Raw genomic sequence first — 66,972 nt, 5'->3', positions numbered from 1 at the left:
AGGTAGAGTTTGTCACTTTTACAGCCCTACATAGATAACATGGGCCACTTTATGTGCAGGACTGCTTATTCCTGATGTTTTCTACATCATCTTATTATGAGCTGTCCAGATACCTGGATGAAATCGCCAGGACCCGCTGCTTCAGCAGAGTGAGGAAAATCCTCAAGGATGATTCACATCCTGGTCAGCACTTCTTTACTCTCCTACGATTGGGCAGGAGATATAGAAGCATAGCCACCCAAACAAATAGGCCGAAAAATAGCTTTTATTCATGGGCTGTCAGACTTCTGAATGCAATGTAACACCACAATTAGGTTTTATATGATAGACTTGCAGGGCCAGCACCAAGGGAGGCTCATTTCAATTTCATTGTACACATGTTGTGCATTGACAATAAATGTTTGTGTCAGGATTCCAGCAGTTACGCTAATGAAATCATGAGTCTTGAACCAAACTTCCAAAACTTCAAAAGGATTTATTGGGAATTAACATGTCCGGCACTGCCTGGGTATAGCCAACTCTGAGACACATAATTCATTGTCACCCTTGACCCTGGTTTTCTCCTGGGTGTATCATAATTCATATTCTTCAATGGGACACATCCATAGCCAAGAGGCATCAATCATGCTCTCCAGTTAGATATTTGCACGGAGAAACTTCAGTCACCTAGTTACTAACTTTGAAAAACTATTTATGGAACGCACTTTTGGTTTCCAAGCTATGCGCACTGCTCTTTCAAACCCCTTTCCCCGCTCCCTTTCTGTTGGCAACTCTAAAAAGACAATGGAAATATTTTATGAGTTGACAGTTTGTTTGATTATTTTCATCATGTGATGTATTGCGACTTTTTCCCCTTCACTAAAATGGGGGTGGGCATGGCCAGCGCACGATACATCCGGCCCACGGCCCACGAGTTTGACGCCCTTGATTTAAAATATTGATAAGCCAGCACTGCAATCTTCAACATTACATTTTCAGAGAGGAAAGTTAAAAAAAGAGAAAACTTTCCTTCAATTAAAACTTAAATCCAGGTGGGACATGGTTTTGCACTCAGTTCTGAATGGCCATTTCCAACTATTCTGTATGTATCTGAGCCTATGCCACTGTTAAGCTCCAAACAAGCAAGAGTTATTTACATTTATGGCCTTCTGGTTCACTGCAGGATGTTAGCCTAACTTTACCCCTGTTATTTGGCAGAAGGGCTACCCCAAGAGACTTTTGGAGCGGAATATGTCTGAAAGCTTTTTTCTTATAAGTTTTTGTATCTGGGGACACTTTTTACTAATCCAGTTAGGCATTGGCTTCAAAAGTTGATCATCTCTCCAGAGAGAAAGCAGCGAGAAAAGAAATCCCTACAGTTTTCATAATTATAGGCAACAAAAGTGAAGCCTGTCAGAGGCAGAACTGTAGCTGAGCCCATAAACAAAACCTGGTTAAGGGATTTGAAAGTCCTCTGAAATTTCTTGGTGAGGGGCAAATGTAGTGACTTTCCAAGATGTGATGATGAAAGAAGCTTGCAACGGTGGCTAATTAATGCCTAAGTACTTGACAAACCTAAAATAGCTCCCTTAGGAGTTAGAGCCATTTAATGCCTCCATTAGGTCTTATGATTAAATTAATTTGAAACACAGAAATCAAAACAAGGTTAACTTCCCACACAAACTCTGACAGCCCTAATGTAAATATTTTCCTGATTTAGGAGAGGGGGGGAAATTGGTGTCACTAGATAATTTCAGACTCTAGAATTCTGGTTCCTATGTCCCTCCTTGCATGGAGCAAGGCAAGTCATATTTCTTCATTTCAAAATGTGGTACACCAGGGAGAATAAAAGTTGAATGCAAAGGCATTTCAGGGTTACCCCAAAAGACCTCTTCCCACCCACTCTCCCCAATATGAACTTTGCTGTTTGGGTACTGCTTTGTGTGCTACAAGCCTCTCTTGGTTCCCTTATCCCCCTCCTGACAAGCCCCCTTTATTCCCCCTTTACCGATAGTCTTTGACTTACAACAGTTCATTTTAGTAACCATTTGAAGTTACAACACTGAAAAAAATTGACATGGCCTCCCCCCCCCCCACTTACAGCATCCCCAGGGTCACAGGCTCAACATTCAGATGCTTGCAACCGATTCATATTTAGGACCGTTGCATATTTATGACCGCTGCAATGGCCCTGGCCATTGTGATCACCTTTTGTGACCTTTGGACAAGCAAAGTCAATGGGGAAGCCAGATTCCCTTAACAACCATGTTATTCACTTAAGAACTGCAGTGATTCACTTAACAACGGTGGCAAAAGTCGTAAAAATGGGCCAACACTCACTTAAGAAATGTCTCGCATAGCCACAAAAATGTTGGGCTCAATTGTAGTCGCAGGTTGAGGGCTACCTGTATTTATTTATTCCCCCTTTACGAAAAGGTTGGGGGTCCCTGAGCTTTCCCAGGTATGGTTGGGTAACAACTTTCACCCTCTTACCATTTAGGGGCATTGGCTGGGAATAGAACCACTGAAGATCCTGCAGATGTGAAAGAATAGAATATAATACAATTCTTTATTGGCCAAGTGTGATGCTATTGGGATCCTATTAGATAGCTCAGGTAGAGTGGTTACTAATTATAATTCTACTCTATAATTTGTGGTAGCCAAGCGCGCACCTGCTAAGCGTGGGAAAATCCACCGCTCCTTTCCCACGGGGAGGGACATCCGGTGCCCCTTTCGCAACCTCTACGGGACTTGTGCGCCAAAAGAGACTCTTCTTTTCCTCCCCCCCAGTCTGCCCAGAGGGAGGACCAAGAAAAGGCCCTTTTATACCGCTGCTACTCCCTCCCCAATCCACACATGACCCCTCTAGGATTGTTTAAAATCCATCCAGGCTGCCGGATCTGAAATTCCTGACTGCGCTTCAACGGCTCTACGATTGAGGAAAGGGGAGGGGCCTAGTCCTCCTGGCCCCGCCTCCCTAGGGAACCATACAGCTGGCACGTTTTACGTCACCCCCCCATCCATCGGCACGGAACCTCCGAGCGTTGTGCGCAGAATCGCCACAACGGCAGCCTCAGAGAATAAACAGAGCATGCGCAAGACAACGTTGCCGCCGGGAGCTCCCAGGTGTTTTTTTTTTTTTAATTTAAAATAATGCCAGCGACGCGCGCTGGCAACCGTTCCTTGTAACGTCTCCAGGTGGAACGGCGCTTGCGCACAGTAATAGCGCCAAAGGTTGCCTCGGTCTAAGCTGAGGGAAACCTGGACTTTTTGTCTCAGCCCGTCCTAGAGTTGCTTAGGCGGCAGCGCTGCGGAGTGGCTGACCCTGTTTAAACTTGACAGATAGCAATAGCACTTAGATTTATATACCGCTTTACAGCGTTCTCTAAGTGGTTTGCAAAGCTGGCTGGGGAATTCTGGGAGTTCAAGTCCCCCAGGCTTAAAGTTGTCAAGGTTGGAGACCCCTGCAATAGCGGGTGCTTTCATCATCATGGCCTCATCTACCTTCAAAGTGGAAGTGGGCATGCCTGACTTTTTAAATAAATACAGATGGTCTTTGACTTGTGAACACCATTGACCCCCAAATTTCAGTTACTAAGTGAGATAAAGTAAATTTTGCCCCATTTTACGATCTTTCTTGCCACAGTTAAGTCACCTTAGTTGTTAAGTTAGTAGGACAGTTGTTAGGTGAATCATATTAAGAGCAACTGAGTTCTCTTTGCTGATGCTATTCAACACCACAGGCAATACTGCTACCCTGCAAAAAGACCTCGACTATGTATCAGAATGGTCAAGCAAATGGCAACTTCAAATCTCAACAAATAAATGCTTTGCCTTACATATTGTCAAAAAAAATCAGAAAATAAAATACAAGCTGAATAGTCAAGACCTTGTTGATGATCCAAGCTCTGTAAAGGACCTTGGAATACTCATCTCTAATGATCTAAGTGCTAGTGCCCACTGCAACTACATAGCCAAAAAGGCATTAAGAGTTGTTAACCTAATCTTACGTAGCTTTTTCTCTGGTAATATCACACTACTAACTAGAGCATACAAAACATTTGTTAGACCAATACTCGAATACAACTCATCAGTCTGGAACCCACATTATGTATCTGATATTAACACAGTTGAGAAAGTCCAGAAATGTTTCACAAGAAGAGTTCTCCACTCTTCTACTTGTTGCAGAATACCTTTGCCACCAGACTTGAAATTCTAGACCAGGGGTGTCCAACCTTGGCAATTTTAAGACTTGTGGACTTCAACTCCCAGAATTCCTCTGGGAGTTGAAGTCCACAAGTCTTAAAGTTGCCAAGTTTGGACACCCCTGGTCTAGACCTAAAAAACCTTGAATTACGCTGTCATCAGTGTGATCGAAGTATGGTATATAAAATCATACATTGCAATGTCCTACCTGTCAATGAATACTTCAGCTTCAACCATAACAATACAAGAGCAAACAATAGATACAAACTCAAGGTTAATCACACCAGACTTGATTGCAGGAAATACAACTTCAGCAACAGAGTGGTCAATGTCTGGAATACTCTACCTGACTCTGTGGTTTCTTCCCCAAGCCCCAAAAACTTTAACCTTAGACCAGAGGTCTCATTCTCGCGGCCTGCGGGTCAATTGCGGCCCGCAGGACGAAATCCTGTAGCCCCCACCATGATATAAAAGTATAATATCCCTTATGCGGCCCAGCCTCACCCAGCCTCTGCCTCCAGCAGCCCCCAGGTAAATTGAGTTTGAGACCCCTGCCTTAGACTGTCTACTATTGACCCCACCCCTTTCCTAAGAGGGGCGTGCAATAAGCGCACCAACGTGCCTACCGTCTCTGTCCTATTGTTTCTTTTATTTTTCTTATATGTACCCATTTCATGTATTCATAACTACCGTGTTTCTCATATAATAAGGCCGGGTCTTTTTTTTTTTTTGAGCCCCCCCAAAATGGCTAGGCCGTCTTTTTGGGGGTGACTTAATTCCCCCCTGCTTGCATCTTCGGGCAGGTGGCGACGGCTTGGATGTTGACCTCGGCGTTGGTGGGGCACTTTGTATCGGTGTCAACGCAGGCAGCACCATATCCGGGTGTGCAACAAAAGTACTTCCTAATGGCAAGCCCCCACCATTCCCCCCATTTCACATGTTTTAATATAGGCCTTAATTTGGGGGAGGGGCTTAATTTGATTTCATGCCTATAAAATATGCTGGGACTTCCTATTGGGGAGGCCGTATTGTTGGAGAAACAGGGTATGTATATACTTATACCTATTATTTTGTAAGCGATTGACAAATCAAAATAAAATAAATAAAATAAATGTGGCTTTCCCATTGAATTTGTCCGGAAGTTCCAAAAGGGGATCAGATGGACATTGCAACCATCATAAATATGAGTCAGTTGCCAAGCATCTGCATTTTTGATCACGTAGCCATGGGGATGCTGCAAGAATGGTGTGAAAAATGGTCGTAAGTCACTTCTTTCAGGGCCATCGTAACTTCAAGCTGCCACTAAATGAGGACTACTTGTAAGGCAGGGAATATACCCAAGCCTTCCAGCTCCTATTGTCTCCTTAGCAACAACCCTGCGAGGTGGCTCGAGCTGAGAGTGAAATACAGGTACTGGTAAGAGTTTTATTTTATTCCATTTTATGTCCATAACATTCAAATTTCATTTTTTTTCCCCGCCAGGTTTACATATCCTCTGCACACTGGCAAATCTATTATGGGGAGGCTGTACAAGCAAGCTCCAGCAGCATGTTAGGAAATAAAATAACAGAGTTGGGAGGGACCTTGGAGATCTTCTAGTCCAACCCACTGCTGAAGCAGGAAACCTTCCTTTCCTGCCAGCGCTTTCTGCAGTCTCTTGCTCCCCTGGGAGCGGTGGTGGTTGGTGGAGTGTGGGGGGGTCCACAGTGCAAAAGACGGGGGAGGAGGGAAGCCTTTGTCGGATGCACAACCTCCCTCGGCGCCTTTTCATGAGGCTCAGGGAAAGAGAAGTAGACAGTGGGAGCCCTCTAGTGGTGGCTGCCTGCCATGACAGCCTCCCCTTACAAGCCACCGGCTTAAAGGACCCCACCCCCTCCTCATTTCAACCCTGAGATCCAAATATTCTCTTTTATTGATAAAGAGGCGCGCTTGCACAACAGTCTAAGGGGAATAAAATCTAAGGGGCCGGGGGAAGTGGGTGATGGGACACAAAGGGGGCGTCTCAGCTCGGCGTAGGGCTTCCTTGTTCGCTTTCCACGCAATCCTGCTTTCGGCTCGTGAAACAGAAACGCCCCGCGGCTGTAGGGTGCAAAAATCAAGGCGCAGTGGAAGGGTTAAAGACAGAGAGACGTTAACTCCTAGAGCGGAAAAGAGCGAGACGCGTAAAGACAGAGAAGTGTTTAACTCCTAGAGCGGAAATGAGCGAGAGAAGACAAGAGTTAACTCCTAGAAGGGAAATGCGCGAGACGCGTAAAGACAAGTGTTAGCTCCTAGAGCGGAAATAAGCGAGACGCGTAAAGACAAGTGTTAGCTCCTAGAGCGGAAAGGAGAGAAGCGGCTTGTAAAACATCGGCTCACGTAGAAACCTCGACTTGCCCCCCCCCCTCTTCCCCAGGAGCTAGTGCGGGCAACAATTATTTCGCGCACGCTCCGTTTGATCTCTGAAGCTCTCGAGATGGTCGGCTTCTCCCCGGGAAAATTCTTCGCCCGAAACTCGGAGGCCGCGCGTTGCAAAACGGGATGGCAATTCACCTCTGCAAGGGCGGCGGAGCCGAGAGGACTCAGTCCCTCCTCTTTCCCCCCCGCGCCGAACTCATCGGCCGGGGAACCGTGGCGCACCGCCGGTAGCTTTCTAGGGTCTGCAGGGGGAGGGCGAAGGGGTCATAGAGATTTGCATGGAGAGGGGGAAGGGATAAAAAGACCCTTCCCTGTTTTCCCCCTTTGGCAGAGGGGCGGGGAGACTCCGGAAGCTGCTGGTGTAAAAGCGCTGGGTGCCCCTCCCCGTGGGAAAGGAACGGTGGATTTTCCCACGCCCGGCACAGCCCGCTAGTCCAGGTGGGAGAGGCTTTTAACAGGGAATTCTGGGTGCTGTAGTCCAGCATATTTGAGGGGGAGTTCTGAGTTTACTCCACAGGGTTACACCCACACCAGCGGAACTCCTGCAAACTGTAGAGTTGCTAGGCGCCAACAACCAGATCCACCCGTGAAGAGTTCAATGAGTTACAGTTTAATTGCTCCTGTCTTTTACCTAGACATCGTCCCAGATTAGTGGTTTGCACCTGGACCAGACTAGTTAAGGTTCAACAGCATTCAGACTTTGTCATTTTGTACCCATTTGTAAAGACGTAGGGATTTAGATTCCAGACTCATTCTCTCTACTTGACTCCTCCCCCTGGCTCTTCCAATCTCTCTTGACAATAGTAGAATTATAATTACACCCTTTTGACGTGCCTAGTAACGTCTGCCACATCTGTAGGAGCTCCAATATTCTACCTGCAGCCAGTGCCCCTAGTGGCAAGGGAGTGAAAAACCAGAAAATCCAGTTGCCTCTTGACAACCATGACCTGGATGATTGAGAATCTCCAAGGACAAAGTTTTTACCCAACCATATCTAGAAAGCCCCCAACCCTTCTGTTCAACAAAGGGTGGGAAGGTTAGTGGGAGGGACAAGGAAATCAGGCGAGCCTTGTGATGGACGGCTGAAACTATCCTAGAAAGCCGAGCTCACATTTGGGGAAAAGAGACGGAAAAGGGAGCTCTTTGGGGGAAATAACCCTGGCAGGCAAAAATGTGTCCCTTTGCACTCAACTCTTATGTTTCCCACGGTAGCACATTTTGATATGAAGGCTCTGATCTTTCAGTCCAAAGACTGAAATTATCTAGTGACACTTTTGTTTGCCTAAAGCCAACTTCTCGGCCAGGAAATAATTACATTTCAGTCCTCCAGGGTCAGTGTGGGAAGCGAACTGCACCTGACTCCCTGTGTCTGTCAAAAGTCTCCCCTGGAGGATTTGCCAAAAAGCAGAGCTGAAATCTTTATGATAATTTGCCCTGTTGGGACATCCCTGACTAATTCAATTAGTTATTGGACTCAAAGATTGTTGGGTGTTTCTCTGGAGAGAAATCAAATAAATCCCTGTATGGTTAGGGTAGAGCTAGAATTAAATCAGCCATCAAGAATTAATAGGTATGGGAACTCAGTCCTTGAAATTGGCTGAGAAGGGAATACATCACACCTGTGGTTGAAGGAGAAAAACAAATCTGACCTTAGTTGGCATGGTAGTTAAAGAGAAAACTCCAGGGGTCTGGTTAATGCCCGAGCATGTCACAGAACTGAAGTAACTTCCTGCTAAGTTAGAGTCAACATTTATTTTGAAAGTTAATGCTCAAGGGCATCACCACATAACAGCTGCTTGCAAATAGTATGACAGAGTCTAGAAGAACAAAATCAACTTTTGTCAAAAACTGGTCATTAGGACTGTGTGTAGTTAAAAATATCTTTCATACACATATGTAAACATACAGAGAACTTAAAGAAAACCAAATGAAAACACTGAAATGATGCATTTCACCCCATGGAAAGAAGAAAGGATAAAAGTTTTATAGGAGTCAAGAAGCAGAATGCAGACTCTGAAGAAATTGCACAGTGGGAGATAGGTTAGATAGTCATTGCCCAGAAGATCTTTGGTTGCCCTCTCCCCTCTTTGGAAGAGCTTTATAGCTCCCACTGCCTTAAGAAAGTTCAAAACATTCTCAAAGACCCATCCTGGGCACCCTTTTTTTGAACTATTACCATCTGGAAGATGGTACAGAATAATAAAAACAAGGACAAATAGGCTGAAAAACAGCTTCTATCCCAGGGCAGTAGCTCTGTTGAATTCTACTGTATAATGCAGTGTTGGTGTGGTGTTGGGGGTTTTCAATTCAATGTGTGGAGTATGAAGGGTGTGTGTGTCAGCTTTGGAAGCCATATTCCTTGCTGCCACAAAGCCTGAGAAAGTGGGAGGGGGCGTGATTTCAATTGAGCAGTTCTAAGTAGACAAAATAAAATTCTTTCATTAGTTCTAGGTTATTAAGTGTGGTGCAGGATGGAAAAAGGATCATACTCTTGGATGGAATGTGATTGGTCCATGTGATGTGATGATGGCAAAAAGGGGATGGTTTGTAGTTTGGGACATTGTGGGAAGTGTGGAAAACTTTTAGTTTCGAGATTCCACAGATGTGCCAGGTGCTATTCTAATAAAGGTACTTTTGAGATTATGCTTGTCTCGGAGTTACTGATTGGAATGGAGGGTTGCTGGAATGCTGACAGTGTGTTTGTGTTTATTTTCATGGTCATGATGTGTACTGAAGATGGTGTTTGATTTCATTGTATGAGGTGCAATGACAATAAAGTAAACTAAAACAAAGGGAACTTTGAGGAAATGATTATCTCGGAATTGTCTGTTTTGGAGGTTGTTACTTGGAACACGGACACTTGTGTTTTGGAAAACAAATTGACCCTCTTTTCTTTGTGGCAGCCCCTCAAGTGCTGGAATACTGCTATCATGTTACCCTTAGTCCTTCTTTTCTCTAGACTGGCCACCCAATTCCTGCAACCATTCTTCATATGTTTTGCCTTTAATCATTTTAGTTGCTCTTTGCAAATATCAACATCTTTTTTGTAATGTGGTAACCAAAACTGGATGCAGTATTCCAGGTGTGGCCTTACTAAGGCTTTATAAAAGGTAAAGGTTCCCCTCACACATACATGCTGGTCATTTCCAGCTCTAGGGTGCGGTGCTCATCTCTTTTACAAAGCTGAAGAGCCAGCACTGTCTGAAGATGCTTCCATGGTCATCTGTTATGCGCCGCTAGGGATTTGAACCGCCGAACCGCCGACCTTTCTAATCAACAAGCTCAGCGTCTTAGCCAATGAGCCACCGTGTCCCTTTATAAGGCTTTATAAAGCGGTGCAAATGCCTCACCTAATTTTGATTCTATGCCTCTCTTTATACAGTCAAGGATTGTACTAGCTTTTTTGGCTGCTGCAGCACACAACACCCTTCCAAGGCCATCCTGGCTAGCATTGACTTGTTGCTCATAAAGCCGTGTTGAATCTGTGTAAGCCAAAACGGGGACATTGCTCTAGCCCATTTTCAGTTGGTCGAAAGCCTTTTCTCTCTGCTCAGTCTACTGTGCTTGAACTGACTCCCAGGATTTCCTGGGTCTGTTATCCTGGTGGAGGTGACCCAAACTGTCGGACATCAAGCCAGCTCCATTCCTTTCCTCATCATGATCTGATGTAACAGCCTGCTCAACAGTGGTGGGATTCAACTTTTTTTTTTTTTACCACTGGTTCTGTGGGCATGGCTTGGTGGGTGCGCTTTGCACGTGCTTGTGCCAAACGCACACTTTGTGCACACGCAGAGGGTTTGCTACTGACCACCTGCAATCCTGCACTCTCCCTGTATCTTCAACAGACATGCGGCAATCTGCTGTGCTGCACAAAGCAACTGAGCTTCAAAACCAGGAAATAAACGTCAGTATAGAGCCAAGGCAGGCAGGCAGGTGAACCAGTTCGCTCACAGATGATACTTGGAGCTACCGGTTTGGCTGAACTGGGCCGAACTGGTAGAATATCACCCCTGCTGCTCCAGCATCTGATATATTCAGACAGTCTTTTGCCTCTCTTCTGGTACATTTGTTCAAACCGAAGACGCAGCTAGGAATTGTCTCAGCTGGCCCAAACTCATCCTGCAATAGATAGAGGTAATCATGTGCTGGACAGAGCTCTTGGCTGACTTTTAAGCTTCTAATGGTTTCTGCAGCAGAAACTTTCAGGCTCTCTTGAGATCCTCTGCTTCTTTTGTGTCTTTGGGACATCCCTCTCCTCTGTTACCTCTATGGCCTATTCCATCCAGATTTTGTATTCTTCTTCCCCTCTTGCACTGCTTGTATCCTGGAAAAGGCACACTCTTGCATTTAAGCCCATTAAAGTGTCTCATGGTCACTTCATCTCCATTTCGGCACTTCGCATCTGGTACACATTTATAACTATCATAGTAACCTCTGGTTAGAAAATTGTCACTTCCATTCTTTACAAATGTCTTCCTATAAGCAGAGTGACTGGAGAATGCAGAAAGTGTTAAGGTATTGAAGCTTTAATAGCTGACCAGCTGCTGTAAGACTACTGTAAATGCTGATGCAATGAGAATGAGAATGAGTCAGCAATAATGAGTTATTGCTGCTTTAAGAAGCTGTTTATATTAAAGGCAGCCATGAGAGAGTGTATCTCTATCTCCTCGTGTTCTATTTCCATTGTAGTTCTCTGTGCAGAGTAATGAAGATTGCTTGCTTGCCCGGTATGTGCCTAACACGTATATGTATGTATATAGCTGTCTTGTATATTAACCATTGTTAAAAGACAAAGCCTCTGTGTGCTGTGTTGTGCTCCTGGCTTGTGCTGCAAGCACTCTGAGAGAAGGAAAATAATGCGCTGTCAAGTAATACTTTGCTTAACTCCTGTGGTAACTTGCAGTTCAGTTCAATCTTAAAATCAATATATGCATATCTAGAAGAACAGATAGGGGATGCGATGTCTCAGTGACTAAGATGCTGAGCTTGTCAATCAGAAAGGTAGGCAGTTTGGCAGTTCGAATCCCTAGCACTGCATAATGAAGTGAGCTCCCATTACTCATCCCAACTTCTGCCAACCTAGCAGTTCAAAAGCATGTAAAAATGCAAGTAGAAAAATAGGGACCACTTTGGTGGGAAGGTAACAGCATTCCATTCACTGTCAGCATTTAGTCATGCCACATGACCACGGAGATGTCTTCGGACAGCGCTGGCTCTTCAGCTTTGTAACAGAGATGAGCACTGCCCCCTAGAGCTGGAAACGACTAGCATGTATGCTATTTAAATCTTCAAAGTAATCTTTTCCAAGCCTAATTGGAATTGTTTGAAACAAATATAAATTTCTGGGTAATATATTCATCTTGATTGTTGAAATTCTCCTGCAACCATTCCTAATAGTAAAACTATGGTTTTACCGTAAACATTTTTGTTGCTCTTCTGTGCACTCTTTCTAGAGTCTCAACATCTTTTTTATATCGTGGCAACCAAAACTGGATGTAATATTCCAAGTGTGGTTTTACCAGGGCTTTATAAGGCATTACCTCATGTGAATATCTCATGGGATCTTGATATTGTCCCTCTTTTTAATGTAGCCTAGGACTGTTAGCTTTTTTAGTAGCTGCAGCACGCTGCTGGCTCATATTTAAGTGATTGTCCACTAGGATTCCAATATCCCCCTTGCAGTTAAAATTATTGAGTCAGATGCCACCTATTCTATATCTGCATTTGATTTTTCTTTCCTAAATGTAGAACCTTACTTTTCTCACTGTTGAATTTCATTTTGTTAGATAGCGCCCAATGTTTAAGTCTGTTGAGATCCTTCTGTATCTTGAGCCTATCATCTGGAGAGTTAGCTATTCCTGCAAGTTTGGAATCTTATGCAAATTTAACGTGTTCTCCTTGTATCCCCTTATCTAAATCATGGATGAAGATATTGAAGAGTATTGGGCCTAAGATGAAGCCCTGAGGTTCTCCACTGCATACTTCCCTCCAAGTAGATGCCATTTCATTAGGAATTACACGTTGAGTGCAGTTGATCAGCAATCCATTGGTGGTGAAGCTGTCTAAGCCATATTTTTCTATCTTATCAAGTAGTAGGCTGTGGTCAACTTTATCAAATATCTTACTGAAGTCCAAGTAAATTATATTGACAGCATTTGTCTGGTCCACTAATTTTGTTACATTATTCAAAGAATGCAATAAGATTTATCTGGCATGATCTGTTTCTGACAAACCCATGTTGGCTTCTGGTTGTGGATTTGTTTGCTTCTATGTATCTGTAGATTTGTTGGTTTATTATCTTTTCCAGAATTTTATTGATGTCATGTGGATAGGTCTGTAGTTTCCTGGATCCATTTTTTTCCTGGAGACTACATCAGTCTTTCCCCAGTCATCTGATAGTTCCCTGGTGCTCCAGGATCTTTGAGAAATATGGCTCAGTGTTTCTGAGATCATGTCTTCCAATTCCTTCAGAATCCTGGAGCATAAAACATCTGGTTCTGGTGATATGAACTCATCTAGTGTGGATAGGTGTTCTCTTATCTTTTTTTTTTTTTGGCTTGTTTTGACTTGCATTCGTAATCTGCATTTTACAATATTTTTTTAATAGGTTGACTGTTTTTTCCTTTTGCATGAAAACAGATGCAAAGAATGAGCTAAGCAGTTCTCCTTTCTCCCTGCTACTCATCATCTCCTTACCATTTTCTTAATTTTTTTCTTGTTTTTTTACATATTGAAAGAAGCCTTTTTTTTGTTAGTTTTGACTTTTGTCTCAAGCCTTAGTTCATTTTGAGCCTTAGCTTTCCTGACTTCAACTTTTTCGGTTCAAGATATTTGCTGATATTCTGCCTTACTTATGTGCCCTTCTTTTCACTTTTTATACTTGTTTTTTTGACCTTCACTTTATGAGAGAGTTCTTTGTGCAGCCATGCACACATCTTTTAACTTTTCTTTCTCACTGGAATTATGCTAGACTGGCTTTTATAATCTTCAAGTTTCCCAAGCATCTCAGTTTGCTTTCCCCTTGAGGATTCTCATCGATGGAATCCTTTCCAATCTCTAAAATTATTGAAATCAGCTCTCTTAAATTCTAAGACTCTAGTTTGACTTTGTTCTATTGCTTGTGCTTATGAATGTTGAATTCCATTATTGCATGGTCACTCACCACTTCCCAAGGTTTCTGTACATTCAACATCTTCTATCATTTCATCTGAAATAGTGAGAATTAAGTCCAGTACGGCTAACCATCTAATTCCATTCTCTACTTTTGGGGAGACTAAATTGTCTGCTAGATTTGTAAGGATTTTCCACAAGGTGCAGAGTTTGTCTCCCAGTTAATGTTGGGGTAGTTAAAGTGCCTCATTAATAATGTGGTATGCCTCCTAGATACCCTAGTTATCTGACTAGCAAAAAGTTCATCTATTTCCTCTGTTTGGTTGTGTGGCCTCTATGGCAATGCCCTTTTACCCTTTTGCATTGACCCAAATGCATTCAAGATGGTTTTCATTATATCCTTGCCTTCAAATACCAGAGAAAGTGATAATTTGATTGACCAGTGCCCAAATTCACTGTTGGCTGAATCAAATGTAATTGATGTAATTGATGGAGGTCTTATTGGTTGCATTGGGAAGTCAAGCTTTGGAATTAAGATTTGACTTGGTCTGTGTCTCAACTCATAAAATATTTCTATTGTCTTTTTAGAGTTGCCAACAGAAAGGGAGGGGGGAGCAGTGCAGCAGCTTGCAAACTGAATGTGCATTCCATAAATGTTTTCAAAGATAGTAACCGAAGTTTCTGCTGTGCAAAATTCTAACTGGAGAGTATGATTGATGACTCCTGGCTATGGATGTGTCCCACTGGAGAATATGAATTACGATACGTGCAGGAGATGGGGAAAAAACAGAGTCATGGGTGACAATGAATGATGTGTCTCAGTCGGTTACACCCAGGCACTGCCAGACATTTTAACTCCCAATAAATCCTTTTGAAGTTTTGGAAGTTCGGCTCGAGTATCATGATTTAAATGGGGTTAAATGCCGGAATCCTGACACTGTGATGTTTCTAAGCAGTCCAGAACTGACCAGAATTATCCATGCCTCTGTTTCACCCCAGCTTAAAAATTGCAATAGTCCTTTCATCAAAATAGCAATCCAAAGGTTGTCATAGTACTTAAATCTTTTCTCCATTTTATACCTGGTTGTATCAGTTACAAACATTTGGAATTGGTTAGATATTTCATATTGCTCTTGGCTAGCTCACATCTCTATGCCCATTGTTCATAGATGGTTAATTCTAACACATTTTCTTTGCCATTTCTTGTTTTTCTGTTTAGTCTCTGCCGTAGTCCAAATGTGTGGAAAAATGTTGTCCTGGATTTGTCAAACGGGCTCGTGAAGAAGAACCGGTTTGCTGCTATGACTCTCTTCCTTGTCCGAAGGGGACCATCTCCACTCAGGAAGGTGAGTGACACAAAATAAAGAGTGAGCCTTGTGGAAATGGGTTTATCCAGAGTAAAGTGCAGTTAAAAGTCAAATCTCAGTTTGTCTCTTTTCTTGTATATTTTTGGCATGTTCAATTTCTTCCCATAAAGGAGAGAATAAGAAAGAGATCTTGAAGGATGGGCTCCGAAGCATTAGAAGGACACAGCAGATTAGGCAAGGTTTATTAATGCCAGAGAAAATACATCTTCTTTTGGGAGAATATATGAATATCGTTGAAATTTGAGCATTGGACTTAGGTCCATTGCTTTTTCTCCCCAAACCAATCTTACATTGTGCTGTGCCCAAAAATATATATCCAGAAAGATATCAGTCAGTCAGTTGGCTGACTGCCAGCCAATCTTTATTAAGGTTATAGACCACCATATGTGGAAAGATCTAAATGGTAGGACCATGGAGGAAGAATTGTTGGGTTTGGAAAAAGAAGAGCAAACATGTTCAGAGTATTGCAGCATAAATTCAGCGCCAGAAGAATAAACATAGATGATTGAGGCTTCGTTTAACTTGTTTATAAATTTTACAATACCAATTGTAGATTTCTCCAACATGGAGCAAACTCAAACAGAAGCAGACATGTTACAGGTTCAGGGCAGAACAGCAACTCAACTTCAGCAGGCATGTAAGATACACAGCAGAGGAGAGAAGCAGTTTCATTTTCAATAGACAGACTCAGAGCTTAACATAGCTTCAGGGCTGCATAGCTTAATATAGAGCCATGCTTAGGCTACTTCTAGTTTCAGTTTTCAAACTGTCCCCATTGGCTGACTTAGTTGCTATGGCTACTCATTGGCTGACCTTGTTACGATGCTCTATTCTAGTTCATGAATATACTCTGATAAAACAGAAGAGTCACCATAGAATCCAGAAAGAGGAAATCCCTGAGAGGAGTCATGGAGATGTTTTGCTCCCTCCAGTGCTCTATTTAGCCATGCTATGGATTAAGGTTCAAATTCAGTATTAATATTAAAGTTCAGTTTTATAGCTATCATGGTGAACCTTCTTCTAAGCTATGCCTTTCTTAACAGTATTTCAGATTCCTTAGTGTTATTGGGCCTTCTCACTTCTTATCTTTTTATGTTGTTTTCTTACAAATATAAATATTTATGATACCATCAAAAGAGATTTCAATTCTTCAATTTGCTCCAATTCTTAAACTATTGAAGGAGAATGTGTGTAGCTCAGGATTGAAATGAGAAGTCCTTGATGCTCTCTGAGCCTCGTTGTTTTCTTGAAGATGTTTCATTACTCAAACTAAGTAACACCATCAGTGTTAGTGAGCCCAGATAGCACCAAGGAACTCTTGGTCCTTAAATTTTTTAAAATATAATATATAGAAAACCATAGTGCACCTTATTTTGGGACCATAACTCTGCAGAAATAGACAACAAACTTATAACCTGTATGCATTCTTTAATATCCAGGTTAGCTGCATAAAAGCATTCTATATTTTAGGAATATAATTTTACATCATGTTTACATTTTAACTCTTACATTTGTTTCCAAAGTTGTTTCAATTTAACTTTTGATTTGAAGCCAAAATGAAGCTATGCTGGACCATTTCAGACAAATGGTTATCCAATCTCTTCTTAAAAACTTCCAGTGTTGGAGCATTTACAACTTCTGGAGGCAGGTTGTTCCACTGGTTAATTTTTCTAAGTGTCAGGAAATTTCTCCTTAATCTTTGGTTACTTTTCTCCTTGACTGGTTTCCATCCATGGCTTCTTGTCCTGCCTCCAGGTGCTTTGAAGAATAGCTTGACTCCCTCTTCTTTGTGGCAGCACCCGAGATATTGAATCACTGCTATCATGTCTCCCCTAGTCCTTCTGTTCATGACACTAGACATATCCAATTCCAGCAACTGTCCTTTATATGTTTTCGTTGCTCTTCTCTGCACTTTTTCTATTCAAGTTTTTAAATAAAAAAATTGTTCTTACTTTTCTTAGATGCTGAAAAATGTACCAAGTGTCCGGATGATCAATATTCAAATAAGGACCAAGTCCATTGCATTCCCAAAATCATAACCTTCCTGTCTTATGAGGAACATCTGGGCATCATCTTGGTCTCTTTTGGACTACTTTTGTCTTTAATCACAAGCTTCATTTTAATCATATTCATCAAATACCTAGAAACTCCCATCGTCAAAGCCAACAATCGGGACCTCTCGTATATCCTTCTCATCTCCCTACTGCTTTGCTTCTTGTCCTCCTTCTTGTTTATTGGCCAACCAACAAAAGCCACATGTCTTCTTCGACAAATGGTGTTCAGCATAATTTTCTTGCTTGCCATATCTTCTATTTTAGCTCAAACAATTATGGTGGTGCTGGCCTTCCTGGCCACGAAGCCAAGAAACAGGGTAAGGAGTTGGTTGGGGAAGAGTTTGACCAACTCCATTATTCTTATTAGTTGTTTTGTCCAGATTGTCATTTGTGCCACATGGCTGGCAGTTTCTCCCCCATTCCCAGATTCTGACCCATATTCTCAGTCTGGACAGATCATCTTACAATGCAACTAGGGGTCTGTCACCACGTTTTACTCTGCCCTTGGCAACATGGGCTTCTTGGCTGCCATCTGCTTCATGGTGGCTTTCTTTGCCAGGAATCTACCTGGGGCCTTCAATGAAGCTAAGCTGATTACCTTCAGCATCTGGTCTTCTGCAGTGTTTGAGTGTTTTTTGTCCCCACATACTTGAACAGAGAAAATACATGGTGGCTGTGCAAATTTTCGCCATTTTGGCCTCCAGTGCTGGTTTGCTGGGCTGCATCTTCCTCCCCAAGTGCTACATTATTATTCTGAGGCCAAATTTAAATACAAAGGAACATCTAACTGTAAAAGTAAAATAGAAAAGTGATTACAATTTTGTTTTCTCATAGGCATAATATTTAATTATGTATTGCATTTATTACTGGATTTGTATGCTGTGCTTATATCTATTTGACTCCCAAGATGACTCACCATCAAAGGAAATAAAAATATAATTTAAATATATTTCAAGAATTAAACAAACGTTAAAAGAAATCAATTAGCAATGAATAGAATAGAACACAATAATGGAAGGGATCCTGGAGGTCTTCTAGTTGAACCCCCTGCTTCGGCAGGAAACCCTACACTGTACCTGCAGAAGTTGTGAATGCTCCAACACTGGATGTTTTTAAGAAGAGATTGGATAACCATTTGTCTGAATTGGTGTGGGGTTTCCTGCCTAAGTAGGGGATTGGACTAGAAGACCTCCAAGGTTCCTTTCAACTCTGTTATTCTATTCTATTCTATTTCAGACAAATGGTTATCCAATCTCTTTTTAAAACTTCCACTGATGTCATATAATAGTTGTCATGCAACATGTAACAGCAAAATTGCAATGATGTAATTATATAAATGTAGGATAGAGCGTACAAAAACTCTGAGGAGAGAAACTAAGATGATCAAAGGCCTGGAGACTAAAACATATGAAGAACAGCTGCAGGAGTTATGTCAGGCCAGTCTAAACAAAAGAAGAATTAGGGGTGACATGATAGCAGTATTTTAGTATTTGAGGGGCTGCCACAAAGAACAGGGTCAAATTATTCTCCAAAACACTAGAGGCAATACAAGAAACAATGGAGGAAACTAAGCAAGGAGAGAAGCAATCTGGAAATAAGGAGGAACTTCCTAACAGTGAGGTCAATTAACAAGTGGAACAGGTTGCCTTCAAAATCATGGGTGTTCCATCACTGGAATTTTTAAGAAGACACTAGACAGTCACTTATCATAAATAGTATAGTTTCTTCTGCTTGAGGAGGGGGCAGACTAGAAGACCTACAAGGTCCATTCCAGCTCTATTCTATTTTAAAAGACAAGGCCCTGTTGCCTAAGGTGGTATGGATATGGAAATCTAAGTCAGTTTGAACCTCATCACTCTCTCTCTATGGTTTGTTCTCAAATGTAGGTAAGGGCAGTAGAGCTGGATATTAGCCATATGCCAATGAAATCCAGCTCCAAGGCTCTGAATGAACTCCCCTAGTAATTTTTTCAGATGTTAAGAAACATCAGAGATCCATATCTTCCCAAGGAAAGAGTTCAATATGGCCCTAAAATTACAATCTTTCTGTCCTATGATGAAGAGTTGGGTATCATCCTGGCTTCCTTGATCTTCTTCATTTTTTCTTATGCACTCTTGGTCTTTTGAATTTTCACTAGACACCGGGAAACCCCCATAGTGAAGGCCAACAACAGGGATTTCTCCTAAATCCTTCTCACCTCCCTCCTGCTTTCCTTCCTTTCCTCTTCTTTTCATTGGACAGCCAAGAAAAGCCACCTGCGGCATTTACCCCCAGCAAGAATAGCGAAGATTTTCAAGGATAAATCGGCGAAGTGTTGGAAATGCCATCAAACACCTGGATCATATTACCATATGTGATGGATGTGTGTAGAAGCTAAAAGATACTGGACTAAAATACACACGTGGCTGGAAAAAGTGACAAAACAGCATACAGATTTAAAACCAGATATATTTTTATTGGGAACTTTACCTGAAGGTTACAACAGAGAATTGACATATTTGATTATTAATGTTTTAACTGCAGCTAGAATTGTATTTGCTCAAAATTGGAAAAATGAGAAAATTCTGATAGAGAAGGAGGTGATTAAGAAAATAATGGAATGTGTAGAAATGAGTAGATTAACATTAGCAATTAGAGAGCAAGAAGAAAAAGAATATTTTAAGATATGGGATTTGTTTTATCAATGGTTAGATAGAAAAGTAGGAAATTGAAGTATAATATAATAGCAATGATATGTTATAATTGATTATTATGGTATGAATTATGATATGAATTTAAATTAGCAAGAACTGAGATTTCCTCTAAAGGATAATGCATCCTGTATCCATTGTAGAGTTCTCCGTACAAAGATAAGAAAATTGATTACTTGCAAGGTATTTGCCTATCATGTATATTTCTGTATATGTCTTGTATATAAACCATTGTTAAATGTCTATGCCTCTATGTGCTGTATTTTGCTCCTGAGCTGTCTCATAATAGTAGTCAGATGCTGCAAACACTCTGACACTATGTTTCACAATTGCTGGTAAAATATAAGCTGTCTTGATGAAGAAGACTGTGAGAGATTGAGTGGAGGAATGGTAGAAGAGTAGATATCAACAGTCAAAACATAGGATATAAGCTTAGTGGAAATTCATTTGGTTTCCCTGGCACATAACTGAGTATAATAAAGTTTAAATTGGTCTTGGACAAATTTCCTGTTTTATCTCAATATTGACCTGTTGTATGGTTGTCACTATCAAGATGTTCTGCTGTCAACTAAGTTCATTCTCAGTCAGAATCCATGGTCTATACCCAGAACACAAACACAGGTTTCCTCTCTTGTAAGGGAGCAGGGAGCAAGGAATTTCCAAGAATGACATCAAACACTATTGAGCCGTGGTGGTGCAGTAGTTAGAGTGTTGTACTGCAGGTGACTTCTGCTGACTGCCGGTTGCCTGCAAATTGGCAGTTCCAATCTCACCAGGCTCAAGGTTGCCTCATTCTTTCATCCCTCTGAGGTAGGTAAAATGAGGACCCAAATTGTTGGGAGCAGTATGCGGACTCTGTAAACCTCTTAGAGAGGGCTGTAAACAGGGGTGGGATTCTACCAGTTTGGTCCGGTTTGGGCAAACAGGTAGCTCCAAGGATCATCTGGGAGTGAACCAGTTTGGTTTGCTCTGACGATCAGCTGTTGGGCCCACCCATCCACTAAGCAGGGGGTTGGACTAGAAGACCTCCAAGGTTCCCTCCATCTCTGTTATTCTATTCTGTTCTAATCTTTTTCCTTCCACAGATGATACAGTTTTTATTTGGGATTTCCTCAAGAGGGCTGAGCTTTTTTTTAAAAAAAAATGGTCTTGGTGGTGTTTTTTCAAACTTCCTTTCTCAATGGAGCACTTTGGAAAGGAAACTCTTGAGGAAGTTACAACAGTGGTGTTTCTTCCCCTTATAATTTTCAAAATCACTGCTATTCCTTGTTTCACGTGGGTGCCACATCACTTGGGATTTTCCTTCCCAACAGCTGAAGAGCAAGATGAGATAATCCAACATCCAGGCTTGCATAAACACCTTGGGTGAAGTTTTGGGTGGGGCAGATGCTGTGCAGATAAACATGGTCTTATCCTCTCAGATGTTAACCTTTGATTGAGATCTGTCTACACACAGAAGCTATTGCAAGTTCATGCTTGAAAGACATTCTGCTAACAATATAACAAATGCAGTCCCTTGGCAGGAAATGGTGCAGGCATAGAAAGAACAAGCCTCTTCTGTTATTTCTGCTGATCCTGTTCCCGCCTTGCACAGCCTCCAAGAGGTGGAAGACCTCCTGCCCTCTGACTCTGGGGCGGGATGGAGAACAGCCATTGATTTATGGCAAGCCAGGAGACCTTCTCATTAGTGGGATGATCTGTGGAATGAAGACTCTTTTTCAACAACATAATTTCCTCAGGACTCCCTCTGCTATGGTTTCTGAGTAAGACTATGGGGTGTTCCAACTTATCTGATTTCTGCCATGTTGGTAACATCCTGGTCCTGGCTTCTCTGTATGGGCCAATTACTGCTCATTTTTTTTCTTTAGAAGCACATCTGGAGATGTATTTCGTGGGCTGCAGCTAATGTGGCTGTAAGCTATAATGCTGGTTGACAAGCTAGAGCAGGGGTGTCAAACTTGATTTCATTGAGGGCTGCATCAGGATTTTGTTTGACCTCAGGGGGCCAGAGTGGGCATGGGCACTTGTGTTGGGGGCATCTGTGGTGGCCAAGTGCTAAGGCAGAACTTTCCCCAGACCCTCCCTCCCTCTCATTACAACCAACCAACCTTCCTTCCTTCCTTCCTTCCTTCCTTCCTTCCTTCCTTCCTTCCTTCCTTCCTTCCTTCCTTCCTTCCTTCCTTCCTTCCTTCCTTCCTTCCTTCCTTCTCATCCCGGACATAAACTGTTTCAACTTGTACCCTCAAAACGCTGCTATAGGGCATTGCACACCAGAATACTGCACACTAGGCACAAGGACAGTTTTTTTCTTGAAAGCCATCACTCTGCTCAACAAATAATTCCTTCAACACTGTCCAACTATTTACAAAGTCTGCACTACTATTACTATTAATCTTTTCATCACTCCTTACCACCCCTTCCCTCCCACTTGTGACTGTATGAACTTTGTCACTTGTATCCTTACAATTTATATTGACTGTTTCCTAGTATGATTTGATGGATTATGTGTACCCTACGACTATTATTAAGAGTTGTACCTTATAATTCTTGGTTCTTGATAAATGTATCTTTTCTTTTATGTACACTGAGAGCATATGCACCAAAGACAAATTCCTTGTGTGTCCAACCACACATGGCCAATATTCTATTCTATTCTATTCTATTCTATTCTATTCTATTCTATTCTATTCTATTCTATTCTATTCTATTTTCTATTCTATTTTCTATTCTACTCTACTCTACTCTACTCTACTCTACTCTACTCTACTCTATTTTTCCTTGCTTCCTTGCTTCCTTCCTTTTCCTTCCCTCTTCATTCTCCTGTTAATGATTTTTTACGTTGTGCAAATGGGAAGAAAGTGCTTAAAAAGGAATCAGCAATTTGAGTTCTGCTTTTTTTTAAATTCTATTTTTTTTAAAAAAGGATATGAATTGAATGGTTTGTGAAGTAACCAACAAATATTGGTTAGGAAGTGAATCTTGGTCACCTCTCATTCCTTGTTCATACATTCACTAGGTCTTGCATCTTTGCAAACTTGAAAAAAAGTATCTTAATCACTTTTCCTGTTCTGATTAATGAGTTATAACCACTTTTTTCATGGTTGTTCTATTTTAAAGTCTTCAGTAGCTTTGTAAACTTCACACAGCATTCAGTAATTAGCAGATTAGAAATAAGAATTTGCTTCAAAATATGTCTTGGTCAATGAATTATATCCACTTTTTTCATGGTTGTTCTATTTTAAAGTTTTCAGTAAACTTCACACAGCATTCAGAAATTGGCAGATCAGAAATAAGAATCTGTTTCAAAATGTCAAAATATGTCTTGACCCCAAAATAACATCAAACTCCTATCTCCCAATGACAGTAGATAGAAAACAGAAAGTAGAAAAGAAGGTAGATGGAATTGTGGATGTAGTCTACATCAACTATTATGCACTCAATAGATATTGATACATTGCAGTTTTATGAGGTTAAAAAAACCCAATGAAATAGACTTGTTTCTTGCTGTGGTTGATGTTGATGGGTTGTAATCATATTTGCAGGAAAATATCTCCATTTTATTGGAAAATCCTGTCCTTCTTCTTTGCTGTCCAAGAGATCAACCAGGATCCAAAATTCTTACCCAATATCACATTGGGCTACACAATCCAGGACAGCTATTTTGATGTGAAAATGACTTCAGATGCTCTGATGGACCTGCTTTCAACTGGCGAGGCCAACGTGCCCAACTACAGCTGTGGAAGGCAGAAAAACATCCTGGCAATTCTTGAAGGGGCTGCCATGGACATCTCTATTCAGATTTCAGTCATGTTGGGTACCTACAAAATCCCACAGGTGTTTGTATGCATGGAACTGTACCTAGATTTGTAATAGGAGTGAAAAGTTAGCAGCCTAATATCTCAATGCTGATTGGCAACTCATGAAATCTATTGGTGATAATTTCCCCTTAATAATAACATCTTCAAGGCATGATCCAGCCATTCTTGAGGTGGTAGAAAACCTGACCCCTTAATGGTTATTTCAATTCAATGTTGGTTGGATGACTAGACTTGTTGTCCCCAGTTCAGGTCTGAGCCTGGTGCCGAGGCCAATGATAGATGCCAGACATGAGGTACAGGTTTTTGATTGCTTTTTATTGGAGTACTCCAAGGAAAAGGGCTCCTAAATGCCAAGAACCAAGAACAAAGGATTAAGAAAGCTTTATTTTCACTAAAGGAGAAGCGGGGACAAGTGAGATATAAGAAATAGCATCTAATAAACATTTTAGTAATGATCTAACAATTTGTTCTGTTGGTCTCCAACTGTTCTTATTCCTCAGCCTTGGCTAATGAATGCTCCAGGAGTTATATAATGCACATTCTATTTGCTCCAGGCAAATAGAGGTTTTCTAGCTGAGATCTGCAATCTTTGTTACTTTTATCAGCTTTCTAACAACTCAGAATTGTTACAAGCTTTACATGTGTCTATTTCCTGTGAATAAGCAGTCTTGAATAGAATAGAACAGAATAGAATAGAATAAAATAACAGAGTTGGAAGGGACCTTGGAGGTCTTCTAGTCTAACCCCCTGCCTAGGCAGGAATCCCTACATCACTTCAGTCAAATGGTTATCTAAAATCTTTTGAAAAACTTCCAGTGTTGGAGTATTCACAACTTCTGGAGGCAAGTTGTTCCACTGATTAACTGTTCTAACTGCCAGGAAATTTCTCCTTAGTTCTAAGTTGCCTCTTTGATTAGTTTCCACCCATTGCTTCTTATCCGGCCCTCAAGTTCTTTGGAGAATAGCTTGACTCCCTCTTCTTTGTGGCAACCCCTGAGATATTGGAAGACTGCTATCATGTCACACCCACTCCTTCTTTACATCAGACTAGACATACCCAGTTCCTGCAATCGTTCTTCATATATATAGCCTCCAGTCCCCTAATCATCTTTGTTGCTCTTCTCTGCACTCTTTCTAGAGTCTCAACATCCTTTTTACATTGTGCCAACCAAAACTGGATGCAGTGTGGCCTTACCAAGGCATTATAAAGTGATATTAACACTTCACTTGATCTTGATTCTGTCCCTCTGTTTATGCAGCCTAGAACTGTATTGGCATTATTGGTAGCTGGTGCTCTTGTCAGACAGACCTCACAATTACAGGCTTCCTGATTTACGTTCCAAGTGTGTGCCATGTTCTTGCTTTATTTTAGCAGGTAGTCAATCAAGACATCTTAGTCACTAGTGAAGAAATGATCTCTAAAGTGAGGTTCTAGCATAAGGGCTTATAGATTGGCAAAGTGACAAGGGAAGCAGCTCCCATATAAAAGCCCCTCCCCCCTTTTTTGTGCAAAAGATGGCTACCCTTTCTCCCAGAAGAAGGAAAACAACATTTTACCCCTCAATTTGGATAGTTAATATCAGTGGTGGGATTCAATTTTTTTTTAATACCAGTTCTGTAGGTGTGGCTTGGTGAGCACGGCAGGGGAAGCATAGTGCAAAATCTCCATTCCTTTCCCACTCCTGGGAGAAGGTTACTGAAAAATTCCATTCCCTCCACACCCAACTAATTTGCTTTCCAACTCCATTCTCCTGTACAGGGCAACAAAAGAAGACGCAGCCGATCAGCTGGGACTCGGGAGGCAGAGAATAGATGGGGGCAGGGCCAATCAGAGATGGTATTTGCCGGTTCTCTGAACTACTCAAAATTTCCGCTGAATACCACCTTTGGTTAATATTTATTTATTTATTTTGATTTGTCGATCACGTACAAGATAATAGATATAAGTAGTTTTGATGAGCCGTAGTCTCTCAAAATAACCCAAAACATACATTAAAGTCTGGTAATGCCTTCAACTTAGCTTCACTGTTTTATTAGGCACAGTTTAAAGTCACCAAAGTAAATAATGAGGCAAAAAGAAAACCAAAACAAACCGTATTGACGAGAAGGGAGGTAGAAGGCCAGATAAACCCTTTCCGGAGGTTCTTATCAATAAAAACCCACAACCCGGCCAACTCCGGTTCCAACAGGGAATATATCCAACCCACCAGCAATTTTGCATTGGGCAACAAGTCAATTGGACAGTCATACGCCTGATGCAGAGGCAACTGATCCACCTCCTTCTCCCCAAACACATCAGCAAAGTCCACCAACTCCACAGGTAGATCCAGGTCCACAGGTATAGTCACACTCCCTGCACAGGAGCGCAAGCAATGGTTGGTGCACTTCCTATCAAGGAACTGCACAGCTCCAGATGACCAGACAATCTGTGGATCATGGGCCTGTAACCACTCCAAACCCAGCACTACTGGAAAGTGAGGCACTGCGGTAACGTAGAATACAGTTTTCTCCACATGCTGCCCAATACAAAGGGGTTTGGTTGCAGCAACCACAGATCCTGAACGAAGGAGCTGACCATCAATCGTCTCTACCATTATTGGCGGGGACACCTGCTGCTGAGGAATGAACCACTGCTCTACAAAATGAGCATCCATGAAATTGGCTGACCCCTGAGTCAACCAAGGCTTGGATCTCCACCGCTTCCACACCAGGCACGAACACACTTGCTGTCAGCACAAGATGCTTCACCAATAACAATTGTGGTGGAGATGTCAAAGGTGGCGAGGATGGCAAGGTTGGTGAAGATGGCAGGCCTAAGGACTTTACACCCCAACCTACAGAGTCCCATAGGCCAAGCAATGCTCGTTTCCTGCCATCACAGGTGTTGCTGCTGTGGATGTCTTAACAGGACACTTGGCTGCAAAATGGCCTCAATTGCCACAATAGAGGCATAAACCATTACGATGACGTCTATCCTTTTCTACTTGAGTCAGGCGAGGGCAGCCAGCCTCCAACTTCATGGGTTCCTCCAAAGGCACTTCCACCAAGGACGCCGTCTTGCTGGAAACAGATACAGTCTCTGTCTGTCATTGCACCCGTTGCTGCTGAAGTCTGGCATTGATACGAAGGTACAGATGCATGAGCTCCTGAAGAGTGCAAGGGCATTCAGTGCGCGCCAACTCATCCACTGGTCTAATAGTGCTGCCTCATTCCATTGTACATCCTGAGCAACCACCTGAAAACTAGCAATATAATCCATGAGTGAGCCACGGCCCTGCTTCAACACTCTCAAACGTCTTTTTGCTATTTGGCTTCGAACAGGGTCCTCAGACATAGCTGAAACTGATGGCAAAACTCGGCATAATTGTCCAACACTTGGTTGGGCTGGGTCAACAGAGGTATCACCCAATGTCTGCAGAGCCTGACAACAAACTAATCAAAAACCCCACCTTATCCCAGTCAGTGGGAAAGTCCTCTGACCGAAGGCTCATGTAAAGCTGGCACTGCCCAAAAAATGCTGGAAATTGTGCCAGCGAACCATCAAATTTATCTGGCATTGCCACTGGGCCTTTTCGGCATGGCCGGGAATCTTGCATTTGTGCCACCTGTGCAATCAGAAGAGCCTCTTGCTGGCTTAACTGGGCAATGTCTGCTCTAAACTGATCCATGGTCACCCCACAAAAAGCAAAAATAAGTTGAAGGGGTGGCTGGAGTCAAAATGTGATGACCCGTAGTCTCTCAAAATAACCCAAAACCCAAAACATACATTAAAGTCCAGTAATGCTCAACTTAACTTCACTGTTTTATTAGGCACAGTTTAAAGTCACAAAAGTAAATAATGAGGCAAAAAGAAAACCAAAACAAACCGCATTGATGAGAGTTCTGAAGCAAGCCAAGATAATTAATCATACATTCCAGGAAGATAACTGAGGGAAGATAACTGAGGGAAGTCCATGGGAAGAATGCCAGCAAAGATAAACCTCTTTCAAAGAAAACATTAAACATTGACTCCAGCAATTCTGACTATATAGTTACAAACTTATATACATAGCTCCCAGCTGCAAGCCACGAGTTGGATCATGGTAATTTCCTCAGTAGACCTTACTTTTCCCTGATCTTCTCCTTGCGTTACTTAGGATGGATAAGGGATGGGCCTGGATCCTCCTCTGATTGCTCAGCCAACCCCTGCCCTTCCCCAGCCCCCTCCACCACCTCTGGAGCCACACTCCCACTTCCTGTTGGCTGTTCCTCCTCTTCCTCAAAGTCAGTCTCCACTAGGGGCATGACAATAGTTATGAACACATGAAATGGATACATGTAAGAAAAATAAAAGAAACAATAGGACAGGGATGGTAGGCACATTGGTGCGGTTATGCATGCCCCCTACAGACCTCTTAGGAAAGAGGTGAGGTCAATAGTAGACAGTCTAAGGTTAAAATTTTTGGGGTTTGGGGAAGAAACTACAGAGTCAGGTAGAGTAGTCCAGACATTGACCACTCTGCTGCTGAAGTCATATTTCCTGCAATCAAGTTTGGTGCGGTTAAGCTTGAGTTTGTATCTGTTGTGTACTCTTGTGTTGTTATGGTTGAAGTTGAATTATTCATTGACAGGTAAGTCATTGCAATGTATGATTTTATATACCATACTTAGATCAGACCAAAGACGGCATAATTCAAGGTTTCTAGGTCTAGAATTTCAAGTCTGGTGGTATTAGGTATTCTACAATGAGTAGAGGCCTTGATCTGATGAAACAGTGACCCTTAACACCTTCCTTTTCTTTTCAGATCAGTTATACTTTTGCTTCACATGCGCTAAGCGATAAAACTCAGTTCCCCTTTTTCTATCGAACAGTCCCTTCAGAAGGAACCCAGTACTCGGGGGTTGTGAAGCTCCTCCATCATTTCAGATGGATTTTAATTGGGCTCCTGGCTCCAGACAATGACGACGGAGAAACTTTCATGAGGACTTTAACAACCCTGCTCACAAGGAATGAAATTTGTGTGGTTTTGTCCCAAACCTTCTCTGTGATTGCCATCGGTACTACTATTAATTTAAAACAATTCTACAAATGGGCCCAAGTCAATGTCTTTGTTTATTTTGGAGAACAAGGTTCCTTCATACAAGGAATATTCATTATGCAGGAAATACTTAGCACTGTGAAAGCCTACACTTATGGTGGAGTCTGGATCACGACAGCTAGCTGGGATTTTATGCTCGATTTGAAATACAGTCCACGAGATATATACACTTCTGTTTATTTTTCCTTCTTCACCCACCAGAAAAAGTGGGTAAACCAGGATGATTTCCACTTATTTTATCCATTTATTAGAAAATTTTTAGAGATAACGTTTCATTGTTCATATTCAAAGCATCCCTTCTCCAAAAAAGGTAGGATGAGGTGCACTGAGAAAGAGAAGCTGAAGATCCGGATGTCCAAGGAGGCGAAGGAAAGAAACTTATTTCTAGACAACTACCAAATTTACCACTCTGTCTGGGCTGCAGCACAGGCATTAAATACTGCATACTCTTCCAGAAGTGAGAAGATGAGGAAGAAGGATAGAGACAGGATGGAAGTTCATAAATTGCAACCATGGCAGGTATTACCTTTTCCATTATAGGTCTCCATCCTCTACTTGAGGCTCAGTACTATAACTGCGTGGATTGTATAGCTAAGTGGAAACAATGCACCATGCTGTGATTTGAGTAAATGCAACACTTTTATTTATTTAATTTCTTTAATATTTTTATTTTTGTTGTCAAGCATGTTTTAGATAACACATAAAATTAGGAACATGATTATGAGTACATGAAATGGATACGAATAACAGGAGACATTAGGACAGGGATGGTAGGCACATTAGTGCTCTTATGCACACTCCTTACAGACCTCTTAGGAATGCGGTGAGGTCAACAGTAGACAGTCTAAGGTTAAAGTTTTGGGGGTTTGGGGAAGAGACCACACCAGGCATTGACAACTCTGTTGCTGAAGTCGTATTTCCTGCAATTGAATTTTCTGCAGTTTACCCTGAGTTTATATCTATTGTGTGCTCATGTGCTGTTGTGGTTGAAGCTGAAGTATGCATTGATGGGTAGGACCTTGTAGCAGATAATTTTGTGTACTATGCTTAGGTCAGACCGAAGCTGTCATAATTCTAAGTTGCCTAAGCACAAAATTTCAAGTCTGGTGGCATAAGGTATTCTGTTGCAACCAGAAGAGTGGAGAAGAGTGGAGGGCAGAGGTGGTATTCAGCAGGTTCTGATCAGTTCTGGAGAACCAGTAGTGGAAATTTTGAATAGTTCGAAGAACCGGTAGCAAAAATTTTGAGTAGTTTAGAACAGAGGTCGCCAACCTTTTGGACCTCAGGGACCACCAAACTCATAATTTTAGATCCCAGGGATCACTAACTGGTTCTGTGGGTATGGCCTAATTTGTGGGTGTGGCTTGGTGGTCATGTCACTGGCTGGGCATGGCTTGTTTTTAAATATAAATATTTATATAAATATTGAATTTTTTATAAAAAAGAGCAACTTTTACCCAAAACCAGGCAAAGCAGGCAGGCAGAATGAATTGCTCACAGAATCAAAGATTCATTCAGAGATCTATCTATCTGCCATTGGCTAGCTCAGTCTGTCACATAAAATTTGCTTGCAAACAAACTCACAAAATTAACACACCATGCATGTAAATATTGAATTTTTTTATTTAAAAAAAGAGCAACTTTTACCCAAAATCAGGCAAAGCAGGCAGACTGAGTTGCTCACAGAATCATTCAGTGATCTATCTATCTGCCATCAGCTAGCTCAGTCTCTCAAATTTGCTTGCCATGAGTCTGCACTGAATTTGCTTGCAAAAAGCAAACCTTCAGTCCTAAAGGGAGGTTCGGCTGTGCTGAGCCGAAGATCTAAAGACCAGCTAGAAAACAAGAAATCCAACCATTTCTTGCTTCCTAGCTTATCTAAATCTCCCAGTACAGCAGAACAGATGATGGTCAGAAAAAGGAAAAATAGCAATTTAGCAGGCAAGTTTACCAGGTAAGGAGTGAGGTTCCCGCGAACCATGTGAGTGATGCAGACGTGTTTCTGCACAGCCTGGATTAATTGTTTTGTGGGGTGCTCTGGGGGTGAGATTTCTCTGCGGCCCACCAAAATTTTCTCATGGTCCACCAGTTGGCGACTGCTGGTTTAGAGAACTGGCAAATGCCACCACTGACTGGCCCCGTGTTCCATCTATCCTTTGCCTCCCAAGCCCCAGCTAATTGGCTGGATCTTCTTTTGTTGCACTGCACAAGAGAATGGAGCTGGAAAGCAGGTTAGTGGGGTGGGGAGGGAATGGGGATTTGTGGTAACGTTCCCCCAGGAGTGAGGTAGGTATGGAGATTATACAGTATCCTTCCCCTGCCACGCCCACCAAGCCATGCTCACCAAACCATGGCACACCCACCAAGCCACACCCACAGAACTGGTAGTAAAAATTTTGGTGAATCCCACCACTGGTGGAGGACTCTTATGAAATATCTCTGGACTCTCCTAGGTACAAAACAATAATAGTTCAAGTGTTTATTTAAAAAATCTAAAATTAATGTGATTAAAATGATAACTACTTAACAACTGCAATATTATCTTCATCCCATTACACCAGTCCATCCCGCCCAGCTGGGGAGGAAAGGTATGTTAAAGACTCTGACTGGTGGGGTCTAGAAAGAGAGCCTTCTCTGCCATTTTCCCCAGAGTTGAAGCAGCCTCTGGTCTTCTGAAAAGGATGTCAAAATGGCTTCAACTTCAGGGTTGACAGAATATTTAAAACATGGGTCTGTTGATCTGTGTGGAGAGCTCAGAGAATTATGCAGCCATGGGGCTGGTTGATACCCTGAAAACCCTCCTTTTGCCTCTTAACTAATTTTAATAGCATTCACTCACTCTTGTCTCCTTTTAATTTTTAACTTTTATATATACTGTTTTATATTGTAATGTTCTATTGCATACCATCCAGAGTTCAACAATGAAGGTTGAACAGTGAATGGTTCAGATATGTGGAAAACAAAAGTAACTACGCTACAGAGCACTGTACAACAGAACAACTAGACACAAGGACAGTTTTTTTCTGAATGCCATCACTCTGCTAAACAAATAATTCTCTCAACACAGTCAAACTGTTTACTAAGTCTGCATTGCTTGTCAGCATTCCAGGGAACCTCTATTCCAGTCAGTAACTCAGAGACAAACATCATCTCAAAAGTACCTTTATTAGAATAGCACCTGGCACATCTGTGTAATTCCAAAACTAAAAATTTCCCAGCTTTCCACAATGTCCCAAACTACAAACCATCCTTTTTTCTCTCATCATCACATCACATGAACCAATCCCAAAATAAATTCCTTTTTGTTCCTGTGCCACACTTAATGACCTTGAACTAACAAGAGTTCTATTTTGTCTATGTAAAGCTACTCAATTAAAATCACCCCCCCACCTACTAAAGCAATATGTGGCAGCAATGAATCAGGATTCCAAAGCTGACAGGCATCCCCCCTTGAAAAGTTCATCTCCTGAAAGAAATAATAAACAAAACACAACCAGGGGTTAATGCAACGTCCTTAACCCTCTCTCCTCCCCTCCAAGAGGACCCTTTGGTTTGTCAGGGAATTCCTCATGAAATTGGTTGACTAATCTATCAGCATGTACATCCCAACTTTTAACCCAAGTTGCATCTGATACAGGGTAACCCTTCCACAATACCAAGTATTGTAATCTTCCTTGGTGTAATCTGGAATCGAGGATTTTCTTGATTTCATGTGTCTCACCCAGTATGATTAAATGTTTTGGGGGAGCTGTTGGTATTGGTAACAGATAACAGATAATTAGAGTTGGAAGGGACCTTGTAGGTCATCTAGTCCAACCCTCCACCCAAGTGGGAGACCCTACACCATTTCTGACAAATGGCAGTCCAATCTTTTCTTGAAAGTCTCAAGTGATGGTACTCCCACAACTTCCGAGGGTAAGGTGTTCCATTGGTTGATCGTTCTCACTGTCAGAAAGTGGTCTTATAGTTGACGCCACTGCTGGTTTCAATAAACTACTACGGAACACTGGGTGTATTTTTCCCAATCACCCGGGAAGACTTAATTGGACAGTGACCGGATTGATTAACTTTGATATCGGAAATGGACCTAAGAACTTAGCGCCCAACTTCTTACTAGGAAGTTTCAATCTGAGATATTTTGTTGACAAAAATACTTTTTCTCCTACTTTAAATGGTGGTTGGAGGGATCTATGTTTGTCCACCTACTTTTTGTATTCCTTAGCAGCTTCAGTTAAAGCTTTTTTTGTATCCTCCCAACCTTTTTTTAACGAGTTCATCCATTCTGTTACAGACATGGATGTGGGGGGTTCTTTAGGTAATTCTGTCATAGGGAATTCCATGCCAGTGTTGATTTGGAATAGAGTCAAACCTGTGCTGCTATGTACTGCATTATTATAAGCAACCTCTGCAAGTGGTAATAACTCTGCCCACTTTTCTTGTTGATAATTTACATAGCATCTAATATATTGTTCCACCATGGTGTTCTCCCTCTCTGATGCACCGTTGCATGCTGGATGGAATGCTGATGATAACCCTTGGGATGACCCAATAGATCTTAAAAACTCCCTCCAGAACTTAGCGATAAACTGTACCCCTCTGTCTGAGATTATTCTACGAGGTACTCTGTGTAGCCTATAAGTATCTTTCATGAACAGTTTTGCAAGCTTTTTTGCAGATGGTAGTCCTTTACAGGCTGTAAAATGGGCTTGCTTAGAGAATAAGCCAATAACAGTCCAAATGATAACAGGGTTAGGATTTTCTTCTTCCCCTCCTACTTCATCTGTTCTTCCTATTTTCCCTCTCCTGGTTTCTCCTCCCCCTGTTCCAGTTTCACTCCTTCCTCCAAAGCTCTCATTTTTACAACTCTTCCATGGGTAGAGTGTATTTAGATGAGAATGGCAAGAAGGCAGCTGATTTAAACATCATGAGCTCTGTGATATTCCTTAATAAGTCCACAAAGAGACAGAAATTTGGGAGTCTGAGAAGAGAAGAATCTCTAGACCACAAGCTTTTCATTGATCAAGATGGCATTGCCCTCCTCAGCCTACTGGACAAGGTGAGATGGAAAAGGCTTTAATTTCTCCAACTTTAGCAACTTTATTTTAATTGCAAAATCCAAAGGACCTCATCTCTCCATTACTGATATTATTCCTATACTGGTGATTTATCATCCCTTCATAAACATCACCATGTTATAAAAAAGATGTTGAGACTCTAGAAATAGTACAGAGAAGAGCAACCAGGATGATTAGGGGACTGGAGGCTAACACATACAATGAACGTTTGCAGGAACTGGGCTTGGCTAGTCTAGTAAAAAGAAGGACCAGGGGAGACAGGATAGCAGTCTTCCAATATTTGAGGGGCTGCCACAGAGAGGAAGGGGGTCAAGCTATTTTCTAAAGTGCCTGTAGGCCAGACAAGGAATAATGGATGGAAGCTGAACAAGGAGAGATTTAACCTGGAAATAGGGAGAAACTTTATGACAGAACAATCAACCCATGGAACAGCTGGCCCTTGGAAGTTGTGTGAGCGCCATCATTTGAGACTTTCAAGAAGAGATTGGACTGCCATTTGTCAGAAATGGTATAGGGTCTCCCACTTGGGCTGGGGGTTCGATTAGATGACCTACAAGGTCCCTTCAAACTCTGATTACATGTTATCAGCTATTATCTGTTATCTGTTATCACGTGACCATTCTTGACATCACACAAAGACTGTTACCTTAACTGTTAGATTGGCATGACAATGCAATGAAGTCTATAAAGGTCTACAAGAGGAATCCAGAATGACAAAAAGAATATGGAAGTTTCTCCCATTCATTTCGTGAATTATGGGGCTTGTGGAAGTTGTCAAAGAAAACTTAAATCAATATTATTTGTGGATTGTGGATAATGAGAGTACGGTGTGTTAGGGAGGTAACAGAAATACAAAGTAATCAAGGCTTGTTTTAATCAGGGCTAGGTGCAAATGGAGAAAGCTCCTTAGTATTAAAATATGCTGACATTTGCAAGGCACCATCAAATCACCTGGAGCTCACTCCAGAGCCATGGTGGTGCAGTGGTTAGAATGCAGTACTGCAGGCCACTTCTACTGACTGCTGGTGGCTTGCAATTTGGCAATTCAAATCTCACCAGTCTCAAGGTTGACTCAGCCTTCCATCCTTCTGAGGTGGATAAAATGAGGACCCAGATTGTTGGGGGAAGTATGCGGACTCTGTAAATTGGATCTATCACATTTCCTTGATTTCTCTTTCTTTTTTCTTGCTCAGCCTCTGCCTTCTTCCAAATGTGTGGAAAGCTGCCATCCAGGTTTTATCAAGGTGCCTTGGGAAGGGGAACCCCTTTGCTGCTATGATTGCCTTCCTTGTGGAGAAGGGACCGTCTCCATTTTGGAAGGTGGGTGATGCTGGAGAAAAAGGAAGGAGGAGTGTTTGTGTGTCTGTCTGAAAATTGGCATTTTGGGAAAGCTAGCAGTATCTACATGTTCACTCAGTTTTCACCAGAATAATGAAAGTGGTGCTACAACACCAAGCCACAAGCTTTCTCCCTCTGGGCCATGTCTTGGTGTGTGCCATGTGTGTGCACTTAGAAAAAGGCTGAGATTTGCATCAAAATTGACACTCTACTTTCATCAATCTGATCCTATGGACACCAGAGCCAAGGCCATTATTGACATTATCCCAGCAGCCACCAAAAGGAGACTAGGATGCTGATTTTTATTGAAAAAAACTCACTGATCCACTACCTGGGAAAAATGTGTAGCAAATCAGTCATACACTGATTCATTTCATTCATTCATACCTTTTCACTTGGGCCTATAATTCCTACAAAAGAAGTTTAAGTTACAGAAATAGGCAGCTCTGTGGTGACGATGAGGAGGTTTTGGGTGGGCCTGGGCCAGCTTTGGAGCCTTTGAAAGACTCTGATTAGGAAGCAGCATCACAGACAGAGACAGAGGCAGGGTCTTCAGCCCTTCCCTCAGGTGGAGAGACAGCTGTCTTCAGGGTCTGAGTTGAGTGAGTGGGAGGAACAAATGGGGCCCATCCCAGATGCATGTTTACATAGGGAGGAAAGGCGAGGAGAGCAAAGGAAATCAATAAGCTGACTCTCAGGGAGAGGCAGATGCAGATGATAGCCAGCACCTCTCTGGCTGGGAAATAAATAGTAGGGGTTTGGGAGTGACCAGTTGTCACAGACATCTGTTTGTTTCTAGTATATAGCAAGCGATTCAGATTTCTTGGATAAACTCAAGTTTGTTGGGACTACTTACGTTTGATCTTTTGTTTATCCCTGTGAACAATATACTTATATAAAAAGGGGTTTTACTTGTGAGTAATCATCTTATCACTACTTGTGAAGGCTGGGTCAGAACAGGCTCCTAGATATATTTAATTTGGCAACCCAGTTGCCTTTGAGTTTGTTAGGGTGGGGATTCCCATACTATTTTGAAAACTGTTGGTGATGGGGGGGGAATGGTCCTCCTTTCCCTAAATTCTTCCCATGCTTCCTCATTTTTATAAGACCTCCACCTCAAACATTTGTGAAGGAGCTTTTACCTCAAACAGGGAATTCGACCAAATGGAAAAAGAAAAACCTCTACCAGAGATGTTATACTTTTTTATTTTCAGATGCAAAAAAATGCCTGACCTGTCCAGAAGATCAATATCCAAACATGGCCAAAGTTCAATGTATCCCTAAAAGGATAACTTTCATGTCCTACCAAGAATCTTTGGGGATCATTCTAGTCTTTTTTATCTTACATTTCTCCATCACTACTGCTCTGGTGTTAGGAATCTTCATTAAACATCGAGAAACTCCCATTGTCAAAGCTAACAACCGGGATCTCTCCTACATCCTCCTGGTCTCCCTCCTGCTTTCCTTTCTGACTTCCTTTCTCTTCATTGGTCAGCCAAGAACACCCACCTGCCTTCTCCGTCAAACAACCTTCAGCATCGTTTTCTCACTTGCTGTCTCTTCTGTCTTGGCCAAAACCATCACAGTGGTGCTGGCCTTCTTGGCCACAAAGCCAGGAAACACCATGATGAAATGGCTGGGAAAAGCTTTGACCAACTCCATTGTTATTTCTGGTTCTAGTGTCCAGATTGCCATTTCTGCCATTTGGTTGGTTATCTCTCCCCCTTTTCCTGATTCTGACATGTATTCCCAGCCTGGAGAGATTGTCCTGCAATGCAATGAAGGGTCTGTTGCCATGTTTTATGGAGCCCTGGGCTATATGGGCTTCTTGGCTGTTGTCTGCTTCGCAGTGGCTTTCCTGGCCAGAAACCTACCTGGGGCTTTCAATGAAGCCAAGCTGATCACTTTCAGCATGCTGGTCTTCTGCAGCATCTGGATCTCCTTCCTACCCACCTATTTGTGCACCAAAGGGAAATACATGGTGGCTGTTCAGGTCTTCTCCATCCTGGCCTCCAGTGCTGGGCTGCTGGGCTGCATCTTCATCCCCAAGTGCTATATTATTATCCTCAGGCCAGATCTCAACACAAAGGAGCAGCTTATGTTGAAAGTAAAGTAAGAATGTAGGGATTGCCTTTTTTGGGGGTATTTTAAGGTAACAATTTTGGATTCCTCATGACAAAACAATTTTGCCAGAAAAGGCATATCAAGATTTGGTTAATGTAATTTTACAATAGAATGAGTTCTTCTAATGATGCTTCTTATCTGGGCTACATTGAAGGGCTAGAACCATTCCCCAACATTTCTGGGTTGATGGCCCTGAACAGGAGGGAAAGGCGGGTTGGAGAGGGAATGGTTTTGTGTGAGGGGCAGACGTGTGCAGCCCAGAGGTGATATTCAGCAGGTTCTGACCAGTTCTGGAGAACCAGTAGTGGAAATTCTGAGTAGTTCAGAGAACTGGCAAATACCACCTCTGACTGAAGATTTTACGGTATCCTTCCCCTGCCACGTCCACCAAGCCTCGCCCACAGAACTGGTAGTAAACAAAAATTGAATCCCACCAGTGGTGCACCCACACTCACATAGCTCATTTGTGTGAGCAGCAGATATGGGGCTGCGAAGAGGGCTGCAGTTGCCCACTGCTTGCATGAATCAGGCTGCACACGCATCCATCCATGTACAACAACCAGTGCTGGTTAATTACTTTTTAGCACTGAGATCATAACCTTGTGGTATCCACTTTGCAATTTAATATCTCCTTAGAAACACTATGAGGAATCATCAGAAATTGGGGAATATAACAAAATGGCAGAGTTGGAAAGGGACCTTGATTCCAAAGGAAAAAAAATCAGATGTTAGCTGTGGAATACTTGAAACCATTTGATGGAGATACACAATGGAGAAAGCTCAGGTTTCTTCCACATACTTTCAGGACAGAAACAGATTCAAGTACAACCAGTCACAACTTTAATGTGGAGAGTCAGATGTTTAAAATAATAGCAATAAAATATCTTTGCTATTATTTTGTACTACTTATCAGAGGTGGTACTCAACAGGTTCTGATCAGTTCTAGAGAACTGGTAGCAGAAATTTTGAGTAGTTCAGAGAACTAGAAAGTACCACCTCTGACTGGTCCCGCCCTCAATCTCTGCCTCCCAAGTCCCAGCAGATTGGCTGGGTCTTCTTTTATTGCCCTGCACAGGAGAGCGGAGATGGAAAGCAGGTTAGTGGGGTGAGGAGGGAATGGGATTTTGCAGTAACCTTCCCCTGCCATGCCCATCAAGCCACACCCATCAAGCCATGTCACTCCCACAGAACTGGTAGTAAATTTTTTTGAATCCCATCACTACAGTGTGCATAAGAATATTTTTTTTCTGGTATTAAATGTAAGAAATGAAGACAAAATGATATTCTTTGTGTGAACTTTGTACTTTGCTAGTAGAAACCACTAAGAGAACCTCAGCAAAGAGGACATCAATTCTTTAAATTTTTAATTGTGTGTTTGTGTGTGTGTGTGTGTGTGTGTGTGTGTGTGTGTGTGTGTGTGCGTATTTATTATGAGCCATGGTGGTACAGTATCTAGAGTGCAGTACTGCAGGCTACTTCTGCTGACTGCCAGCTGCCTGCAATTTGGTAGTTACAATCTCACCAGACTCAAGGCTGACTCAGCCTTCCATCCTTCCAAGGTGGGTAAAATGAGGACCCAAATTGTTGGGGGCAATATACTGACTCTGTAAACTGCTTAGAGAGGGCTGTAAAGCACTGTAATGTAGTATATAAGTTTAAGTGATTGATATACAGTAAAAACAGATTTCAAAAACACCTAAACTAAAAACAAACAAACAAACAAGAAACCAAAAAATAAAGGTGAGGAAAAAAGAAAAAAGTGACCATATACTGGATATAATTGTGCTGTCCCACTCACCCACATGTCTGTGTTGGTTTAGAGAGAGTTTTATTTTGTCTCCCCCACCCCCAGCAATTCTGCTTTAGGTTTTCAGCTCTCTCACAGCTGCTAGATTAGAACAGTAATTTGCTTGTGACCAAGTAGATAACAAGGAAAAGATCATATGGCCAAACCAAATCAATCTTGGGAATAAAGGCATCATTTTTTTTTTTGCCACAAAGGGTTACGAACATCTTGGATAAACTGGACTAATCTCCCAGCCCAGATATCCTAAAAAGCTAGGCGAGGTAAATACCTGAGGACATCAAGAGAGTACACTTGTTCCATTTCATGGGGAAAACAGATGTCAGGATTCCAGCAATCGCCGTAATTAAATTATGATTCTCGAGCCAAACTTCAAAAACTTCAAAGGATTTATTAGAAGCGACATACTGGCACTGCCCTGTATGAAGCCAACTCTGGCATACATAATTTACAACCACCTATGACCCTGTTCCCCCCTCCCCCTGGGTGTCTCCTAAACCAGATTCTCCAATTGAGCATGTTCACAGGGTGTCATCATTCACGTTCTCTAATTAAATATATTTGCAGGCAAAAGCTCTGGTATTTTAGTTACAATCTTTTAAAGATAAAAGTTGGAATTTATTTTCACTTTCAAACTGCTGCACTGCTCTTCCAGATTTCCTTCCTCTCTCCCCCTTTTTTATGGCAACTACTAAAACAGGCATAGGAATGTTTTATGAATTGACAACAGATTGAATATCAGATAATGCAGCTGCTGATACCCTAGTCACTACCAAAGACTCTGTCCAGATAGAGTTCAGATTGAAGTGAATCTATGTGATTCAGCAAAATATTTGAATAACTAGACATTACACGTAAATTAAAAAAACTGTAGATCACCTCTTATCCAGGAGAAAACTCGCCACCTGGAACAAGACCACCAGATAATAACTGCCCAATGAAACAAGGGAGGAGATATAAGAAGGTGTTACTTCTCTTCTTGGCATCTATGGGCCTGAATCAGGGGTGGGCTTCATAAAATTTAGCAACCTGTTCTCTTCCTGGTTGCTGGGTGGGAGTAGCCATGGTGGGCATTGCCTAGTCAGCCTCCTGCACCATGGCGGCTTTCCTCAAGCCTCCAGGGGGGCAAAAACACCCTCCCCAGGCTCTGGAGGCCCTCTGGAGGCCAGAAAGAGGCCTGTTTCCAGCCTTCTGGAACTTCTGGGAGGCCCGTTTTCCACCCTCCCAGAGCCTCCATGTGGGCCCTGCACTTGCTTGGGATCCAAAACAGGCTGTGTGGAGAGTCCTGAGAGGGGTAGGGCAGGGTGGGTGGGGCCAGCCATTGGAACTACCGGTTCGGCGAACCAGATGTACAATTAATATAGTAGGAAAATGGGGAAAGGAAAAAGGAGAAGAGGGAAGGGGGGGGAGGGAAAAAAAGCAAACAAATAGTAATGTCCAACTCTTTTCAGCGTAGAGTAGAGTAGAGTAGAGTAGAGTAGAGTAGAGTAGAGCAGACTAGAATAGGATAGGATAGGATAGGATAGAATAGAATAGAATAAAACAGAACAGAACAGAACAGAATAGAATAGAATAGAATAGAATAGAATAGAATAGAATAGAATAGAATAGAATAGAATTCTTTATTGGCTAAGTGTGATTGGACACACAAGGAATTTGTCTTGGTGCAAATGCTCTCAGTATACATAAAATAAAAGATACATTCATCATGATTCAAGAATAAAGGTATCACAAAAATGCAGCCTCAACTTTCCTGTGCATTTAATATATACTAGCCATTTCTATACTACTAATTTATCTAATCCATAAATCCCAAAATCTGAATTTTATTTCCCCCTCAAATGAAGGTAAATATCCATGTCCCAGGATAATGTTGTAGGATCCAAACTGAGTCAGTCACTGGGACCAAAGGTTTAGTCTTCTGAGCTTTTGGACTTGTGTTGGAGCCCATCTTCAGGGAACTTGGGTGAGGGGTTGGACTAGATGACCTACAAGGTCCCTTCCAACTCTGATTATCTGTATCTAACTTCTCTCAAGCAGAATATGTGTTATTCTTGGAAGAGTCCTGGTTGCACCAAACACCTTCCATTTGAGAATTATGGAGAATACTAAGCTCTTAGGAACCTTCAGTGCAGCAGAAATTTTTATTATAGCCTTTCCCATAACTGCCTTGCAATGATCCTGTTTCTGAGCTCTGCAGGCAGTTTCTTTGACTTCATGACTTTTGCTCTGCTACAGTATGCATTGTCAACTGTAAGGCCTTCTATAAAGAGGTATTGTGATGACTCCATCTTATGGCCATTTGCAGAACCACACCCAATTGCAGCTTTTTCATTCTCTTAAAGACATAGTACTAAAATATCCATCCTGGTTTATATATTTCCAACCCAAATAGCTGTTAGGTGACTCATATTCCTAACAGAAATATAACAAAAACCAAAACATAAATAAAAGAGCTTTAATGCCTTCAACTTGGCTTTACTGTTTAATTGTTCACAGTGGAAGAGTAAACTATTTTCAAAATAACATTTCAAAGGCAAGAAACACAGTTCAAATTCAAAGAGCCAATAACAAAGCAAAAACCAAAACCAAACTGCACTGAATAAAGTTCCATGACAGACTAAGATAGATAATTGCCAACTTCAGGAAGATAACCAGGTGCAGTCTATTGGAAGCATGCCAACCAAGATAAACCTTCTTTAGGAATAAAACACTAATTTGTCTCCAGTGTCTGTTAGCATCCAAACTCTCACACCTACAACACATGAAGAGGATCATGGCCCTCTCCTCCCAAGTAGACTATGCTTTACCCTGATCCTCTCTTCCCTGCGTGCCCTAGGATGGATAGGGGATTGGCATGGGTTCTCCTCTGACTGCTCAGCCAGCCTCTGCCCTTCCCTAGTCTCCTCCACCACCTCTGGACCCACACTTCCACTCCTTATTTCCTGTTTGCTGTTCCTCCTCTTCCTCAGAGTTAGTCTCCACCAGGGGCATGACAGGTATATCATGCCCATATTAAGTCCGATCAATTTAATTTAACAGATAACAAATAATCAGAGTTGGAAGAGATCTTGTAGGTCATCTAGTTCAACCCCCCCGGCCAAGTGGGAGACCCTACATCATTTCTGACAGATGGCAGTCCAATCTCTTCTTGAAAGTCTCAAGTGATGGTGCTCCCACAACTTCCAAGGGCAAGCTGTTCCATTGGTTGATTGTTCTCAGTGTCAGAAAGTTTCTCCTTATTTCCAGGTTAAATCTCTCCTTGTTCAGTTTCCATCCATTATTCCTTGTCTGGCCTTTGGGTACTTTAGAAAATAGCTTGACCCCTTTCTCTCTGTGGCAGCCCCTCAAATATTGGAAGACTGCTATCATGTCTCCCTTGGTCCTTCTCTTCATTAGACTAGTCATGCCCAGTTCCTGTAACCATTCTTCATATGTTTTAGTTTACCACGTGTTAACTCCATTCAAGGTGTAGAAACATGTCAGCAACAATAAAGAGAAATGGACAGCACCAGAGTCATTCAAGATTGACAACAGCGTCGGAAGAAGACGGAGCTTCCTCACTGATGGACCGTAGATCGCGACTCTCTGTGGCTATGGTCCGTGCTCTTTCGTTGGAGAGCCCCGATCATTACAATTAGGGGCTGAAGCTGCCTTGGAGGGGCGGTGGAGTAAGGGGAAGCCACAAGCCAGGTTGAGGAGAGCCGCATCTTCCCCCTGGGCTTGGTCTTTCCCCCCCAAAGACAACTGCAGCGGTGGTTTAAAATGGCCACCTAAAAGAGGAGGACTCAGCTGGATTAAAATTTGTGCAGGAGGGAAGAAAGAGGTGGATAACATCTGAACCGGGACAACTGGGCAATACAACTAAACAAAAGTACCCCAGGATTATGGTAACATGGAATTTTTAAGAAAAGAAAAGCGAGTGGCGAAATTACAAAGGAACAGGAAAAAAAAAAAGAACATATTTTTGACAGCTAAGTGGGGCTTTGAACTGGGAAAGGAAGAAGCTGGAACTAAAGATTTAACTAAATTGGACTAAAATATTTTGGGAATAAACAGGCATAAAATAAAGCTGGACTTAAGATTGTCAAAAAATAATAATAATAAAGTTTACACATTGGAGACTGGACTGTGTTGGAATATTGAGGTTCAAAAAACCCTAAATAAAAAAATAGGGGAAAAAGGTGAAGACTTTGTATAATGGAGAGTGCCATCTTTTGACAAAAATTTGAGCTCAAACAAAAGGGAAAGCATCCTATTTCTGAATGAACTTGTGTGGATATAACATTAAAGAAATATTGAAACAAAGTAAGAATCTTAGAAAGTGAAAGCAGAACCAGAATAAAGAAAAATGCAAGGAAAGACTGATTGTGGGATTGATTGATGTTTTTGGTATAGACCCTGGGCTGGAATAACTGAGAACTTTAGAAAATTGAAAGAAGAAAAGTAAATGTTTTTTTTGTGGACTTTAATGATCATAAAATATAAGAGTGTGTAATGATGATATCTCTTCAGGAATTAAAAATGGAACTTAAAAATATGAGAGAATTACTACAGGAAAGAGGCGAATCACTTTGCTCTGTGTTAGAAAAAGTGGAAATGGCAATTGTAAAACAAGAAGAAAGAGCTTCAGAGGAGGAGGAGTCAATTCAAGAAGAAGACATTTTAAATAGACAATTAACACAAAAAACACTACAAAGAAGTGGGGAAAGAAGGAAGGCTAAAAAGTTGAGATTTAAGAAGGCAATCAAAAGGGGGAATACCTGTGAAGTCAGGAAAGGCAGAAAGACCCAGAAGAAAAGGGGAAAGGAAGATATTAAGAAAGAGAGGGATATATACTGGAATGAGTAAAGATATGGGGAAAAGAGGGGGAGGAGAAGCAGTAAGAAACAGGTGCATGAAATAAAGAAATACGAAAATAGTAAAATGTTGAAAAGAAATTGTTTTTTCAGAGATAATGGTTGATGAATTAAAAAGGGGATTCTGCAGGGTGACAAAGATTAATAAGAATATTTCTGCAATTAAAAATATTTAGAAAATAGGATAATATAGATACTGATAACGCCTATTAAAAATCAAGGGGGAACAATATGCTGTGGAATCCAAATGAAAAGATGTAATGATTATTATTGTAACTTCTTAAAAATAATGGTTTATTGGGAATCAAGATGAGGGAATAAAGATATATTTTAATCATTGATGTGTCACACTCAAAGCAGTAAAAGCGGGGAAACCTATACTTTTTTATTTTTAGAGATGGAAAGGGAGTATGACAGACTAAAGAATCAACTAAATTAATAAGTTAATATACTATTAAAAGCAAGGAGAGACATTGGTAACTTTTAATAATAATAATAATAATAATAATAATAATAATAATAATAATAATAATAATAATGCAAACACATATTGTTTATCTTTATTTTTAAAATAAATATTAAAAGATTATATTTGAAATAATTGAAATGAAACAAAAAGATGTTTTGATTGAGATTAATGAAAGAGGCTAGAATTAATGTGTTTGTTTCTCTCCTTACTGCAAATTTGGAATGGAAAAGGTAATAATAGAATTAAGTATGCATATATGAATGTATAATTGCTGTCATATTTGTATGTAAAGGTGATGACCTGGAAATATGTTGTCCACTAAAAAGAGATTTTTGTTTTTAATGTGAAAAACTGAATAAAATTTGTTAAAAAAAAAAGATTGACAACAGCGTATACTGGATGTACGAGAACAGTGATTTACAATGGATGCTGAACAAATATGTCCTCCACCTAGACTATCAGCCTTAACAAGACTATAGTGCTTTACCAGACAGTGCCAATTTCCACTCATTGTGGTTTAATAACTTTGGTCTGCTGCAACATGTTGAGAGTTGAAATTCCTCTGTCACACATTTTTTCTGGTCGTAAGTTGTTCCTTTATATTCAGGTCTGGCCTCAGAATGATAATGTAGCACTTGGGGATGAAGATGCAGACCAGCAGACCAGCACTGGAGGCCAAGATGGAGAAAACCTGCACAGCTACCATGTATTTCCCTTTGGTGCTTAGGTAGGTGGGCACAAAAGTCACCCAGACACTGCAGAAGACCAGCATGCTGAAGGTGATCAGCTTGGCTTCATTAAAGGTCCCAGGAAGATTCTTGGCTAGGAAAGCCACTATGAAGCAGATAGCAGCCAGGAAGCCTAAGTAGCAGAGAGTGATGTGGAACATGACAACAGACCCTTCATTGCATTGCAGAATGATTGCTCCAGGCTGGGACTGAAAGTCAGAATCAGGGAATGGGGGAGAAACTCCTAGCCAGGAGAAGCAGATGATAATTTGGACAGAAGAACAAGAAAGGATGATGAAGTTGGCAAAGCTCTTCCTCAACCATCTCTTCATTTTGTTTCCTGGCTTTGTGGCCAGGAAAGCCAGCACCACCATGATGGTTTTAGCCAAGAGAGAAGAAATGGCAACTGAGAAGATGATGCTGAAAATTGTTTGTTGGAGAAGGCAAGTGGCTTTCCTTGGTTGACCAATGAAGAGAAAAGGAGACAAGAAGCAAAGCAAGAGGGAGACCAAGAGGATATAAGAGAGGTCCCTGTTGTTGGCTTTCACAATGGGAGTTTCTAGATGCTGTGTGAATATGATTAAAACAAGCCCTGTAGTTAGGAACCAAAATAGCACAAAGGAGACCAGGATGATACCCAGAGGTTCTTCATAAGTCAGGAAGGTTATAATTTTGGGGATACATTTGATTCGGTCCTCATTTGGATGTTGATTATCTGGGCACTTGGTGCACTTTTTTGTATCTGAAAAAACAAAACAATATTTATTTAATATTTTGCCCTTTTCAAGCCATACCTTCTTCAGACAACAGCAAATAATTGCAGGAGCATTTTCCAAGATGCATTTCTTAATATCTCCACAGAAAAAAAAGATAAGGTGAACTGTCAACCCTGAAATTATTCAATTTCATTGTACATGTTGTGCATTGACAATAAGGGTTTGATTTGATTTGATTGATTTGAAGCTGAACTGAGTGAAGCCATCTTGGAGCTTCAGTGTTTCCACACTGGAGTGAGGGATAGGGAGGAGGGGTTAGAGATAGCTGGGCTTGTGTAGTCAAAATAAAATACTTTCTCAAGACTTTCCCCTGGGAACCAAGGATGTTCTCACACCTGGCCGAGAGAAGGAGGAGTGATGTCACCAGACCAGCGGACACTGCAGCGATTGGGCCATGTGGCTGACTGTTTGCGGTTGAGGGAAAAACTTTTATTTTTAATTAGGTGAAAACCAAGAGGCCCTTCAGAGTTAGTTTTCACCAGATATGTGCCAATATGATATTTCCAATAAAGCTATTCTTTGAGTAATTCACTCGCCTTGGAGTTTTTGCTTGCAATGGATTTATTACTTGGAATCCTGACAGGAACATCTATATCTATATCTGTATATCTATATTTATATCTATATCTATATCATCTATCTATCTATCTATCTATCTATCTATCTATCTATCAATCAATCATCTATCTATTCTATTTATCTATCTAGACTATGTAATTGGGGAAGACCTAGGACTTGAAGTAATGTGGAAAACCTTTAAAGGAACCTATATTCTTAAAGGTAAACAATAATCTAGACAAACATCTTGGATCCTGCCAGATGGCGCTTATTAACATACTGAATCCAGAGAATGTTTCTTTTGTAAAAACTGGCTGGCTGCCAGAGAAAGTTAGCCCTATAAATAATCTGAAATGGTTACTGAGTAATTGTGGACCAGTGATACCTTCCTATTGATCCTCAAGGGGAGATCCATATAGAACACATTTCAAAAATTCTAGGAGTTTGACCTAGGAAAATTTCTCTCAAAACATTGTGATGTTCTTAGAGAGGGAAATGTGGAATGACACATCAAAACTAAAAGCAGAAATGTTTTCTCTAACCTATCATGTCCTCCTACCTCTATTCATTCCCTCCTTCAAAATCTTTCCTTTACTTTAGATAAGGAATGGCACAGTTTGAAAACCAGAAAAGAGTTGAGCTTCAATCTGTCTTTTATGAAAATCTGTCTTGCATTTTCATGACAATACTGAGGGTGAATCCACCTCCACAAAATCTGCTCTTTTCTTTGTTGCTGCTCTACAAACATGACAAACCCTCTGGTGTGAACTCAAAAAATTCCTTTATTAGGAATGTCAGCAGCCCTGGCAAAAAGTTTATCTCGCAGGCTAATAAGTCTATCTGGCCAGAAGATGAATAAAATAGAATGGAATGGAATGGAATGGAATGGAATAGAATAGAGTAGAGTAGAGTAGAGTAGAGTAGAGTAGAGTAGAGTAGAGTAGAGTAGAATAGAATAGAATAGAATAGAATAGAATAGAATAGAATAGAATAGAATAGAATATTGGCCAAGTGTGATTGGACACATAAAGAATTTGTCTTGGTGTAAATACTCTCAGTATACATAAAGAAAAGATACATTCATTAAGAATCAAGAATCATAACGTACAACACTTAATGATAGTTATAGGGTACAATAGTTGCCTGCCACACCTATTCATCTTCACCCCCTGCCTTTTATCCCCAGAGCTAGGGTGGGGCCTTGCTAGCAGCAGTGGCTCTTCTTTCCGCATGATTGGCCCATGGATTTCCACTGCTCTCCTCTCCTCTGCCTTCTGTATAGCTGTGCATCAGGCACTGGACCTAGCTGTTCTTCCTCTTCTTCATCAATCAGCTCCAGAGCTGTTGACTCCATCTTAGGGCTGATGGCCCAGGCTCCGCCCCTCTCTCTCTCTCTCTGCCAGCTCCATTCCCTCTTCCCCCTTGGAGCTCCTAGATTTCCTTGATTGCTGACCCTGACCCCCATGCCTCCTCCTTCTCTGATTCGGCCATTGGAGGGGCCAGTGGCTGACAAGCCACAACAAATGTTACCACCTTCCCAAGTGGAGATAGTCCCCGCTGGACAAGGAACACAGTCATAGCAGCAAATTGGGTCTCCATCCCGAGCTTGCTTCACAAATCCAGGATGACAACTTTCCACACATTTGGACTGAGGCAGAGACTAAGCAGGAAAGCAAGAAATGCCAAAGAAAATGTGTTAGGGCTCACATTTATGGAAAATGGAAGTAGAATGAACATTAGCCAAGTAGTCTCTGGGATTCACTTGTGTAAATATGAAATTATTAACTCATTCATAACAGATGTAGGAAATATAACTACTGACAGATTCTTCATTTAGTTCCTCTCTTTTGCTTCTGGCGTACTACATAGCAATAAAGGTCTTTTTCAATTTAATAAAGCCTGGAAGGTTGAAATTGAGAAATATTTAAGCATTAAGTGACAGCCAGTGGATTCTTCCTCATGGGTGTATTAACCCATATTCCCCCATTCTTCATAGATCAGCGGTCTTCAAACTTGACAGCTTTAAGACTTGTGAACTTCAACTCCCAGAATTCCTCCTCCAGTCATGTTAGCTCAGGAATTTGGGGAGTTGAAGTCAACAAGTCTTAAACTTACCCAGTTTGAAGTCCTTTGTTCATAGATCCATGATTTTTAAAGTGCGATGATCTATTCACATTTTAAGTTTTGTTTTATTAGATTTGTTAAATTAGAATACAGCTGTGTTGAAGAAAGAAATGTCTGACTAGTAGGATCTGGAAGGTTCTTTATGACATGAAATGTTGCAAAGCTGCTCCCCTTTGAAAACAGCCCCAAATTGTCTTCCAGTTAAAATACAAGTGAAAAAAAATCCTTATAAATTAGGACCATCAAACTTAAAGGCGTGAATGCTTTTTATTTATTTGTATATTTATTTCTTCAATTTATATAGCTGCCATACTGTTCAACTAAAACTAAAATTGAATGCCTGGTTTCTTGAACTGTAGTAAGATGAGGTAGAGATGAGGTCATGAGAACCTCTAAAAGGATAAGTTGGACACCTTTTACTGCAGCACATGGGACTTGAGTACAAGTCGGTAAGGGATATTTATGAAGTCCAGCTTAGTATCCAAAAAGCTGTCTTTTCTATAAGAGGTTTATAATTAATCAGTGGACATGCATATCCACATATATTATTTGTTAAATCTGGAATGTCCTTTTTGCCTGGAGAGACTTAAAGTAGCTAACAATCAAGAGAAACAATTGCATTCAAGGGGTTTTCAGGTGAAGTCCCCTCATTTAAGCCAAAGGACAAACCCAAGGTCTATGGAGATTCTCAGTCATTCAGGTCATGGTTGTCCTAAAGGGCTTTTTTTCAAGAGGCGACCGGACTTTCTTGTTTTTTGTTTGAAGACATTTCTCTTCTCATCCAAGAAGCTTCTTCAGCTCTGACTGGATGGTGGTTCTGGATCCTTCCATTCCCTACCATCCAGTCAGAGCCGAAGAAGCTTCTTGAATGAGAAGCAAAATGTCTTCAAGGAAAAAAACAAGGAAATCCAGTTGACTCATGAAAAAGCACCATTGGGAAAGGAGAAACCTAAGTAGCATTTTCTTTGAAATTGTCCCTCATTACTTCTGATATCAAGAAAGGTTTTTCTTTGGCATTAGTTCCTGTCCAAACCATAATCATGTGAATTTGGACCTGCTTCCTAGAAGAAGACCTACTGCTGTATCTTGGTGGGTTAAAAGAAAGGAACAGGTTACGCTGGCAAAATCTGGGCTGCTTAAAAACATCAATATTGACCTGCCCTCTCAGTGGACATTTTCATTAACCAGCTCAAGTTGAAGCAGAAGTCAACAGAATCGCCTCCTTTGCTATTTCAAGAATCAAGCAAATCTGAAGGTATCAAATAATCCCCAGCACTTGAAGGCCTCTTTCAGAAATTTAATGGAGATACCAGATTGTAGAGGGACACAGAAGGGTCATGATCTATGTCCTAAAGCATAATAAAATGGGTCCTACAGCTTTGGAAAACAGACAATACAACAATATTTCCCATACCTTGTTGAGGAACACCAGCCTTGAAATACCATCTTGGTTGATGGTAAGTTTCTGTCTTTCAAAACTTCCCAGTTGTTCTTTGATAGGATCCTCCTTTGGGAGAATCACCAAGCTCAAGATGTTCAGATCTGCTGCTACATCTCCATTTTGGTCTAAGTAAAGTTTTTGTTGGGATAGATTGCAAAATTCATTCTTCTCCAGAAATGGATGGAACTAGAATCAAAACATGCAGAAAATTTAAAAGCAGGAAACATTGTTTCTTATTCCACGTGGTGTCTTCACATTTGAATTTTCCTTCTATATTGTAAATATACTTAGTTTGGAGCACAAGTGTCACCATGATCTTCAAAAGTGACAAAGTTTCATCAAATTTGACAAATACATATCAACAAAATGCAACTGACAAAAATTATAGGCAGGAAAAAGGTAGGAAAAATGCTAAACCAAGTCAAAAATCAATCAGATTCAGATTAACAGAGTTGGAAGGACCTTGTAGGTCATCTAGTCCAACTCCCTGCCCAAGCAGGAGACCCTACACCATTTCTGACAAATGGCCGTCCAATCTCTTCTTGAAAGACTCAAGTTATGATGCTCCCACAACTTCTGAGGGCAAGCTGTTCCATTGGTTGATTGTTCTCACTGTCAGAAAGTTTCTCCTTATTTCCAGGTTGAATCTCTCCTTGTTCAGTTTCCATCCAATATTTCTTGTCTGGCCTACAGAAAATAGCTTGATTCCCTCCTCTCTGTGGCAGCCCCTCAAATATTGGAAGACTGCTATCATGTCTCCCCTGATCCTTCTCTTCACTAAACCAGCCATGCCCAGTTCCTGTAACCATTCTTCATGTTTTAGTCTCTAGTCCCTTAATCATCCTGGTTCAAACAAGCAAATAAAAAAATTAAGAAAACAACAATAACAGGGAACAATCCAGAAGGCATAGATTTTTCAAGAAGAAACTTCTCAGGTAAATCTTTTACCAAATAAACCAGATAGGAAACATGAAAAGTGAACTAATGTACATATTGTAAGACTAGATAAACAGAATCCATAAGAATCTCAGGCTTACACATTCTGGTTTGGGGAGATCTCAACTCAAGTACAAAGTCCCCATGCAGACATCGCACTTGCACGAAACCTGGGTTCTATTTAAGTAATGGCAAAGAAACCAAGAAAGAACTCAAAGGAGCATCTGATATTTTTGAGGAAAGACAACAAAGAGATGAGCCATGTCAATCTACGAGAGCTGAAAATAACAAATATAAGAGCATCTTTTTCAACTAACAATCTCTTATTTGGAGAATTGAGAATACCACACTCATCTAATAACTGAAGAATATTTCTCAGAAGGTTACAATCCATTCACTTATTCTAGAGTGTTGAACATGGAAAAATGAACTTACAAGAGAGGGGATTCTAACTGAATGAGTTTTAAAAAATTGTTTGAAGTATGAACCATTTTAGAGCTGGGCCAATCAGCCAGAGACATTCAGTCTCCCCTTTACTGAATGGTTTAATTCAAAGATTGAGCAGCCACCAATCAGAAAAGCTTTAACTGGGATTCCTGCAGAGAGGCAGAGTTGACAGATTTAACCATAGTTTCAGTCAGGAAAATGTGACCATCCTAGACCAAACCAAGTCCAAAAATGACAAGTCAGCCATCAATACACACATGTACATTAACAACATCTATAGCATGCAGAGCCATTTGTGTTGGTACGTGAGCCGCAGGCAAACTTACCTCACTGTGCATGTGCGCGCCTCACAGCTGATTTTTCTGCTGGCTTGAGGCCTTTTTCAGCCTCCCAGAGGCTTGGAAAAAGCCTCTGCAAGGCTTTTCAGGATGAATAATATGCCCGTTTCGTCATTTCCAGTATTACAGGAAGTTACGAAATGGACCTATTCAGCCTGAAAAGCCTTACAGAGGCTTTTTCCAAGCGTCTGGGAGGCCGAAAAGGCCTCAAACCAGCAAAAAATCAGCCGTGAAGCGCAGTCCAGGTAAGGGGGTGGCGGTGGGATTGCGCATGCATGTGCAGGGGGTGTGGGGTGTGTGCATTGCATTCTGGGTGCTGGCACATGAGTACATGTGTGCTAACATGCATGCAATTTTTGGCACAGCAGCCCAAAAAGGTTAGCCACCACTGATCTATAGACTATGCAAAAGAGGTTATCACCCAGTCCAAAAAAAACCCCAAAGACTTCAGCACTTCTTTACCAGCAATCAGCACCCAGATCAGCACAGATATACTCTAAGGTTAACATCAGACAAACAGTCAAGTAAGCAATACCTTAACCAAGAAAGTGCTAAGCAGCCATCAATAAACAGCCCAACCAAAGAATCTCTAAGGCTGTTGTCCCCACCCACACAGACAGGCAAGACACCAAAATATAAACTGACAGCACACTGCACACCTTACTAGCACTGATATTACCTAGTTTGGGTAATGAAATGTCTGCAAGAAAATAAGAAAGCTCAGAGAGCACCTAGGACTCCTCATGTCAACCCTGAGCTATAAGTCTTCTTCTTCTTTTTCTTCAGCGTTTGTCTCGCGCTCGGGTGAGGTCCGCTAATGTCCTTGAGTACTGCTTCCACACCTCTCTGTCTGCCACGTGTGTCGGGTCTGCCTTCGCGATCTCTAGATCGGCCTTGATCGTGTCCATCCAGCGTTGTTTAGGTCTACCACGCGGTCTCGCTCCTCCGACAGTCACCTTCATTACAGATTTGATGATGGATTCTTCCTTGGCGCGGCTCACGTGGCCGAACCATCGTAGCCGGGACTGCCTCATGACCGTGGGGATGGGCACGACGTTGAACCGTCTACGCACTTCTTCGTTCCTGACGCGATCGAGTAGGGTGAGGCCTACCGACCATCGGAGCATTCGCATCTCCATTATCTGGAGTCTGCTTTCGACTTCTTTGGTCGTCGGCCAGCACTCTGCGCCGTATATGGCCACGGGCGCACCACAGAGTTATAGATTTTCGCCTTCAGGCGCATCGGCATCTTCTTGTCACAGAGGACGCCCGTGACGGACTTCCATTTGCCCCACGCTGCATTGATCCTGGCTAAAAACCCTGAGCTATAAGTATTCTCCTTTATTAGGAGAAGCTGTGCTAGCTGGTCTCAGGACATACTTTATATATATATGAAGGTAAAATTCTACAATGCTAATCACAGGCCCATAAATATATTTAAAATAAATATATACTCGCCATCGCAGCTATAGATGTTGTTAATGTACATGTGTGTATTGATGGCTGACTTGTCAGTGTGTCAGGCCTCTTCTCTTCTCTTCTCTTCTCTTCTCTTCTCTTCTCTTCTCTTCTCTTCTCTTCTCTTCTCTTCTCTTCTCTTCTCTTCTCTTCCCTTCCCTTCCCTTCCCTTCCCTTCCCTTCCCTTCCCTTCCCTTCTCTTCATCTATCTTTCCTACCCTACCCTACCCTACCCTACCCTACCCTACCCTACCCTACCCTACCCTACCCTATATTACCATAGTATCCTATCCTATCCTGTCCTATCCTATCCTATCCTATCCTATCCTATCCTATCCTATCCTATCTTATCTGGAATTAGATTGCCCAAACCTGTGGGTCTTTTGTAGCATAAGAAACTTGAGATGGTTCCCTCCTTTCTCCTTGGATTCCTTGTCAAAAGGAACTCCATTTTATGGATCCTTATTGGGACTCCGTACCTCCCATGATTGCAGCCTTGGATATCCAAAACTCTGATTGCCCTTCTTCCTTCTCCTCCTTGATCTGGAGGAATAGGCAGCATTCAAGGCATGGGCCAGAGTCTTAATGACAGTGTAAACCCGGTGCTTATTTGTGATCCTGTTCCTGTTCCATTTCTCTCTGTGTGGACTTTGTACTTTGGTTATTTTTTCCCCCCAGTTAATTTAGCACTTTAGTTGTTGGCAGCAATTCAAAGGAGATAAAGGTGGGTGCTTCATCTCGAGGGACTGTTTGGGATTCATTACGGGCTGGGAATGAACATAATTCCAGCGTTGAAATAAAACAAGAGTTATTTTGACTAAGCATGTGCTTAATTACGGTCTCAGGAAGCCTTGCTCAGAACAACCTACCCCCCAAAGAAGTTCTGGATACTCCAGAGGAGAACTTGATTCTCACTGTAATTATCATCATCCTCATCTTTGAGACCTCTTCTGCTAACTTCTGCAGTAATTTCCTTTGAACATTGGACTGAAGCAAGATGGATCGTGCATCAGAAAAAGATAAATGCCTCAGGTCATGCTGCATGAGGCTCAGCTTTTGAGACAGACGGAGACTTTGCTCTTAAATGTACTTTCTCTCCTTTTTCGGTGGAGTTCAGTTGTCTTCTTCTGAATCAGGAAAACCACTGGCATTTTCCTCTGATGAGAGTGTTTTGACTTTTTAAAAATTCTTCTCCTTCTTGTTCTTATGTAGAAGCAGGACCTTATGAATGATGGAGCTCCTGCTTCTGCTTCTGATGCTGCTGATGTTCCAGGCAGTCTCTGGGAAGCTTAGAATGAAGTGCCTGCTGAATTTTGAGCACCAGGATGGAGAAAAACCCTGGAGTTATTACAGGCCAGGAGACCATCTGCTTAGTTTCATCACCACAGCAACAAAAATACGGCATGTAATATTGCCTTTCAATATGACTCCTGAGAAACAGTCTCATCTGTAAGTCATTCAGTGTGATGGAGTTTCATCCCCTCCATTTGCAGTTCTAACACTTTCATTCTTTTCTTCTTATTTTGCTTGCTCCTAATTTCTTGAATCATTTTCATTTCCATAGCTTCCCTTCCCTCTTTCATTTTGTAGAAGTGACTCAATTCCAAACACGGGGCAGAAAGCAAGCTAAAAGAAGTCCAGATTACATTCCACGCTCCATCCAATTCTGAGTTCATCACTTGAATACTGTCTTTTATTTAAAGTAATTATTGAACTGGTTGTAGTTGCCCCTGCCCAGCCCAATTCCATATTTTTTTAATAGTTGTTCATTGCTCTTCATTGCCTGATCCTTATAAGAATAAAGGATGATGTTTTTGTTAAGATATTCTTTTCTAGGTAATTTATGAAACATCCTCTTCCTTTTGTGGTCATTCTACCTTAATGATTGAGGATTTTTGAAGCCTGGTTATCGGACAAATAAAAATTTGCACTACAGCAAATATATTTGTGGCTATTAACCCTGTTGAAGACTCTCCATCTCACCTTCTCAACACTCCTAAAAATTATGTAGTGATTCTTGAGCATACATTTGCCTCTGATTTTGATCAATAAGACTCTATATGATTTTGAAAAAGAGGAATACAGTAAATATATAAAACTATGGTGTTGCTGCTCTGCTGATAACATGAATATTTTTTACAGTAGTTTATCTACTAATAAGTCTAGAATTCTCCGCTTCATTTTCGCCATTCAAATGGTGAACAAGACTCCCCAGCTCCTACACAATCTCACTCTTGCCTACAATATCCATGACAACTATTTTAACACACTTGCTACTTCAGAAGCCTTGCTGGACATGCTCTCTACTGGGGAAGCCAATGTTCCCAACTACAGCTGTGGAAGGGAAGACAACCTTTTGGCTCTTCTTGATGGAGCTTCCAGTGATATTTCTATCCAGATGTCAACATTAGTAGGTGCCTACAAAGTCCCACAGGTTTGTGTGTGTGTGTTTCTCTATGTGATAAAATGAGTGGGGTGATAGTGGGTGAGCGATAGATCAAACCATATCGTCTCTATGGTATTCAAGAGCTGCTTTTCACAATGCCATTGTAGATGTCACAGTTGGGGATTGAGATACACAGTGGGGAAGGGGCTGGGATGAAAGCAGATATATCCTCCGAGCTAGACACACAAGAAGGTTTCCCTCCTTGGTATTGTGTATTTCTGTCAAGATGTACTAATTCTTTACATACAGTGCAATGCCTCTTCCTCTTTTATTGGGTTTGTTTCTTTTTGCTAAGTTATATCTTTCTAATACAGGGGTGTCAAACTCGATTTCATTGAGGGCCACATCAGGGTTGTGCTTGACCTCTGGGAGGGGCAGGGGTGTGTGTGGCCAGGTGGGGGACACGATCAGCTTAACATCACTCATCTCAGCAGCACCTATGGTGGCCAAGTGCTGGCAGGACTTCCCTCAGACCCTCCCTCTCTCTCATTATAATTTTTCTTTCTTTCTTTCTTTCTTTCTTTCTTTCTTTCTTTCTTTCTTTCTTTCTTTCTTTCTTTCTTTCTTTCTTTCTTTCTTTCTTCCTTCCTTCCTTCCTTCCTTCCTTCCTTCCTTCCTTCCTTCCCTCCCTCTTCATTATCCTTTCTTCTTCCTTTCCCTCTTTCCTTATTTTTCCTTCCTTGCTCTCTTCCCAACTTTCCTTCCTTTTCTTTGTCTTTCCTCTTTCCTTTATCCTTTCCTGTCCCTTCTTGGATGCTCAAATGCAACAGGGGAAACATTTCTCCTTCCTTTTGTTTTTAGTTTGTTTCACTAGCCCTCTGCCAGTGAAGGTGGAGCCCCATTTTCAGCCATGATGGCTCCATTTTCACTGGCAGAGGCATTGCGGGCTGGTCTTTACCTGTTTCCAAGGCAGCTCCATGGGCCAAATTTAAGCACCCCACAGGCTGGATGCATCCCATGGGGTTTGAGTTTGAGACCCCTATTCTAATATATTCCAATGACAGGTTCCATCCCACCAAGTTTCAATAAACCCACCTCTATCCTCATTGTCTGATTTGTTGTCTTGAGGTTTATATGTTGGATTTGCACTCCTACTTGATCTATTGTTATTCAGTTTAGATATTAATGACTTACCCAAGCTATTGAACCACCTTGAAATACACATGTCTCAGGCACTAAATAAATATAGTAAAACCTTGCTATATACTGACAAAGATACTATAATGTTTGCAAGTTGTTTTTAGGCTATTAAGAAGACTTGCTCAGACTGTAATAGAAATTCTATGATTATTAATAAATCAAAGTCAAAAGATGCCTAGGCAAGCACTTTAACCACTAGACCAAACTAGCTCTCTATTGAAATAACACATTTCCTGTGCAATCAGAATCCAAAATTTATCTATGACATGGCCCTTTCTTTGAAGAAAATAGTTCAATTGAAAACTGCTCATGTGAGTCTGACTGCAGTTGATTGTAGAATTGGCACAGAAATCTGATTTATTCTTATTCTTTGTTACTTAATTTGTACATTTCATTCTATTTATATTGTATGTATAGTTTGATTAACATTCTCTAATTTACGTTCTCTATCCTGACATAGACTATTAACTAATCAACAATATGTTCATGAGAACCGAGCTGGATTTATTAAATGTATTTTGGCCTTGATGTGATCCCAAATATGACATGGGATTCTTTGTTGATTTTTCAGATCAGTGATAAGATTGTTTCAGAGGCTCTGAGGGATAAAAATCAATTCCCATTTTTCCATCAGATGTTCCCCATAATAGGATTCCACTATCCAGGAATTGTCCAACTGCTCCTCTATTTCAGATGGACCTTGATTGGCCTATTTGCTTCAGAGACAGAAAATGGAGAACATTTCATGAGAACTTTTACTCCGATGCTTGACAGGAATGGAATTTGTGTTGTCATATCACAACGATTGTCAATGACTGGAAATACAGCACCCCTCAGGGATGCAATCTCCAAGTGGAGACAAGTCAATGTCTTTGTTCACTTCATAGAATATACTCCCATTTTAGACAGAATTTCTCTTTTCCATTCAACACTTGAAGGTTTACCAGGACCCACTGAAGGGAAAGTCTGGATTATGACCACCTTGGGGACATATAAAATAAAAAAGAACAGTCCTCTCAAATACATCCATAGTATTTGGACCTTTGTTTTTCAGGAAAAGAAAAGGCCGGATGATTTCATTGAATCTCATCTCTATTTTGAACCCCAGTTTGAAGAACAGTCTTTTCAATGTTTGTTTTCAAAGCACATTTTTTCTGTCAAAGGCCGGAGAAGATGCACCCAGAAAGCACCCCTGGAGACCAAAGAGGAAAGGCATCGTATCCAGGTCCGATACAACTACCATTTTTACAGTGTCATTAAGACTCTGGTTCACACCTTGAATGCCGCATATTCCTCCAGATCCAGGAGGAGAAGGAAGGAGTGCAAAGACATGTCGGAGGCCCTGAGGCTGCAGCCATGGCAGGTATGAGGATGGATGGAAATGGATGGAAAAAAACCAAGGAGAACAGCAGTCTAGAACTAAGGAGAAATTTCCTAATCAACCAATAGAACAGCTTGCCTTCAGAAATTGTGGATGCTCCATCACTGGAGACTTTTTAAAAAATTTGGATGACCATTTGTCTGAAATGGTATAGGGTCTGCTCTTTGAGTAGGGGGTTGGACTAAAAGACCTCCAAGGTCCCTTCCATTTTTATTCTTCTCTCTTCTATGTTCCTGACAAGAATCCCTCAGACTTAGTTCTTTTTTAGAAGGAATCCAGAGGGGAAATAGGGAAAACAACAGGATTGGCCAATCTAATCACTTGGGGCATAATGTTCAAAAGAGCAGGTGCCATGACAGATATATCTGGATATTAAACACTGCTAATGTTTAAAAGGATGTATACATTTTTAAATAATTTCTAAGAAAATCTTATCACGCTCATAGTTATCGCACACGTGTGTGATGTACTAAACACACGTGTGATATGTGATGCTGGCTAGGAAATATGAGATATGGGGAGGGAGGATCCTGCAGTGGAGTAATGGGGACAGAAAAAAAACTAGTTAACTCCAGAGGTGGGCTACTGTTGGTTCGCACCAGTTTTGGGCAAACCGGTAGTTAAGATTCTGCGCAGTTCAGCAAACTGGCAAACTGGCTGGACCTGCCCCTGCTCATTTTTCAGCCTGTTTTCCAGGCCATTTTTGGATGCATTTTGGGCCAGTTTTTGCACCAAAAACAGCCCCCCAAATGGCCTGAAAATGGTTAAAAATGACCAAAAACAGTCCAAAGAATGGGTGGGGGTGGGGCCTGCCAGTGGTGGGATTAGTTCCAACTGGCCAAATTCTACCTCTGCCTTTGAGGCAAGTGGCCAGGAGGTAGGGCTGGATGTGATGAGTGATGTCACCCACCAGTCACATGACCAACAGGCCACGCCTATCCAGCCAGAGAACCGGTTGTTATTGAAATCCTATCACTGGTTACCTCCCTAACTTATCAAGCCATACAAGTAGTTGGTGAGAGATTTCTACTTTCTGAGCTGAGAAGTGAAATGTCTTCAAAGAAAAACCAGAAAGTCCAGTTGCCTCTTGAAAAAAGCACCTTTGGGACAACCATGACTTGGGCTGACTGAGAATCTCCATAGAATAGAATAGAATAGAATAGAATAGAATAGAATAGAATAGAATAGAATAGAATAGAATAGAATTCTTTTATTGGCCCAGTGTGATTGGACACATAAGGAATTTGTCTTGGTGCAAATGCTCTCTGTGTACATAACAGACAAGGTACATTCGTCAAGAATGATAAGGTACAACACTTAATAATAGTCATAGGGTACAATAAGCAATCAAATCATACTAGGAAACAGTCAATATAGATCGTAAGGATACAAGTGACAAAGTTACAGTCATACAGTCATAAGTGGGAGGGGACGGGTAATAGGAACGATGAGAAGATTGATATTAATAGTAGTGCAGACTTTGTAAATAGTTGGACAGTGTTGAGGGAATGATTTGTTTAGCAGAGTGATGGCGTTCGGGAAAAAACTGTTCTTGTATCTAGTTGTTCTGGTGTGCAGTGCTCTATAGTGTCGTTTTGAGGGAAGGAGTTGAAACAGTTTATGTCCAAGATGTGAGGCATCTGTAAACATTTTCACAGCCCTCTTTTTGATAGATATTCTGCTTTCACACTTTCAAGTTTCATTTAATGTAGCCTTTCAATATAATAAAATTAATTCATCTGGTCAACCCAAAGATGCTTTTTCAAGAGGCAACTGGACTTTCTTGTTTTTCTTTGAAGACATTTCACTTCTCATCCAAGAAGCTTCTTCATCTCTGAATGGTTGGGGAGGAATGGAACAATTTATATTCCTTGCAGAATCCTTTCATTTTCCACCATCCAATAAGAGATGAAGAAGCTTCTTGCATGAGAAGCGAAACATCTTCAAAGAAAATCCAGAAAGTCCAGTTACCTCTTGAAAAAGCACCGTTGGGACAACCATGACCTGAACGACTGAGAATCTCCATAGGTATTCATCTGGTCAAGTTTACCATTTTGTCCCACTGTTAGCTTGGCAATTTTCTTTTTGACAAATCCATAATTTCCAGTCATCACCCTGTTTTTCAAGTAGGTTATAAACAATCTTTTTGTTTCTTATTTGTTTAATTTATTTGTGACTTGCTCCACAATGTTCCTTTATAATTGAATAATTTTGACATTTATTTTGTCAATATGTATTGTGTCGACAAATATTGCTAAACCATGGTTTTTCACTTGTTTTCCTATCTAAGCATACTTGCAAGTTAGTCAACTGTGCAAGAAAGATTCAAATGTGAAAAGATTAAAAAAAAAAAGCTTTCTGCTTTTAAAATCCTTGGATGTTCCATTCTAGTTCCATGCCTTTCTGAAGAAGAATGAATGTTGCAATCTTTCATGGAGGAAACTGTACTTGGACGAAAATGGAGATGTAGCAGCAGATTTGAATATCTTGAGCTTCTTGATTCTCTCTAAGGAAGATCCCATCAAAGAACAACTGGGGAGTTTTGAAAGACAGAATCTTATTATCAGCCAAGATGCTATTTCAAGGCTAAAGTTACTCAACAAGGTAGGTGTATCCCAAAGGCTTAGGAACAATTTCAAGGTGGATCTTCACTGAGACTTCAGTGTGGGAAAGAAAATCCTTATGCTTTTCTTTGATGAGCTGGAAGACTTTGATATAGCTGACCAAGGTGTCTTCCAGATGCTGTAACATGGAACACTTTTTAAGGGATGCTGGATGATTATCTTTTAGGATACAACTTATGGTCTTTGGGGTTCCCTCTACAATCTGGTATCCCCATAAAAATGGAGAGAGAGGCCATCAAGTACTGGAGATTGTAGTGCCTTGTTCCTTGCTTTTAAATACCAAAGAATAAATTATTCTGTTGACCAGGATCTACATTCAGGTTTGGACTGAATCCAATGAAATGAAATGATAAAAAGATGAGGTTCATTGGTCACAACAGGAAATAAGTTTTGTAAGTTAGATTTAGCTGATTATGATTGGGGAGGTTCATATCAGAGGTGGTATTCAGCAGGTTCTGACCAGTTCTGGAGAAACAGTAGCGGAAATTTTGAGTTGTTCTCCAAACTAGCAAATGCCACCTCTGACTGGCACTGCCCCCATCTATTCTCTGCCTCCCGATTCCCAGCTGGGTCTTCTTTTTTTTTTTTTAAATAGACTTTATTCAGTTTTTCACATTAAAAACAAAAATCTCTTTTTAGTGGACAACATATTTCCGGGTCATCATCTTTACATACAAATATGACAGAAATTATACATTGATATTAATGTACTTAATAGATATTATTACCTTTTCCATTCCAGATTTTCAGTAAGGAGAAAAACGAACACATTAATTCTAGCCTCTTTCATTAATCTCAATCAATTTTGTTTCATTTCAATTATTTCAAAAATAATCCTTTAGTATTTATTTTTAAATGTAAGGATAAACAATATGTACTTGCCTAATAAATAGTAATAAAGTTTAATTCTAAATTCTTTCATTAATCTCAATCTAAACATCTTTTCATTTCATTTCAATTATTTCAAATATAATCCTTAATATTTATTTTAAAAATAAAAATAAACAATATATATTTGCCTAATAGTAATAATAATGAAGTTGCCAATGTCTCTCCTTGCTTTTATTAATCTATATTAAACTTATTAATTTAGCTGGTTCTTTAGTCTGCCATATTCCCTTTCCATTACACATTTTTTTTATGAATTCTAAATTAATACAGATCTTAACACACCCACACAAAAAGAAAAAAAAAACAAGTATAAGTTTCCCCTCTTTTACTATTTTGAGTGTAACACCTTAATGATTAGAATATACCTTTATTCCCTCATCTTAATTCCCAATAGACCATTAGTCATTACATCTTTTCAATTGGATTCCACAGCATATTTCCCCCCTTTAATAAGAGTTATTAGTTTCTATATTACCCTATTTTCTAAGTATTTTTAATTGCAGAGATATTCTTATTACCCCTTGTCACCCTGCAGAATCCCCTTTTTAATTCATCAACCATTATCTCTGAAAAAGCCATTTCTTTTCAACATTTTACTAGTTCTGTGTTTCTTTCTTTCAAATGCCTGTTTCTTTCTCCTCCCCCTCTTTTTGCCATGTCTTTTGTCATTCCAATTTATCTCTTTCTTAATGCCTTCCTTTCCCCTTTTCTGCTGAGTCTTTCTGCATTTCCTGACTTCACAAGTATTCCTTCTTTTAATTGTAAAGAAACAATTTCCTTTCAACATTTTACTAGTTCTGTGTTTCTTTCTCTCACATGCCTGTTTCTTACTGCTTCTCCTCCCCGTTTTTTCCCCATAACTTTTCTCATTCCAATTTGTCTCTTTCTTAATATCTTCCTTTCCCCTTTTCTGCTGAATCTTCCTGCCTTTTCTGACTTCACAAGTATTCCCTCTTTTAATTACTTTCTTAAAACTCAACTTTTTCACCTTCCTTCTTTCCCCACTTCTTTGTAGCGTTCTTTGTGTTAATTGTCTATTTAAAATGCCTTCTTCTTGAATCGACTCCACCCCCTCTGAGAATCTTTCTTCTTGCTCTTCAATCGCCATTTCCATTTTTTCTAGCACAAAGCAAAGTGATTTGCCTCTTTCCTGTAGTAGTTCTCTCATATTTTTGAGTTCCATTTTAAATTCCTGAAGAGATATCATCATTCTTATATTTTATGATCATTAAAGTCCACAAAAAGAAACCACTTTTACTCTTCTTTCTTCTTTCAGTTTTTTAAAGTTCTCAACTATTCCAGTCCAGGGTTTATACCAAAAACATCAATCAGTCCCACACACAATCTTTCCTTCCTTGCTTTCTCTTTTATTCTGGTTCTGCTTTCACTTTCTAGAATTCTTACTTGGTTTCAATATTTCTGTAATGTTATATCCACACCAGTTTATTCAAAGACAAGATGCTTTCCCTTTTATTTGAACTAAATTTTTATCAAAAGGTGACACTCTCCATTGTACAAAGTCTTCACTTTTTCCCACTGTATTTTTATTCGAGATATTTCGAACCTCAATATTCCAACACAGTCCAGTCTCCAATTTGTAAATGTTGTTATTATTATTCTTTGACAATCTTAAGTCCAGCTTTAATTTTCTACTTGTTTATTCCCAAATTATTTTAGTCCAATTTCATTAAATCTTTGATTCCAGCTTCTTCCTTTCCCGGTTCAAAGCCCCATTTAGCTGTCAAAAATATTTTTCTTTTTTTCTCTGTCCCTTTGTAATTTCGCCACTCACTTTTCTTTTCTTAAAAATTCTATGTTACCTTGATCCCAGGGTACTTTTATTTGGTTATTTTGGTTTTTTGTGCCGTGGCCCGGTACCGGCATCACAAAATGATCCATGGCCCGGTACTGGCATCAGCACGCATGACAAGGCAAGGCGGGCTGAGCGACCAGCCAGCCAGCCGTCCCCCGCTTCTCCCCGCCACCTTCAACTCCTCCTTTGTACCTTTATCGATGGGCTTCGCTTTGGGACGGCTTTGGGACGGTCGCTCGACTTGCCTTGCCTTGAGTGCTGAAATAATTCTCGCACCTTAGTTTCGTTCGAAGCCCTTCCCTTCGATGAAACTAAGGCGCAAGGATTCCTTCAGGACCCAAACACCGCTTTCTAACCGGAAAAGCTCACCCGGAAGCACTTTCTCATCAAACAAGATGGCGGCGCCCAGCAAACCGGCGGCCTGGTAGGAAATGTTCCACAGACCGGTACTGGTCCACGGCCCAGTGGTTGGGGACCCCTGCTATAGAGCACTGCACATCAGAACAACTAGACGCAAGAACAGTTTTTCCCCGAAAGCCACCACTCTGCTAAACAAATCATTCCCTCAACACTGTCCAACTATTTACAAAGTGTACACTACTATTACTGTTAATCTTCTCATCACTCGTTATCACCCATCCCCTCCAACTTGTGATTGTAGGACTGTAACTTTGTTGCTTGTATCCTTACAATTTATATTGACTGTTTCCTAGTATGATTGATTGTTGATTGTACCCTATGATTATCATTAAGTGTTGTACATTAAAAGATTCTTGATTCTTAACGAATGTACCTTTTCTTTATGTATACTGAGAGTAGTTACACCAAGACAAATTCCTTGTGTGTCCAATCACACTTGGCCAATAAAGTATTCTATTCTATTCTATTCTATTCTATTCTATTCTATTCTATTCTATTCTATTCTATTCTATTCTATTCTATTCTATTCTATTCCATTCCATTCCATTCCATTCCATTCCATTCCATTCTATTCTATTCTATTCTATTCTATTCTATTCTATTCTATTCTATTCTATTCAGAAAAGCCATTCCTTATAGTTGAAATAATTAGGGTAATTTGAATGGAAATGCTATTTAGATTTGGCCTTTGACTTTTAAGAGGGCACTTCATCTGAAAACCCTTTAAATACAAGTGTTTATCTTGATTTTTAGCTACCTTAAGCATCTCTGATAAAAAAGAAGGCTCCAAATTTAACTAATAATGAATGAGTGTCCATTTTTCCATGCTAGTTGGAGTCATCTAATTCTAATTTATGAAGGGAAAAGATATTATCTAGGATATTTAGCTGGACCTTAGAAATGTCCTTTACTGACAAAGGGTGTCAGCATTCCAAAAAAACCCTCCACTCCAACCAATAACTCCGGGATAGACATACAGATACAGATACAGATAATCAGAGTTGCAAGGGACCTTGTAGGTCATTTAGTCCAACCCCCCACCCAAGCAGGAGACCCTACACCATTTCTGACAAATGGTAGTCCAATCTCTTCATGAAAGTCTCAACTGATGGCGCTCCTTCCTTTCCCGGTTCAAAGCCCCATTTAGCTGTCAAAAATATTTTTCTTTTTTTCTCTGTCCCTTTGTAATTTCGCCACTCACTTTTCTTTTCTTAAAAATTCTATGTTACCTTGATCCCAGGGTAGTTTTATTTGGTTATGTTGCCCAGTTGTCCCGGTTCAGATGTTATCCACCTCTTTCTTCCTTCCTGCACAAATCTTAATCGAGCTGAGTCATCCTCTTCGGGATGGCCATTTTAGACCATCGCCTCAGCTGGGTCTTCTTTTGTTGCCCTGCACAGGAGAATGGAGCTGGAAAGCAGGTTAGTGGGTTGGGGAGAGAATGGGATTTTGCAGTAATCTTCCCCTGGAGTGGGGAGGGAATGGAGATTTTACAGTATCCTTCCCCTGCCATGCCCACCAAGCCATGCCCCCAGAACCAGTAGTAAATTTTTTTGAATCCCACCGCTGGTTCATATCTGTGAAATTCTCAGGCAGATGAGTTGGAGCCAAAATTATCAATTTCTCTCTTTCACGCTACTGGGATAGTTAATAGATTTTCTTCTCCTGGGATGGTGATCCAAGGCTTTCAATTCACATAAAATCATAACAACTGGTCCAATATGAGATAAAAATACCCTCAACACTTAAACACTGACTTTAACCCAAAGAAAAGTCAGGATGGCACCGACGATGGCTGCCTCGATGAAATGCTCTCTAATGGTTTCTTTATTCCTTATTATTATGTGCAATTCACTACAGATTTCATATTCATGAGACCATCTGCTAAGAATTAGGCAATGTTTCCTTAAGGAGCAGCTTTCTGATTCCCCACCCCCACCTATCTTTGCAAATGCAGAGGAGATTCTAACCAATTCCCCAATGCTATGGATTACAACAAAGAAAGCAAAGAAGCGACCACGCCGGAAGAGGAGACGAAGTAAACAAGCGGGAATTTTAAACAGACTAAGGAATAGGGGAAAAAAAACTCCTCTCCCTTCAATCTTTCTGACTAACCTACACTCACTGGGTAACAAGATGGATGAAATTCATCTCTTAAATAGATGGATTCTGATTTTCATAATTCAGCTGTTCTTTGTTTTACTGAAACCTGGTTTAATCCACAAATTCATGGGGACAACACAATATACATCCCAGGAATTCAGACATTTAGATCAGACAGAATTGAAGAGACATTAGGTAAAACAAAGGGTGGAGGATTATGTATATATTTCAACAACAGCTGGTCTCAGGATATAACTATAAGTTTTGTGATGAAAACTTAGAGTCTTTACACCTCAACTGCAAGCCATTTTACTCTCCATGTGAGTTCTCCTCATTTCTCCTAATAGCTGTGTATGTTCCTCCACAAGCCTATGTAAACAAGGCATTATGAACTTTTGCTGATCAAATTATGGAGGCCGAAGCCAAACAACCGGGTTCCTTTCCCATCATTTTAGGAGATTTCAATCAAGGAAATTTAAGGAAAGAGCTCCCAAAATATTTCCAGCATGTAAATTGTCCCACCAGAGGCCAAAATACTTTAGACCACTGCTACACAACAGTAAAAGATGCTTATAGGTCTTTACCATGAGCAGCTGTGGGATACTCTGACCACTGCATGATTCACCTTGTACCTGCCTACAGACAAAGACTTAAAACCATTAAACCAACAATTAAATCAGTGAAGACTTGATCGAATGAGGCAAAGCTGAAACTTCAGGCCAGCCTTGATTGCACTGATTGGAATGTTTTTGAAGATGCCTCTGCAGACCTAGATGAGCTCACAGATACTGTAACATCATATATCAGCTCCTGCAAAGACTTATGTGTACCAACAAGGAACCTGCAAATATATAGTAACAATAAACCCTGGTTCACAGCTAAACTTAAGTAGCTGTGTCATTCCAAAGAGGAAGCCTACAGAAAATGTTCTGTACTAGCAGGCTTGAAGGCCTGCATTCCTATTGATCCGGGAAAGCCAG

The 66,972-nt window shown here is 40.9% G+C and overlaps 2 protein-coding genes and 1 long non-coding RNA gene across 3 annotated transcripts; all 3 read left to right on the top strand.

Moving 5' to 3' along the window:
* The first annotated feature begins 6,484 nt into the window (after positions 1–6,484).
* On the top strand, positions 6,485–20,046 carry LOC148126633 (uncharacterized). The gene is made up of 3 exons (XR_015742509.1): positions 6,485–6,809; positions 14,912–15,038; positions 19,355–20,046. It is a non-coding gene; the product is annotated as an uncharacterized LOC148126633 (long non-coding RNA).
* Positions 20,047–23,322: 3,276 nt separating this feature from the next.
* On the top strand, positions 23,323–37,483 carry LOC113451802 (vomeronasal type-2 receptor 26-like). Its single transcript, XM_087923051.1, has 5 exons — positions 23,323–23,637; positions 28,406–28,909; positions 33,528–33,755; positions 34,968–35,094; positions 36,327–37,483. The coding sequence occupies exons 1-5, from the start codon at positions 23,323–23,325 to the stop codon at positions 37,226–37,228; spliced, it is 2,076 nt and encodes a 691-aa protein (XP_087779177.1). The 3' UTR covers positions 37,229–37,483.
* Positions 37,484–55,311: 17,828 nt separating this feature from the next.
* Positions 55,312–60,796, top strand: LOC148126632 (vomeronasal type-2 receptor 26-like). Its single transcript, XM_087923050.1, has 3 exons — positions 55,312–55,608; positions 57,332–58,123; positions 60,533–60,796. Exons 1-3 carry the CDS (start codon positions 55,369–55,371, stop codon positions 60,794–60,796), a joined length of 1,296 nt encoding a protein of 431 aa, XP_087779176.1. The 5' UTR covers positions 55,312–55,368.
* The last annotated feature ends 6,176 nt before the right edge of the window (positions 60,797–66,972 follow it).

The sequence above is a fragment of the Pseudonaja textilis genome, chromosome 2, assembly GCF_049901715.1.
Source record: "Pseudonaja textilis isolate UNSWEBS1 chromosome 2, rPseTex1.2, whole genome shotgun sequence".
Taxonomy (NCBI): Eukaryota; Metazoa; Chordata; class Lepidosauria; order Squamata; family Elapidae; genus Pseudonaja; species Pseudonaja textilis.
This window is presented reverse-complemented; position numbering and strand designations above follow the sequence as displayed.

What these genes read in the sequence shown, in the direction of transcription:
- LOC113451802 (XM_087923051.1), top strand. Translation starts at nt 23,323, where the DNA reads ATGGGTTGTAATCATATTTGCAGGAAAATATCTCCATTTTATTGGAAA. An exon ending in TCACCCACCAGAAAAAGTGG is followed by an intron (nt 28,910 to 33,527) that starts GTAAACCAGGAT and finishes CCCCTGTTCCAG; the next exon opens with TTTCACTCCTTCCTCCAAAG. An exon ending in TCCTCAGCCTACTGGACAAG is followed by an intron (nt 33,756 to 34,967) that starts GTGAGATGGAAA and finishes TTTCTTGCTCAG; the next exon opens with CCTCTGCCTTCTTCCAAATG.
- LOC148126632 (XM_087923050.1), top strand. Translation starts at nt 55,369, where the DNA reads ATGGTGAACAAGACTCCCCAGCTCCTACACAATCTCACTCTTGCCTAC. An exon ending in GTGCCTACAAAGTCCCACAG is followed by an intron (nt 55,609 to 57,331) that starts GTTTGTGTGTGT and finishes TTGATTTTTCAG; the next exon opens with ATCAGTGATAAGATTGTTTC. An exon ending in TGAGGCTGCAGCCATGGCAG is followed by an intron (nt 58,124 to 60,532) that starts GTATGAGGATGG and finishes GTTCCATTCTAG; the next exon opens with TTCCATGCCTTTCTGAAGAA.